Source organism: Abramis brama (genome assembly GCF_963993115.1).
Source record: "Abramis brama genome assembly, chromosome: 15".
NCBI classification, from domain to species: domain Eukaryota; kingdom Metazoa; phylum Chordata; class Actinopteri; order Cypriniformes; family Leuciscidae; genus Abramis; species Abramis brama.
Genome location: NC_139977.1, coordinates 7,350,502 through 7,422,590, shown reverse-complemented (window position 1 = coordinate 7,422,590; position 72,089 = coordinate 7,350,502). Strand labels below are relative to the sequence as shown.

General features: G+C 39.5%; 1 protein-coding gene and 1 pseudogene across 2 annotated transcripts; both read right to left on the bottom strand.

The window, feature by feature from the left end:
* Positions 1-48,792: 48,792 nt before the first annotated feature.
* LOC311098125 (putative G-protein coupled receptor 34) lies at positions 48,793-50,250 on the bottom strand (annotated as a pseudogene). Its single transcript, XR_014609510.1, has 2 exons — positions 50,112-50,250; positions 48,793-49,979 (listed from the first exon to the last, which is right to left on the bottom strand). The product of XR_014609510.1 is annotated as a putative G-protein coupled receptor 34 (transcript).
* A 5,987-nt stretch (positions 50,251-56,237) lies between these two features.
* gpr34l (G protein-coupled receptor 34 like) lies at positions 56,238-58,949 on the bottom strand. The gene is made up of 2 exons (XM_084138012.1): positions 58,865-58,949; positions 56,238-58,731 (listed from the first exon to the last, which is right to left on the bottom strand). The coding sequence occupies exon 2, from the start codon at positions 58,660-58,662 to the stop codon at positions 57,679-57,681; it is 984 nt and encodes a 327-aa protein (XP_083994138.1). The 5' UTR covers positions 58,663-58,731; positions 58,865-58,949; the 3' UTR covers positions 56,238-57,678.
* Between the last annotated feature and the right edge of the window lie 13,140 nt (positions 58,950-72,089).

Here is a 72,089-nt window from a genome sequence, read left to right as displayed (position 1 = left end):
ACACAATAAATGACACATTAGTCATTGACACATTAGTCATTTTCGCAAATTTGTGTGAACGGGGATCGTTTTGACAACGTTGTGTCTGTTTTTAGTACGTCGTTGTCGTGTAAACATATCTTAAGTGTATAATTGAAGAACTTACCTTCTTTCATTAAACTGGTGTAATCGGCTCCGTCTGTTTTAACCAACTTCTTCTTTCCTCCATATATTATTTTGAAGAGCATATTGTGTTACTGAAAAGTGAAAAACGGATAGTTTTTGTTTGATTAGTCTACCGTTTGATGCAGAAGCTGCAGTTCATTCAGTAAGATTAATTTAAACAGAGAAAGAAAAGCTAACGTTGGTTGAAATCCATAAAAACTAAGGGCGAATTCTGTGTTAGGCCGCGTGTCCACCAAAGCGTTTTTAGCCAGCTGAAAATGCTAGGCGCTCTGCTGCAAATGCCTAGCTGTGGACACTTGAGAGCGTTTTGCCAGTGTTGCATTTTTTTCAGTTGAGACACTTTGCTTGTTATGATACGGAATATCCGCGAAAGTGTTACTAGTATCTCATTTCACAAATACTTTGTTTCTGTGTTGATTCTATATTAAAATGTCAATACAATGTAATGTATTTTCTCTGGCTCTTGTTTTAAATGATTTTGTTCCGTTATTATGCTTGTTGTTGTCATCTGTTGACGTACGTTGTACAAGCAGAATGTGGCGGACGCGGTTGGTCGGTGTGGTATTAGTCCCGCCTCTCCTACACTGTGATTGGACGGTTGGGTAAAAAGTGACAGTGATGAGCGCAGCGTTTTACCCAAAGTTGAAGGCCTATACTTCTGCGTCGAACTGCCGCCGTAGCTACGTTGTAGGCTGTGTGTAGCGCGCGTACCCTACGGCGTACCCTGACGTGCACCTCTCCAAAAATGTAACAACGCGTCAATTCTACACGGACGCAAGCGCTGTGATTGGTCTGCCAGAACCCCTCCCTCGGGGTTTCACATGCTCCCTAGGTGCGCGTCAACGCGGACAATGACGCAGAAGTATAAATTAAAACCAACACGTTGCCTACGGCGTATAGGCTCCGGCGTAGGTCCGACGCAGAAGTATAATGAGGCCTTTAAGGCCTATTTATACTTCTGCGTCGAACTGCCGCCGTAGCTACATCGTAGGCTGTGTGTAGCGCGTACCCTACGGCGTACCCTGACGTGCACCTCTCCAAAAATGTAACAACGCGTCAATTCTACGCGGACGCAAGCGCTGTGATTGGTGTGCCAGAACCCCTCCCTCGGGGTTTCACATGCTCCCTAGGAGCGCGTCAACGCGGACAATGATGCAAAAGTATAAATTAAAACCAACACGTTGCCTACGGCGTATAGGCTCCGGCGTAGGTCCGACGCAGAAGTATAATGAGGCCTTTACGCTCATGGCGTTTTAAAAACGCGGCGCTCCCATTGAAAACAATTGAAAAAACACGCCAGCCGCGAGTAAAAACGCTTTGGTGGACACACGGCCTTAAGGTCGACGGCCGTTCTCAAAATGTGTCATGACTCAGGGCTAGGGCGGGAAACCCTGCGGCCGCGCAGGTGCAGTGCGAGCCACGCATCAATTAATTAAAATACATTTATAAAACTTTCGTGGCGAAACGATTAAAACTGTATCAATTGGAAATACTGGTTCGCCATACAAATACACCGTCATTAATCATGAACCGATTAGATTAACTAATCCTTTGCAGCCCATGTTCAAACGAGTCATAACGTTGCATCCCAATAATACATTTATATTTTATGGATTATTAAAAATAGGATTACACACACATTTATATATATATATATATATATATATATATATATATATATATATATAAAGACAATCCACATAGGCTTACACTTAGCCTGTTACGCATGCTTAAATAAACTGGCTCAGAAACCGTGCAAACACCATGCAAAAATATTTAAACGACTTGAAACGGTTCGCTAAATATAATTATAGATCATTTATTCTCTTTTCTATCACACAATTCGTTAAAAAAACCATTGAAACTTACCATTCAACCGAGAGCTACCTCGCCGACCTCCTCAGTCAATTTCCCAACTGAAATGAGCCGTAAAGTATTGTGGGAAATACACTGCATGTTGAGTTAAAAGCTTAACACTGAAAAATAACTCTCTTTTGTAGACGCTATTTTACACTTGTGGATCAAAATGTACTCCACTTTTAACACTGAGCAACACCAAAAATTTCACACCGTACATTTAACACTGGTAGATTTGCTGTGCATATATGTATTAACATTTTCAGGACAGATAAATTTGGTATTTACAGATGCTAGGTAATTGACAACATTTTTCATTTTTCATTTTACAAAATATATACACAGAACTGTAAGTAAACAATGTCAAGCAAAATAGATAGGTACATGTTGATGTGCAATGTCAGAGCAATGGAATAATTAAGGTGTTAACTTTCTACACTCGTGACAACAATGTGTGTGTTGAGGTATGAGGTACTTTGAATTAAATTGTGTAGTCATGTTCAAAAAGGTGCCCTTGAACATTAAGGGGTGCTGATACATGTGCAGCGAGTCTCGCCTGGAGCTGGTTGCCACTCTCCTGTCCAGAATCTGCTGTTGGTGGTTGTGGTAAGGCATCATAAGCTGGCTCTGGTTCCAGGACATCACCATGGGGAAGGCAGACATTGTGTAAGAATTCACAGGCAGTGACCACCTCTGTGCAGAAGCCAACCTTTACTTCTAAGGATTTGAAGAGTGTTGCCCTCCAGCGTGACTTCATCATACCAAAGGCTCATTCAATAATTGAATGCGCACGTGAATGGATGAATGAATGTGATTGAAGCGTTCCTCGACCCTTCCTTGAAGTGGCAGTTTGTAGGGTGTGATGATGGTTATGGGGTACAGTATGCAGGGATAATCCCCCATTACCAAGAAGAAAAAAGCCAGGTGGGGGGTACTCAGCATTGACATAAAGTGGGCTGTTTTTTAGAACACGGGTATCATGTACAGAGCCAGGAAAACCAACAAAGATGTTGAGGAAACGTCCCTGAGAGTCACAGTTGGCTTGCATTTGGATAGAATAGAATTGTTTGTAATTAAAATAGTCCTCTTTGTTACGATTTGGAGGCTCGATACGAATATGGCATCCATCTATTGCCCCTACAGCCTTGTCAAATGCTGTATGCCGAGCAAGGTGTCCAAATCGCAGGCCAACTTCTTCAAGTTCATCATGATGTGGATAGCAAATCACTTTACCTGCAATGTCCATAATTTTCTGAGCAATTCTGTGCACCACACGGCACACTGTCGATTTTGGCACAGAGAACGCCCGGGCAGTGACTTTGTAAGACAGTCCATGTGCAATCCAGTACACAAATATTAGGACTTCCAAATAAGATCCCCAGCCATGGTCCTGGTGCCTGTGCAGAATATCCATCAAGCCATCCATTGATTTTCTTGAAAGGCGGTAATCGGGTCGAAGGTCTCTCTCAACATCAAAATACACCAGAAGGACAGACATGGTATGATTCAGCCTGGCATACCTGATCAGTCTGCCAAACTTAAAAAGACAAAAAAACAATTTGAATGACAGATTTAGGAAAACAGATCACACCATGAAAAAGTATTTATTAATTTTATAATTGAATTTATTAGAGGGAGTTGATCTATTTTCATTGTAATTTTGGACACTCACTTGTGTTGGTGGTGATGTAAACTATACTGAATTATACTGAGAGCTGTTCTTGATATTTTGTCCACACTTGATATTTTGACAAAATATTAGGAACAGCTCTCAGTATAATGCAGTATAGTTTACATCACTTCATAGTTTAGGTTATATCACAATTTATCTTAGCCAAAAACTGTTTTAATATGAATAACATATGAATAACATTAACAGAAAGGTTGGTAGCTAAGAGTAAAAAATGATATTCATTTCTTCATTCAAAGGATTGTGTCATGTTACAGCTATTATTAGCAGCACACACATTAGCCAAATGAACGGTACATTGAAATGTAAAATAAAGTACCTGTTGGTCGGGCATCAGCATACATGTTTGGATCCAGTGTAGAAGCCTTCTTCTCCTGCGGTTCCTAATTCTTCTGGTAAGAAACTGGTGGTGAGTTGTGATCAACTTTAGCAGGAGTACTGCGAATACCGCAACTGCGGCCAGCGCCATGTTTGCTCTCCTGATCACAACAGAAGTGACGTAGATAGTGACGTGTGCAAAACTGTCCCAATTCTGCTCTTCACAGCTTCGGGCCCTTGCGCACTTACTCCGCTAAGTGCACTTTCAACAAGTGTCCACTTCGAGGAAGACCTTAGGGCGTAGTGTGGATATTGGGACAGGGCCTAGGTAACATTTGATCCATGAAATCAGAATCACATTCAGTAGGTCCAAATATTTCAGAATAAAAGTCTGTAGTAATTTTTCTCATTTCTAATGGATTTGAAGTTACTGTCCCATCCTCACGACGCAAACAGTGCAAAGCCTTCTGTTGTGCAACTTTACGTTCTAAAAATAAAAAATAAAAAAATAAGTAGGAGCATCAGTTTCTTTAATTGACATTATCCTTGATCTAATCAAAGAACCCTTGACTCTTTCCTCCAAAAAAACTTTCAGATCCATTTTCTTATTATTTATATCCTTAATTAAACTTACATCATTGACGTTAATCAAGTTTTCCATATCATGAATATCTTTCTAAAGTCAAGTCAAGTCACCTTTATTTATATATATAGTTATGTATTTTAACAATACAGATGGCATCAAAGCAAATAATATAACAAAGTTTGTTTCTAGAAGAAAATTGCATCATCGTCCATCCTAAGTAAGGCAGATCAATACTATTGTTGAATATTAAATGTCCCCAACTAAGCAAGCCAAAAGCCAAGGCACCAGTGGCAAGGAACCAAAACTCCATCAGGTGACAGAATGGAGAAAAAAATCTTGGGAGAACCCAGGCTCAGTCTCCTCTGGCCAACGAGCGAACAGTGTATGATTATGATCCAGGCAGCATTACAGGTCAGAAGTCAGATTGGTCGTGTCAATGAGGCCTTCACAGGGCTGATGAGGCTGGCACTTCAGGGATGCGTCATGGATGGGTCCAGGTGCTGGCCCACCATCTGATCTGGATACGGCCGGGATCCAACTGATTTCAGTAAACAGGGAGGGACTGGTTGACACTTCAGGACTGCGTTGTCATCGTGTCCAGGCACAGGTCCTTCATCGGATCTGGATACGGCCTGGATCCGGCGGACTGCGGTAAACCTTGGATAAACAGAGAGACTAATATTAGCGTAGACATCATCCTTCTTATGATGTAACAAGTACATCAGGATTTATGGGGAGTGTTCCCAGTTCCGGCTGACCTAAACTATACAGCCTAACATTGTATTATAGAAGTCTATAATGTGTTATGTGTATGCTAGGTCAAAGAGATGTGTTTTTAGTCTAGATTTGAACTGACAGAGTGTGTCTGCTTCCCGGACAATGTTAGGAAGATTGTTCCAAAGTTTTGGTGCTAAATAGGAAAAGGATCTACCGCCAGCAGTTGATTTTGATATTCTAGGTATAATCAACTGGCTGGAATTTTGAGATTGCAATAGACATGAAGGACTACAATGCGTTAAGAGCTCGCTCAAGTACTGGGGAGCTAAACCATTTAGTGCTTTGTAAGTGATCAGCAACATTTTAAAATGTATACAATGTTTAATAGGGAGTCAAAACCTGTAGGTTTTTGTCTACTCTGGTGGCAGAGACCTATAGAGTTGCGGGGCAGGCTGCCGCCTTACTGCATGCTATGGCTATCCTTCAGGTCTACCAGGCCAAGGGTGCTCACTGACATGCACAAGGGTAGGGCTGATTCAGGGCTCATGGAAGAGCTGTGTGCCGCCACCGACTTCGCTTCGGGCGACGAAGGTGTTGCAGTGTTGACAGAACTGGGCTAATCTGGTCATACTTCCTAGTTCTGGTAAGAACTCTAGCTGCTGCATTTTGGACCAGCTGTAGTTTGTTTATTAAGTGTTCAGTGCAACCACCCATAATAGCATTACAATAATCTAGCCTTTATGTCATGAACGCATGGCCTAATTGTTCTGCATTTTTCATTGAGAGCATATGACGTAATTTATATATATTTTTAAGATGAAAGAACATTTCACACAGAAAGAGTTATCCTGCAATAATTTCACATTAAAATGCCAATAATAATTTGGACGTGGTACTTCAATAATATTAAAATCAATGATAACAGTATGATGGTCAGAAAAACCATTCTGAAATATATTTGCATTCATGATTCTATTGTTTTCTTTCTTGCTAACATATATTCTGTCTAGTCTATCACCAGTAACAGAAAAATATAACATCTTAATCCATGTGTACTGTTTAATCATCTGGTTTCTATCCCTCCACACATCCATTAACTCAAACTCTTTAGTTAAATTTAGAAGTGCATGACTTAACTGTGGGTGAGACTCTTCTCCATTTCTGTCTAATACAAAATTAGTTGTAAAATTAGTTGTTCACTAGAGGGGGGTGAAAGTTGCAAGGCGGAGCGTCGCACACTGCCATCCGTGGCCTCTGAGGGCCCAGAGATGGGAATGTCAGTTCCTTGGAAGAAGAGGTTCTCCCTCGGCCCTACACCATGGGAAGGAGTGGCCCTGCAACCACTTCCTGGAAAGAACCGCAACCCATCTCTGAGCTGCCCGTAATGGGGACACCGCATTGCCTGGCGTTTGGCAGGCTGCAGGGCTGGTACGGGCTGGGGCGCTTTCCTGCGACTACCTTCCTGCGACTACCTCCACGGCACGGCCCGGGTGAAGGCTACTGCTAGGGCCGGGCAGGAGGGGCGGAAGCGGGTTCGCTCAGCCTCACGCATATCAACCAGGTTAAGCCAGAGGTGTCTTTCCTGGACCACACATGTGGGCATCACCTGACCCAGGGAGTATGCGGTCACCTTCGTCGCCCGAAGCGAGGTCGGTGGCGGCACACAGCTCTTCCATGAGCCCTGAATCAGCCCTACCCTTGTGCATGTCAGTGAGCACCCTTGGCCTGGTAGACCTGAAGGATAGCCATAGCATGCAGTAAGGCGGCAGCCTGCCCCGCAACTCTATAGTTCTCTGCCACCAGAGTAGACAAAAACCTACAGGCTTTGGAGGGGTGCATGGGGGGAACCCCGGTGTACCCTTTGGCCGTGGCCTCAGCGAGGGCAGAGAAGGCAGAAGAGGCTGGTGAGCAGTTGCAAAAAGTCAAAGGAATTGAGGGTGGGTGCTGACGGGTGTCAGCACGCGCCGCCCCCAAAAACCAATCATCAAGCCTTGAGCGCTTGGGACATGGCGGAGGGTTCCACACAAGCCCAGTTCTGGATCAGACTCGGGCAATGCTGGCACCCCCGAAGGAGGAAGCCTCAGATTACCCTGGCCACCAGCCAAAGACTCTACCTCTAAGGAGGTCATTGAGTCTCGATCGCAACAATGGTCCCGCAATGAAAACATGACGCATCCATAAATGCTGCCTGAGCGTGATTTAAGCCCAAACATGCCAGGCAGCGTTCGTGCCCATCAGCAAAATGTATCTGTCTACCGCACCCAGAAATACACGGGCGAGACATCTTTAAAAAGATGCGCCGCGTGCAGCACTTTTAGAGAGGATAAAACTCAACAGCAGTGCTGAAGCGCCCAGGGAGAAACACACAGTTGTTGGCAGATCACTGCACAGACCAGCAGCAGGAATGAGATCTCGCTGGAACACACCATCACACCAACACCGCTGAAGAGTCGCTCGTCTCGTATCTAGAACTCGTAGACGGCTTGCAGTGGAGAGGAGTGAAGAAAACACTCGGTTCCAAAGCAAAAACATATTGCAAATGCCAGCATCTCTCCTTTTATACCCACGGGGTGGGGCAGAGCTGCGCTATGCAAATTCCGCAGACCCATGGCATTTCCTTGCCATTGGCTTGTTTTGTAAGAACTCGAAGGTGATAGGCTTTCTAAGCGAAACCCCATTCATCAGTCACTGACGTAACTCGGAGTGACTGAACGAAAGGGAACAGAAGTTTCAAACTATTTCAAATCAGAAAAAAATTCCTTACAATAACAGGTTTTCCAAAAGTCTCATCCATGAAATTGTTTATTTCTTCCAATAGATATACTTGATCACCGGTAATTTGTGAGACATCAGATACGTCCGAGAAATCAGATTGAACACTCTCATTATCATCACCATTCTCATTACCCATTTCCTTATCAGTTTCCAACACTACCTGTGGTGAAGAAGGAAAAACATCTCCACTCTCAGCCTTAGTTTCTACTTCTTCACTACTGTCCATGTTCATCTGGCCTTCTAACCTTATCTCATCCACAGCTTCAATTTGCTCCAGAACCGGTTTTCTAAGAAATTTTTCATCACTTACAACAGGTTTTTTACATTCATTTACATTCTCAACACCTTTCTGAATTTGAACATTGCCAGAACTATTTCCATTCTGATTATCACTATTAGACACTTGAGCATCAGTAACAGCTCCTTCCTGTCGGGGAATCTGTTCTCAATGCGATTCTCATTATTTAGCGACTTAGATTTACCACTAACTACAAGTGCACTAGTTCTACCAGAAAGACTCAGGAGATAGAATGATGTAACAAAACATTAATTTATTGACAGCCTAACAAGCAATTATTTATAAAGTTCTTTGGCGTAGGCCCTGTCCGTAGTGCATAATCCAAAGGTAGCAGATCTGCATTTCCTGCCTGAAGACGAAGGCAGGGACACGGCCAACCCCCCGGGAGGTATGGACAGGACCATCCTGGTGGTGGTGGGGAAGGTGGAGTTAATTGTTGTGTCAGCATCTGCGAACTCAAACATGTGTAAGTACCGATCTTTCATACAGCAAGTATTAGGACATGATAAATATGACATGAGTCTTTCCAACGTGATGACGCAATGCGTCACACATCTCAGAGATGGTACACGACGAGCATTTGTGGTTAAAAAGTATATAATTAATTTAACTTTTTTTGAAAATGACCGATCGTTTCACTAGATAAGACCCTTATTTCTCGACTGGGATCGTGTCAAGACTTTGAAGCTGCATTGAGACGGACATTTGAACCTTCTTTGAACATTGGTATAGTTGGTTGCAATTGAAGTCCATTCTGTGTAGAAAAATCCTGGAATGTTTTCCTCAAAAACTTTAATTTCTTTTCGACTGAAGAAAGACAGACATGGATATCTTGGATGACATCGGGGTGAGTAAATTATCAGCAAAAAATGTTTTGAAAGTGAACTAATCCTTTAAGAATAAAAAACTTACTACAGTCCTCTGAATAGCTGGATCCATTGCTCCTCGATGTGAAACTAAATTATTCCTAAGGATTATTCCTCACAGCAAAGCAAAACGACATAAAGTGCATGAGTCTGAGGCCATGTCCACACTAATACATTTTCATTTGGAAATGTATATTTTTCTCTCCGTTTTGGTCTTCCGTCCACACTGAGACAGCGTTTTTATTAATGAAAACAAAGCTTTTTTGAAAACGCACTCCAAAGTGGATACATTTGAAAATGCCGTTTTCACGTTGTAGTGTGGACTGTGAAACCGGTGGTATTTAAAAACGATGATGTAAATTTAGTCATGTGATGCATATTGTACCAATAGATATTCATGTTCATACCAGTATTGTGCCTGTTATGTGCTATTCACTTTCACACTGTTGCTAAAAATATTCTACATTGCACACTCTTAGTGTCACAGTCCTGCAAATATGACAGAATTTACTCACATTTGCTGTCCTGCGGCAATACATGAGAGCAGTTGCGTTTTAGACCAAACATATGGTGACTGCGGGCGACCTGGACCGCATCAGTGAATGGTGAGATATTTTACTGAATAAAATTATCCTGTCAGAAGAATTGCGCAATAACTTCATTATTTTTCCATCTGAATCATATCAGTGATCTTCTGTGGGGTTTTACTCATGTGCAGTAAGGTGAATTTAGCGTTTTCAGTCATTTTGCAAAAGTTTCTCATCCACACTGAAACATCTGAAAACGCCTGAAAACGCTAATGTGGATTGAGAGCGTTTATAAAACGAAAACGCGGTTTTCAAATGTATCCGGATTAATGTAGACATAGCCTGATTAAATGTGTTTTATCCAGCTGATGTGGGCGTTGACACGTTTGCATGGATTGCCTCAGACCATTTGCGTTTGAATAGCACACGCTCTCCGTGGGCGGGTCACATTAACACTTAATGAGCTGAGATGAGAACGACTGACATATCTCTCTTTTCATACAATTACATAAACTGGGAATATTTGCTTTTTATGTGGCAGAGCTATGGGGTGGGGCGGAGCTCTTACTATACACGCACTCAGCAAACTCAAATTAATATAATTTCCGACTACGCCACCTGGGGGATTTCACTCCAGGAATTAAACAACCTCTAAAGGCACGCACAGGTCCTAATCACCATTGGAGTCAGAGACATAAGTAATCGTACAAAAGTATTTTATTAGTAGTTAAAGAGGCATTCATAATTAACCCTCTATGGTACGCAATATGATATCAGTGAGGAAAAAATTGTTTGTTATGTTTTTCCTGCTTAAAAATGGACACTATAACAATATCAATAAACATTATCATTATTTTTTAAATTTATTTATTAATTAAAAGTTTGTTGCCTCAAGGCAACATTGTACCACAATGGACAAATTTAAACATTTGACATTTTCATGAAGAAAAAAATTATATATTTATTGAAAACATCAATTTCTTTAACTAAACACTTGAACAAACATATTTATCAAGTTTTTAATGAATTACACATTTCATATTTAATAAAAAGTAACATTTATTATCCAACTGTTGCCCTCAGGTAACATTGTACCATTGTGGAACGCAAGTACTACAAACCATCATATCATCAAGTTACAATCGGTTACAATCATCAAACATTACAATCGGTGTTGTTTCAAGGTTAAAACTTTAACAATCACCATAACCTTATCCTAATATGAACCTCATCCTAACTCTGCTGTCTCTCCGGCAGAGGAGCCAGGCCTCAACAACAGCAAGATCAAACATGTGGAAGACCTCCCTGGCCGACCTAATGACCCGTGTGGGGTCAGGGGACCGGTCCCAAGCCACGCCCCCGTCCCACGAACCAACTATTTGTCCGATTACCTACTATAGTGGCCAAATGTCCCGTTGACCCCCCTGACCGGTCCCAAGCCACGCCCCCGTCCCACGAACCAACTATTTGTCCGATTGCCCACTATAGTGGCCAAATGTCATGTTGACCCCCCTGACCGGTCCCAAGCCAGCCCCCGTCCCACGAACCAACTATTTGTCCGATTGCCCACTATAGTGGCCAAATGTCATGTTGACTCCCCTGACCGGTCCCAAGCCATGCCCCCGTCCCACAAACCCACTATTTGTCCGATTACCCACTATAGTAGCCAAATGTCCTATTGACCCCCCTGACCGGTCCTAAGCCACGCCCCGTCCCACGAACCAACTATTTGTCTGATTACCCACTATAGTGGCCAAATGTCCCGTTGACCCCCCGACCGGATCCCAATCCATGTCCCTGTCCCACAAACTCACTATTTGTCCGATTACCCACTATAGTGGCCAAATGTCATGTTGACCCCCCTGACCGGTCCCAAGCCATGCCCCCATCCCACAAACCCACTATTTGTCCGATTACCCACTATAGTGGCCAAATGTCCCATTGACCCCCCTGACCGGTCCTAAGCCACGCCCCCGTCCCACGAACCAACTATTTGTCCGATTTCCCACTATAGTGGCCAAATTACCCATCGAACCATGCTGAGTTTTCAGTTTGCAAAAATGCGAATACATTTAGATAATTCAAACTTCTTTCCTTACAAATAAAATATACTTTCAAGTATTCAAACCTAGTATGCCTGGTATGGCCTTATGTGATTCCATTATGGTACAATGTTGCCTCGAGGCGACATGCTGTTTTATGTAATTTCCTATGAAATATTTGATGATATATAATGTAAAGTTTTTGAAAATACTTCTTTACTTACCAATGAAGATGACCATGATTTTTTGTAACTGATTATCTGGACAGAAATTAGTGAAAAATGCCCTTTTCAGTGGAGAAAATATGGAGCCATGTGACATGTGCACGTGTGCTGAAAGAGGGATCAAAATGGACCCCTGTGGGTCATGTGACCACTCTTTTGCATTTTCAACGGTTAGTATTTGAGTTCCCCTCCCCTTAGAGAGCATTGACCAATTAAATTTGATTAAGTTTTTATTATAAAAAGCTAAAATAGACTATGTTGCCTGGAGGCAACACCGTACCATAGAGGGTTAAAAGAGGCATTGACCAGCAATCACACTCATCTCAATTGTTAAGTGCAATCATTAGTGGCAAAGGAACCCAGGCTTACCAACAGGGGCAGTCTCAGAATATCACCCTTAATGAAAATCACTCAAATCACACACTGTAAAAAATGATTTTATGTCAAAGTAAATAAAACAGGAAAAATCATGTATCTTTTGCTAAGAATAATTTTGTAAAAATGAAAACTTTAGTATATTAAGTAAATCCTAATTATATACTAATTTTTTACTTGTAAATATTAGACATCCAACAGACAAGTGAAATTGACTTCTGACTCTCTGGCATATTTACATGCATTAATTAAGTACTTGAAGCAAATTTAAAAAAATCAAGTAAAATTTAGTCCTTGAAGAAAGGAATCTGCGCATGCGCAGAAAGAAGAAAACACGCGATGATTGAGGGATTTCGAATCTCCACTCCAACGGCTCTCGACAGGTAAGCAACAGTAAAAAACTGCATTATATTACGGATTTATAATGATTTTTTGATTAATTCAACGATTGTCTTGTCATCACTTCATGCTATACATTTGAAAAGTTTAGTGTTCTTAAGTTTAGAGACGTGCTCCAGAAAAAAGTTAAGGGAGAGGCAGAGGCAGAAAGCACCCTGTTTATTTTCTTTATTTTACAAAAGCACAATGTTTTATTTCGATTGAAAGTGGAAAAAGTAGACATTTAACAGTTTATTTTTTCATATTTCTTAAGTCTGTAATCTTTATGACCAAAAATGACGGAGTATAAGTCTAATTTGCTGCTACGCGCGGGCGCTTTTGCCGACTCAAGAGGGTTAATGACGAGTTAACTTTGTAGACGTTAGCCATATTTTTTTCTCAGTTTTAAACTTTACGTTTTACACGATTTATCAGTAATTACGCCTAAAAACCATGAATATGTCACTTAAATCATGATCTTTTTGTTTAATATTTATTTTGTGTGCAATTTTCTTTATAGATGACAAATATTGGCCACGAATTAACAATAGGCCTAAGTGAGAAGGTTCTCGTTCCCTCATCGTGCACAGTATAATTCATTTCCTCATTCATTTGCTAAATCGTGCATACTATCTATTAAATGGTCCCTGCTTTTACTAAATCGTAACCACATTGTAAATGACAATAATTCGTACTCCCAAATTCCTAATTCGTAGCCTTGATATCTGCTGTGTGTCACATGTTAGCATTAATGTGTGTAAATTGACTATGAGAGTAAGGTCATGCAGGATGTTTTTAATGATTTGGTTTAAATGAAATGAATAATGTGAATGCAAATTAATTAACTTTTAATTTAAAAGTATTAGCTGTTTACTGATTATTGTTTTTTTCTCTCTCTCTTTTCTTAATTTCAGGATATTTCTCAAATGCATTCAGCCCTTTGTGCCTCCGTTGCTGTAAACCGGTTGAGAGGGACAAAGAGAGAGACCGAACACACTGAATTGTTATTATTGTCATTATAGGTTTCTGTATATGCTTATTTCTTAATAAATTACTCTTAACTGCACATTGTCACAGTATTATTTTGTCACATTATAAGAGTAACATTTAATTGAATTTAAAATAATTACCAGCACTGCATAAAACAAGTAAAATGTATTTAAAATATCAAGTGGTTTTACTTAATTATATTAATTATATCAGATTTGTAAGTAAAAATTACTCAATATAATTTAACAGGCCAAGTTATATGTACTTATTCACTTTGTGAATTTTACTCGGCTTAGTTAAGTAGATTTACTTAATTTCCATCATTGTGAAATTTACTTGAAAAAAATTTGTGCAAAAACTTGCCTTATAAAAATTGAGTAAATTCTACTTATTGTTTTTCTCAGTGCAGTGCACACACACTAGCACACACACAGCGACTAATGTCAGAGAAGACCACGACACACAGTGAAGGATGCCACCACCAGAAGGTCACTCGTCTGCCCCCGGGTGCCCAGGTCCTGCCAACAACCAGAAAGAAAAAGACATTAAGATAGAGCAGAGATATGCATAAACAAAATAATAATATACTGTAACAATATAAAGAGTAACTTAATGCAGTTCCAGGAAGGAACCAACTACTCGGTTCCGCCCGGGTCGTCACAAATCAAGATCAAAAATAGCAAAAGGAAAGCATAAACTCAAATTAAATATAAACAAATGATTAAATAAATTGGCAGTATAGCTCAACCGTAGAAATGGTTAGATGAAAGCAATATATATTCAATAATCACAATAAATGAATTGAAACCAAAATACAAATTCAAAAATACCCAACCATTGAAATCTATTAAAGAAATAAACCAAGAAAAAGGAAAACAAAAGAAACTCAAAGCATATCACTGAGACACAGCTTAGCACGAAAAAGTTCACTTAGAACAACACGGAAAAACGCATTGAGAGCATATCAGTCTCGGGCTTGACACGGACTAATTCGCTGGAAACAGATGAAAACTCATTGAGAGCATCTCAGTTTCGTGGAAACAGAACAGCAACTATGATGAAGCACGGAGCGTCGGAGCGAACAGCAACTCTATTATGAGGCACGGAGCATTGGAGCGAACAGCAGCTCTATGATGAGGCACAGAGCATATAACAATTGATCAGAACGCCACCATTGCTCTTGTCACGTGCCTAAAAACAAAACAGAAAATGTTACACTGCCACTCATTCTTAAGTATACTCACAATAGAACATGTTGCACCAGGAATAATATCCCGAATTCTAGCGATGCATGGAGCCAGATATCCCCGATAAACATCGTCGGCGGAGAGTGCGGATAGACTTTAGACTATGTAAAGCATACAAATTAGTACCCGCTCAGTTGAAGCAACCCATAGCAACCTCATTACACAAATGTCGCCGTACATATGCTTTCCTTACCGTCTCAAATGTCCACATTCATTTCTCCAACCCGCAACACGCCAGTAAATACCGTCAGTGGCTCAGGAGCTTCAGTGGTCTCTATGATTGACAATACGCATCAACACTCCGCTCTAACACCAGCAGCAAGGCGCGTCATGACTTCACGGCCCCGGAAAATGACAACACCTGTGACTGGCAGCCTGTGCTTTTATACACCCATGGTCCCAGTCCATTGGCCAAACCTCAAATTACAAAATTAGGAGGGGTAATAGCCCATCCTGCCACATTTATATAAATTGCTTAATTTAAAAGAAGAGAATTAAAGCTTCATGCCTGTGTGTCTGTATGCCTGTTTGACTGAGTATTAGCTGAGTTAGAGTTTTTCAGAGACTTCATTGACAGAGAGAAGGCATAACTCGCATCATGTTTATTTTTCTTTATTTGGCAAAAAGCACAACACCTTGTTTTTATTGTGAGTATACTCCAAAAAAATAGACACTTAACAGGATAGAATGATCAAAATCGACAGAGTATTTTGAGTCTGAGAAGAAAAAAAGCGAGCAGATCACGCCGGCGTGATCGCCGACCCCAGGGGGTTAAATAAAACTTTTACTTTATTCTATTCTTTAAAATAGACTGATGACCAGCATCTTTTATTAGTATAGCTGAGCAGTTTCCTCACATGAGTAAAACACAATTTTCACTTTTTAAATGTATGACTGAACCTTTTTTTCTTTTGACAAACCTACATTTCAAATAATAACTGAAGTGTGTAACAACCACAAGGGATACATGTTGGTTCCTAAGTTTCGGGTACAGTGCAAACATGCAATACTCAAGAAATCTAATCTTAGTGTAATCTTTGTGAGGTCAGAACACAAAACTTTGTGTTGAGTGATCCAGACAAAGCTTCATGCTAGAAAATATCATGGAAGTCACTAGCACTTCAACATCCAGCTGCAAAGTTTCACACTCTTGAATAACTTTCAAACTTAATCTTTATACAGGAGTTACTGTATGTGTGTCCAAAACACCTGTACAATCCAAAAGACCAAATCAGTAAGAAAAGAGGGCTCAGTATACATTGAAAAGTAACATTTATAATAAATACACAAAATCCATTTGTGAGCAATTGTGAAAGTTTGAAAATTTTGTTTTGTAAGTGATGTTTTTATCACTCCACTAGTGTTAGTCACTTTATTCAGATAGTACTATTTTGTTTGTTGGACTCTTCTTTGAGAACTGTCAACATTCAGTGTTTTTAGGAATAAATGCAAATTAAGAATTTAAGTGATAGTCTTTCTGCTTGAGAGTATTTGACTAAATTGATATTTCTTTTAGTGCAACTTTACAGCTATCTATGATTTCAGATTACACGACAAAGCATCAACACAAGTAAGTTATGCTGTTTTACACTTAATCTGTTACAACTGAATCACATCTGAATATTGCACCGGGAGCGGCACATTCATTAAAGTTTGAGGCTGGTAAAACCCGCAGATAAGATAAAATGACGTGTGTAGAAATTCACCATGTAAATTCAAGACCCCAAATCACTAAGAAAGTAAGTTACGCCATACAAACATCATTTATGATTCATACAGAATATAGAAAACTCAAATGAGCAATTTGTAAGTTTGTAAATATGGTTTCGCAAATGACATTTTAATACTCCACTAGATTTAGTCATCTTGTTGAGATGACACTGTTCACATTTCTTTGTTTGTTGGTCTGTGTTTAGTTTTAGGTGAAGACAAAACAATGTAAGTTCATGCTATTCCACACATAGGAAAACCTTTTCATTTAAAGGTAGGGTAGGTAGGAATTTTATAAAAAAAACTTTTTTCCAAATTTGTTTAAACTTTCTATATATATCAATACATAATTAAAATGTAAGTACTCTGAAAAAAAAGAGTATAAAAATCGAGTGACTCTAGACCGTTTAATCTGCATTAAACACAGCTCATTATTTCCATTCAGGACGAAACAAAGGATTGGCTTAGGCGACTGTCACTCTCTCGCAACCATGGCAACCACCCTTTTGCCACACAGGATCTGCCCATATGCGCGCGCACCCGTTTGATTTAAGGAATTCAAGAGGCACGGAACCTAGGAATAGCAAAACAATGGCAGAGAAAGAGCAATCAAAAATTCACATTACCGGCATATGCAGTTAGCGAAGGCAAACAAGGCAAAAAAGGAAGACAGTACTAGAAAAGGTAATGAACAAAAAGTCTTTGAATAAAACGCGTGTCAATATCCTCGGACCCTAGTTGCACGGCCTCTTGCACGACCTCCTCTGCTTCGCCCTCGACCCCGGACCTGTCCTCGAGCTGACGATGCGGTACTTGTCTCTGGAGTGTAGTCCTCATCAGAGTCAACAATGCTTTCATCATGGAAACTCTTACATGCAGAACACCGTATATGTTATGACTCTTACACGAAATTCATCTTCATCACAGTGTAACTGAAGGTAATGGAAAAACGTGTATGCAATGCAACCTGTTTTTAGCTTTGCCTTAAAGATATAACTAGCTCGTTAGCGAATCAAAAAATATATATTTTAAACTTTACAAATATCAGTATGCTAGCTTGATAGTGAGTACTAAAATACATCTTATTTGTTTATATTCATAATGATAAAGTTAGATTTTTTTATTACATGTGATTCTGACATGATGTCACTACATGCACTGTGCTCCTTCCTCTCTGCTCGTCTCACGGTACGTTCACACGGGTCGTCAGCGTCAACGCTTGACGGAAGGCGTGGCTGAAGTTTGGCACTGACGCCATGGTCATAGCAGCGTCAGCCAATGAAATTAGACAGGAACTCAACAACAAGCTTCATTGTCATTCAATGGTCATAAAGGACCGGGTGATTGCCCACCGCAATAATTAGTTTCTCCTCCATTTTAAAATTTATCCTCAGTTTGCTGCTCTTGAACAGGATGAACGTGATTGGCTGCCGCCTGGCAACTGTATTTGCATAGAGCGATCTGATTGGCTGACGCTTCCATCGGCGGCGCTTCACTGGCGTTGCTCGCGGCAGAAGTTGAAAAATTCTCAACTTCTGCCGCGAGCAACGCCAGTGAAGCGCCGCCGACGGATCCACAATTCTTTTCGGCAACGCTTGACGTCACCCATTCAAAGTCAATGGGAAGCGTTGACGCTGACGCCCCGTGTGAACGTACCATCAGGTAAATAATGCGTCTTCCAGTTCAGCGGTCGGAGTCGCGCGTTCATGCGTTTTGGGCTTTGGAAGGAGCCCAGAAGGGAGGGGGTGGAGTGAATGGAAATAATGAGCTGTCTTTAAAACAGTCGTGAGAGGTCTACAGACACTCGATTTTTATACTTTCTTTTTCAGAGTACTTACATTTTAATTATGTATTGATATATAAATAAAGTTTAAACAAATTTGGAAAATAAGTTTTTTAGACAATTCCTACCTACCTTACCTTTAAGAGGCTTTTTAAATATGACTATTGACAAACCAGTATGATTGACAAACCAATATGATTTTTGACAAACCAGTATTTCATATTATATTATATTTGTCATGAACTGCTCCGAGACTCGAAGGTGAGATCCAAATGCAGCTTTTATTATGGGCAATTCAAAGGCGGAATCCAAAGTACAGGCAATGGGTCAAAACACAGGTAGGCAGTCCAAACAAACAAACAAAAGGCAGGGGTCAGAGGCAAGAGAGTAATGCCACGTTCCAGGCAACCTGTAACCCATGTTTTTCCCAACCTTATACCCGTGAAAATGCACTGGAACAGCAGTCAAACCCGTGACTTCCCACCCGTGAACTCGTACTAGATCTATGTACTCCCAGTTACGAGTTGGAAAAACACGGGTTACAGGTTGCCTGGAACGCGGCATAATCCACGGAACAGGCAAGAAATCCAAAAACCAAGAGACAAGAAACCAGGTAAAATGCTCAGAGATGCAGTGTGACACAAACAAAACTTCACAGAGAGTAATTGAGAGAACATGGAATAAATAGGCTGAAACTAACAAGATAATGAGACACAGGTGAATGAGATAATGAGTGCTGATGAGTCCAGGCAGAGAATGATGGGAGATGTAGTTTGTGAGTGAAACATGATAGTCTTGTGTGGAGTGCCCTCTGGTGGCTCTCAAGGGCACTCCAGCTGGTGACCGTTACAATATTAAGTTGTTTAACGTCCGCAGTATAGTTTATTTCAACATCCCGCTTAACATTAAAGATTATAGTTTGTTTTCAATTGTTATCACCATCTTCTTTGACTCAAATAAAGTTACTATATGTGCTAAAAATCATGTTTTTTTCTCTTCTGTTAGATTTGTTAGAGGAACTATTCCACATTGTTGTAATGCAAACACATTAAGAACTATAAAGTTACATGTCCTTGTAAAGACTATGGATTCAATTCAAACATAATCGTTATACAGGAATTATGTTTGCACAAAAGTAAATTCAAGAGGTCAATTTATTACGAAAGTGTGTAAGGCATATAGGAAAAGAAACAATTAGCCATAAAGAATACAGAAATCCTCTCTCCTGGTCTATTGTGAAAGTTTATGTCGATACAGTATGTAAAATGATATTTTTCCACTAATCGATGACACGCTTTACATTTAGTTTTTTGTTTTTGTACAGTTTTTAAAGACTACTCTCTGAGAGTGGTCAAACATGTTCATAGGAATATGAACAAATGCAGCATTTTGAGAATTAAATGTCAGTCCTTCTACATGACACTGCTTGAGACTAAACAAATTCAATTTCTTTTAGAACATCTTTCTGGTCTATCTACGCTGTGGGATCGCAAGACACAACGATCCAACATGAAAAATGAGTTATGCCATTTTTCTGTTACCAATTCAACCATTACACTTCAAACTTTTCAAACTATTACACTTAAAACTCTGCATTTCACCGCACAGTCATAGATAACAGTTGTTTAGAGACATACAAAAGAACTGTGTAAGTAAATGAATTACAGATGATAAGTAGTAATTTTAAGTGAAAGGTGAGATGATTCATGCCTTTTTTAATAAAAACATGCAGTTTTTGTTCTCATCAGCAGAATACCAAAATGTTTTAGCATATCGTAAATTTCAATAGCTAGCTAGCAAATGCAAGTTAAATTGAGAGTAAGCGTCAGTTCTGGCAGGCCAGGTAGTCAAGACGCTGCTAACGCTATTTGGCCAACAACACGGTCTCATCAGCTGATCTGCTCAGCTGAGATGCATCAGCTGTTTTGCATCAGTGCATCAGCTGTTCAACTCCCCTCGCTGCTAATGGCTACGATAAAAACAGGGCGCCCTCTTTAAACAGATTCAGTTCGCTCCTAACTGCTGATGCTAGCTTCATTGCAGACTATTTTCTGTTCGCTCGTCAAACGCTCATGCTGTTGTTTAGCCCCAAACGTCTGGTCCTACTCACCCTGCTGTTGGCCATGACTTCCACCGCTGTCGAGGAGGATTCCTGGCAAATCGACTCCTCTGAAGACACCCGGGCATTGCCGATTCGACCGGACCAGGGGCAGGATGCCTGCCCGGATGACAACGCCGCCGTCCGTCGAAGTTCTCGCCGGTTGGCGAGTAAATCCTTGTCTCATCCCTGCATTGGCGAGTGGCCCGTGGCCAAGATACTGGAAACATTGTTTAAAAATGATATTCAGCCTCCGAGTGGCGCTTCTCACGAGGATTTATTTGTCCTCCTCTGTAACTCTCTGATTGTTCCAGCGGTCGACTTGCTGCCGGTGCCTCCTCCCCAGTCCTCCGGGAAAAAGCACACTCTGAAGCGTAAAAATCCCGAGACGGCCGGCAGGCCTGTTGCACAAAAACGGGCCGGCGGTCTTGCTCGTCCGGGCCCAAGCGAATTGCCAGAAGGTGACCCGGTGCTCATGGCGCTGTCTGACGTTCAATCTTCCCTCCTTGATATGGCTGTCAGAATATCGACGCTGGAAGACGGCTCCGCCTTCAGACCTTCCTCGACTCCTGTCTCTGCTCCATCGGCGTCCACCTCTGCTTCAGCTGCCTCCGCCGTCTCCGACTTGCGTCACCACCTGCGCCGGCCTCAGTGTGATGACGTCACCACGGAATTCATTCCTAGAAGGACCCTGTCTTTTTCTGCAAAGGCAGCCATGTTCATTCAACGCTTCAACCAAAGACTGGACTGGTCCGTGGTCGACCTCGCGCTTATAAGTAGACATTTCACAGGGCACCAAATTCTGTCCTGCTCCATTTGTGGCTCTCTCTCGCACTCTACTACCCTGTGCTCTAAATCTAAGACTACCTCTCATGTGTTCCTTCCTGGCCCGAGCCATAATTCTGGCTCCCAGGTGAATAACTTTGCTACTCCTCTTTGCTATAATTTTAATGAGAATATTTGTAGGATGTATAACTGTAAATATCATCATGTTTGTAGCTACTGTGGGGATGCCCACCCAAAGTCTGTATGCCCGAGGAGAACCTGCTTCATGAAAGAAAAAAAACATCAACTCCCATCAATGTCCCCAGGCTGGGACGGGCGTTGAGGAAGCATTCGAACCGCTGTTTTGTGGATTATTTATTGACTGGTCTTGTTCATGGTTTCTTTGCTGGTCTGCTGCATTTGCCTGCTGTGTCATTCTGTTGCAATAACTTATTGTCCGCGTCACAGGAGCCGGAAAATGTGGATGCCTTGTTGGAGAAAGAGGTTAAAAAGGGTTTTATGATAGGCCCATTTGATAGGTCTCCTTTCCCGATTTTTAGGATAAGTCCTATAGGGATCGCCACTCGCAAATATTCGGGGAAAAAACGTTTAATCATCGACCTCTCCGCTCCCCACAATGGTTTGGCTGACAGCGTCAATAGCCTTATTCCTTTAGCCCCTTTTTCCCTGTTTTATAGCACTGTTGATGATGCTATCAGCTTCATTAAAAGGGCAGGATGAGGAGCTTGGCTTGCAAAGGCAGATATTTCTGATGCTGTTAAAGTAATGCCATTGCATCCTTCACAGTGGCATTTGTTTGGCGTTCAGTGGAGGGAAAAAATATATTTCTCGGTTAGACTCACTTTTGGCTGTCGTAGTAGTCCTAAAATATTTGATACCTTGTCCGAGGCCTTGTGCTGGATTCTTCTTAATAACGATAAGTTACCATTCGTCCTTCATCTTTTGGATGTTTTTCTCCTGGTGGATTTTCCGTCCGCGAAATCGGATTTTTCTATCTTGGCTCTTAAACGCACCTTTTTTGATTTGGGCGTTCCTCTCTTGGAGGAAAAGACCGTGGGTCCCGTTAAAGTTATTGAATTTTTGGCCATTACTCTCGATTCCAACCGTATGCAAGCTTCACTGCCCCTTGAGAAATTATCCCGCATAAGACAAATTATGAAAGTCACTCAACTTTCAAGGTCCTTTTCCATAAGGGACTTGCTCTCTCTTTTGGGCCACCTTAATTTCGCGATGAGGGTAATTCCTCAAGGCAGGTCATTTATTTCCAGGCTTCTGGACCTTTCTAAATCTGCAAAAGCTCTCACTGACGTTGTTACCTTGGACGCAGGATGTAGATTTGAGCTAAAATTTTGGTCTCTGCTCCTAGATAAGTGGAATGGCATTTCCTTTTTTCTTAATGATTTCATGGAATCGTCTTTAACTCTTAAGCTGTATACGGATGCCGTGCCTTCCGTAGGGTTTGGAGGGGTTTTCAAAAATGAATGGTTTGCGTGTGCCTGGCCGGAAGAATTGCGCTCATTACCTGCCGGTGATTCTTCGACAGCCTTATTAGAGTTGTATCCTATTGTAGTTGCATGCATTCTAAACATTGGGCTAGGAAGCAAATTCTGTTTTTCTGCAACAATGAAGCTACCATTAATATCATTAATAAGAGGCGTTCATCTGTTCCATTCATCAATAGGTTCATGAGACGTCTTACATGGCTGTCAATTTTGGGGAATTATCATTTTCGCGCAGAGCATATCCCTGGTTTGAATAATCAAGTGGCTGATTCTTTGTCTTGATTTAATTTTCAGAAATTCCATCTCCTGTGTCCAGCTGCAGCCCAAACAAGCCTGGAATGCCCTCCTTTCAGCCAAACCATTCTAGATTGAACAATCCTATGTGCACTCTGCCGCGCAATACATGCGAGGGGGTCTGGCTAGCTCTACATTAAAATCGTATGACTCGGCATGGTCTTATTTCATCACTTTTTGTGCTTCTTTATCTGTAGCTGCTATGCCTGTCAATATATTGTGTATTAGTGCTTTTATAGTCCACTGCTTTGAGGATCGAAAACTGCAGCCTTCTTCCATCAAAAGTACGGTCGCTGGCATCCAATTCCATCTGCACTGCCTGGATCCATCTGCCTCCAGTATTTTGGAAAACCCATCCATTCGCCTTTTGCCGAACGGCCTCAAAAGACAGTCACCACAAGGCAATGATAAACATCTTCCTTTTACTTTACCTTTGGTTAAAAAAAATCATATCTCAATTACGGGATGGGTGTTTTGGGCCTTACACCGATCAGTTATTAGAGACGGTCATTCTCACAGCTTTTTTTGGTTTTCTAAGGGGTGGTGAATTTTCTTCACGTACGTGTTCCTTTGAACCAAATCACAGTCTGACAATTTCTGATGTTTCAATTAATGATCACCATTTCACATTGTTTCTGAAACACTCCAAAACTGATAGAAATGGTAAAGGTGTAGTCATATATATCTCTGAGTCTAACACTGTCTTTTGTCCTCTGATTTCCATGCTGACCTACTTGAGGTGCCGTCCTAGTGCTGGTCCGCAGGAGCCGCTGTTTGTCACCCAGGCGGGGAAACCAATGTCTAGAGCTTGGTTTGCTTCTCACCTACGCCTCCTCTGCCAATTCTGCGGACTGCCTCCAGACCGTTATACAGCTCATTCTCTATGCATCGGTGCAGCAACTACAGCAGCGGCATCCGCTCCGGTTTTAACCCTTAAAGCCATGGGGCGGTGGTCTTCTACTGCTTATGAACGATACCTTCGTCCTGACATTCAAGCTATTCTTGATGCTCAGAAGGCCATGAACTCAGTTCCCTGATTGGTTCTCCTAAATAAACAATTGTAACCTTACTTGTGCTTCCTCTGCTTTAGTGACAATCGCCCATGGATGCACTTACCGGCTGCTTAATTTCATTCTCTCTTTTTTTTTTATCACAGGAGGTTGCTGTTATGGTCTGTTTGGGGGGAATAGTTCAGCTCTCTTAGTCCTAATTCCTGTGAGTGTCCCCTAATGCTGCTGCTGTCCCCTGACTCTCTGCTAAATTCATGGTGCTCATGAATGGTCAGGAGACTCATCTGATTAGAACCATATTACTACATTTACATTTAGTCATTTAGCAGACGCTTTTGTCCAAAGCAACTTTGGATATTGCTAACTAATTCGTAATTTATTCATAAGAATCCTAAGTTTTAATTGTCTAAATTCCATCCTCTTGTTCAATCACAAGAGGATTGCCAGGTGTGGTTTGTATGGAGGGGAATAGTTCAGCTCTCCCAGTCCTAAACTGTGTGAGCGTTCCCTAATGCTGCTGCTGTCCTCTGACTCTCTGCTATTTCATGGTGCTCATGAAAGGTCAGAGGACTCCCTGAGCAGAGCCATACTGCCAAAATTTAATTCAGATTTTATCAACTTGAATTGCAATTTATTCAATAATTTCCTAAATCATTTTTATTGTCATGTGTGTTCTTAACTTAATGGACCTGACAGAAATTGAGCGTAAGCGTCAGTTCTGGCAGGCTAGGTAGTCAAGACGCTGCTAACGCTATTTGGCCAACAACACGGTCTCATCAGCTGATCTGCTCAGCTGAGATGCATCAGCTGTTTTGCATCAGCGCATCAGCTGTTCAACTCCCCAATGATAAAAACAGGGTGCCCTCTTTAAACAGATTCAGTTCGCTCCTAACTGCTGATGCTAGCTTCTTTGCAGCCCGCCACCTCCCCAGCTCCTCCTTGTCGTGTATAACGTGGCATTTGATTTTCTGTCATCGTTGCTGCTCTGTTCATAGGGGGAATAGTTCAGCTCTCCCAGTCCTAAACTGTGTGAGCGTTCCCTAATGCTGCTGCTGTTTTAATCATAAAAATGATTTAGTTCATTTTTATTGAATAAATTGCAATTCAAGTTGATAAATTCTGAATTAAATTTTGGTGGTATGGCTCTGTTCAGGGAGTCCTCTGACCTTTCATGAGCACCATGAAATAGCAGAGAGTCAGAGGACTCCCTGAACAGAGCCATACCACCAAAATTTAATTCAGAATTTATCAACTTGAATTGCAATTTATTCAATAAAAATGAACTAAATCATTTTTATTGTCATGTGTGTTCTTAACTTAATGGACCTGACAGAACTGTTTATTACTGTGAAACAGTTATATGTGAAACAAGCTCAGTCACATTAAAGTTGAATTGGAACAGTTTTTGTCCCACATGTTTAACAGTGCTAGTGTTCTTGGCCTCATCAAAGTTCACACAAAGCACAACGTTTTCATTGTAGTGTGTTTCATTGTTCCAAAGTTCCATTGTTTCAAAGTTTCAATGTTGCATGTAACAGTTTGGAGACATTTTTTTTTCATGATACTATTTTGTTTGCACTTTTCCTGAAACAAACTGTTTTAGAAACTGTTAACCGTGTGATTGCACTGTTGTGTGTGTGTGTGTGTGTGTGTGTGTGTTTGTCTGTCTGTTTTCCTTACACTTTGAAAAACAACTTTGAAAAACAACTGTTTCCTCTAATCTGCTGTAATTTTAGTGAGCTCTAGGTGTTCTCGGCTTCTCTTTGTTCAAATAAGACGGTGCTTCCATGAATTTTGGGGTGGTGTGTGGATATAGAATGCAGAACAAGGAACTCTTAAATATTTAATCTAATAAAACATCTATGTAGTGTTTTTAAAAACACCGTAAAACAAAGGTACAGTATGAAGACATCTTTCTGTCAGAAACCTTCACAATCTATGGTGTAAAACAAAATACAGTGCATCAGTGTACATTCTACAACTCTAGTGTTACAATGGCTACTCCAAAAACTCCTGAAACATCTAGAGTGATGTGTGTAACACCGACAAGAACAGCAACATCTGAACAGGACTAAACAGTTAACAAGCTTAAACAGATGAAGACCTTCACTATCCCCGCCAGAAAATTAGTTTGACAAAGTTTCTCCATGAAGATGAAAATTAAGATTTTGTGAAACAGGACTTTCTGATGTCTGATGATCGTGTAGGAAGATTTGTGTTTGAAAAGGGGTCACACACACACAGTCAAACTCTATGCTATGGAACCTTACGAAGATTATCGTAAGGTTCAAACTCTATGCTATGGAACCTATACAAAATATACTTGATTATACGTAGAATGTGGTTATCTGCTTTTGACTGCCATAGACCTGGCATATTTCTACACCCCAAAATAATTGGAGATTTTATTGGTATTGGTGTAAAAAAAATAGTACTTTTTCAACTGGGATGGCACAACACCTGATGTGTGGGACGTGTCAAAGCAGCGATGAGTCTGACTCTGGAATAGGCCAGTAACGTTCATGCTCAGTCTATATTTTCAGCGGAGCGACATACACACCATTTTCTCAACAATAGACAAAGCTGTTAAAGTTGAATTGAATTTATTTTGAGCATTGCTACATGATCAACTAGTATTTAATCATGGTGATGGGTGTGAATATATATTGAATAGGGCCGTGTTACACATCTTTCCATCTTTACTCTCCTCATGTTACGTTGCATTCGGAGATCGACTACTTTTGACTGACAAAATTCCAGCCACCGGAAACACTAACTGATAACACTAACTGGCTGGAATTTTGTCAAAGCGTCTGGAACCTATCCATTGGGATACATTTGCTTCCCGGTGGGCAGATATTTTCTGCTTCAACCAGTTGCTACTGCTTGGTCGTGACGTATGTTATGCGCTGGAACACACCGTTTGAGTTCAACGTCATCTCTTTCAGCCCGCCCTAGCTTAGACTATCTTATCATCCAGCAATCAGCATCATTTTTCTGCAAGGTTTAAACTACAACTAAAATCATCTAAAACTGTGAAAAAGGTATTTGATAAAATAAAATAAAAAATCTTGGTGAAAAAACCTGAAACCCCCTTAACTGACCAAACGTTACTCTACATGCAACTATTTCTATGACAGTGTTGTGGTTTTGATATTGACATTAATGTCTGTGTAATATGAACATACTCCCTTGATTTTATGAAGCGATAATGTTTGCGATTGCCATCGCAACACACTGCCAACATGTCTGGGTGACACGCTGGACAATAAGGGCCCTATCTTGCACCCAGCGCAATTGACTTTGTACACCGACGCATGTATCATTCCTATTTTGCACCCGCGCAAAGCGCGCTTTTCCCTACACAGAAGCACGTTGCTAAACTAGGGAATGAACTTGCACTCCCTGGGCGGTTCAGCGCAAAAAGGGCACCGTGTTCCGGCGCAAACATTCCCTCATGCTATTTTACAGGTTTAGAAAACAATTCCGCCACTGGCCAAAAAAAAAACAGTTTAAAGTCAGTGGCGCGTTGCACATGTTATTCATATGCTATTTTAAGGGCGCATGCTTGGCCATAATCAATGTAGCGTGTGCACAACGCGCATACACTTTGATTCTCTCATCTACACAGAAGCAGCAGTTTTCATTTTTGCAAATCATACATTATTACGATAGATAGATAGATAGATAGATAGATAGATAGATAGATAGATAGATAGAGTTTATTATAAAAGCATACATCTAGCTTACACATTTACCCAAATTATCGTACGCCTGTTTAACCGAAGTTAATTTGGGTGTGTTTCTCCATCCCCAACGTCCCTGACGAGAACGTCGGTCTCCTCGGCTGTGAACCGCCCCTCGCGTGCGCCTGGCAAATCCGCCGTTATAATAGGAATCCGCTTTAGAACAAGTGCGCCTGTTCTTAAAGGGAATGTGAGATGACGCTCTGATTGGTTTATTTCACGTTACGCCCAAACCACATATGAATAATGAAGCTACTTCAGACCAACCCCTTTTAGATTTGCGCCGGGCGCAAGAGTCAATTGACCCTTCGCTAAGCCACGCCCGAAAACCGCCACAGGCCAATCGTGGCTTAGCAACCGTAAAAAAAAAAAAAAAATATATATATATATATATATATAAACAAAATGGCGCCGCGGATGGCTGCTTCGGTTTTGAGCTCCTCAGTACTTTTACTGTTTTTGTTTGTTTGTCCTGTTTTATGTAACCTTTTCCCCGTCAGTTTAACTAGGAACGAACTCCTAGACCTCAGGAACAACACACCAAACGACATTTTGCCGACTTTTGAGCATTCCGACATTTTATTTGACATCCTAGTTGACGGAGCTGCGATCCTGTACAAGCGCTTCAAAAGACGCAAACGAGGGAAATGCGCGGGCGCGCTCGTGAAGTTTCGACAGCGCGGATTCAGGACTCCGCTGCCAAGCATTCACTTGGCAAATCTCCGCTCTCTAGCAAATAAAACAGACGAACTACTACTTCTCACCCGCACAAACAAGGACTTTTCAAACTCGGCTGCTCTTTGCTTCACAGAAACATGGCTGAACGGTTCCATACCGGACAGTGCGCTAAATCTAACGGGCTTCCAGCTGTTCAGAGCGGATCGCGTCGCCGAGTTAACTGGGAAAACGAGAGGCGGTGGATTATGTTTTTATATCAACGAAGGCTGGTGTTCAGATGTGACAGTGTTGACGAAGATGTGCTGCCCTAATTTGGAAGCTCTCTTCATTAACTGTAAGCCTTTTTATTCGCCGCGGGAGTTTTCCTCGTTTATTCTGGCGAGTGTGTACATTCCCCCTGACGCGTGTGTGAGCGCGGCATTGCAACAGCTGGCTGATCAGATCACACACACGGAGAAAAGTTACCCGGACTCTTTCACTATCATTCTCGGCGATTTTAATAAAGCTAATCTCACCCGTGAACTGCCTAAATTCAGACAGCACATCACCTGCCCCACCAGGGACACTAACATACTGGACCATTGCTACACTGCTTTAAAGGACGCATACCACTCTGTCCCCAGAGCAGCTTTGGGACTCTCTGATCATTGTTTGGTTCATCTTCTCCCAGCCTACAAGCAGAAACTTAAATCTGCTAAGCCAGTTGTAAGAACTGAAATGGACCAGCGAAACAGAGCAGGTCTTACAAGGTTGTTTTGACTGTACTGATTGGAGTGTTTTTGAGGCTGCAGCCACTGATCTGGATGAGCTCACTGACACTGTGACATCTTACATCAGCTTCTGTGAGGACATGTGTGTCCCCACTAGGACTTTTTTAACATATAACAACGACAAGCCATGGTTCACTGCAAAACTAAAACATAGGCTAGTCCGAGAAAAGTCACATCTCGGACCCTTACCATCAGCACTGGTGCCCCCCAGGGGTGCGTTCTCTCCCCACTGCTCTTCTCCCTCTACACAAATGACTGTACCTCCAAAGACTCCTCCGTCAAGCTCCTGAAGTTTGCAGACGACACCACAGTCATTGGCCTCATCCAGGACGGTGACGAGTCTGCTTACAGACAAGAGGTTGAACAGCTGGCTGTCTGGTGCAGTCATAACAACCTGGAGCTGAACACGCTCAAAACTGTGGAGATGATAGTGGACTTTAGGAGAAACCCCCCTGCACTCCCCCCTCTCACCATCATGGACAGCACTGTGACAGCAGTGGAGTCATTCAGGTTCCTGGGCACCATCTCTCAGAATCTGAAGTGGGACAATCACATTGACTCCATTGTCAAAAAGGCCCAACAGAGGTTGTACTTCCTTCGTCAACTGAAAAAGTTCAACCTACCACAAGCGCAGATGACTCAGTTTTACTCAGCTGTTATTGAGTCGGTTCTGTGCACTTCTATAACTGTCTGGTTTGGGTCAGCCAGCAAATCAGATATAAGAAGACTACAACGGACTGTTAGGACAGACTGAAAGGATCATTGGTGTACACCTCCCCAACCTTCAGGACTTGTACAATGCCAGAGTGAAGAAACGGGCAGGAAACATCACCACAGACCCCTCCCACCCCGGCCAAAACCTGTTTGCACTTCTGCCGTCAGGCAGACGTTACAGATCTCTGCGCACTAGAACTTCTAGGCACAAAAACAGTTTTTCCCCCCATGCTATCTCCAGCTTAAACAGCTAAAACAGCAATTAACACCTGCTGTATAATTCATTCAGTAATTGAGAGAGAAGCAAGAGTTTTTTTTTTTTTTGTGCAAATACATATGGATTTTGTTCCCTTCCCGAAACCTAAAACCCAAGGGGAGAAATGCCGGGCATCATCTTCATTTATATAGCGCTTTTAACAATGTAGATTGTTCCAAAGCAGCTTTACATTGATAATAGGAAATTAAAAGTAAAGTGTTTTGGCTTTATAGCAGCTCTAGAATAAAGTTATTGTCCATCTCGTGGATCAAGCAGTGTGATTAAAGGCAAGACGGAGGCTCACTGACATAATTTAACGGTACTTAAAAATATATTTCAGCATTTTGTTAATCGACGGCCAAACTAGTAACGTTACTCCAATCCGATCGCGACTCTCCCGGTGTTAGTTCTAGTAAAAGTAAAAGTAGTTAGTAAAAGGAGGGAACATCAGGGGGCTTGCCGGAGATCTCCAAGGAAAAGTTTGGTATGCAAACTTAATCAGTTCATAACAGTAGTCACTATGTGACCCACGACGTGTGAGCAGTAACGTTAGCCTGGCGCACTACAAATATAAGCGGGAGAATGTTATCATTGCAAAGTGGTCAGGCTAATGTCTTGTGTTTATTCCACGATACATATGGATAAGCTGTTTGATTTATAAATATTAGAATATTTTCACATTTCACTTACCCTGCTGTGCATGCACAAAGCTGTTCCTCAATTTGTGTGTTTCCCATTTGAATGGTCAGCGTATGAGGCGGCTGCTGCTTGCGCTGAGACCTAACGTTATAGACTTTAGCTTCAATTTTGATGAAATTATTCTCTAATCGTTTGCATATTATGTCGTGGATATAGCCCTCGAATGCATACTGCAGTCTTGTTCTCTCAAATTTTCACCTGTCCGCTAAAAATGACTAATTATCTCCTTAGGAATGTCTGAAACCAGTGCATACATACTGTAATAGACGTGCCAGGCGCAAAAGCTTGACAGGCGTAGCAACAGTAACTAAGGAGGGCGGGGCTTAGCGAAGGGTCAATTATCCCGCCGGGAAAATAGCAACAGCGCCCAAGACCCGCCCACAAAGTTACTTGCGCTTTGCGCTTGACACTTGCGTTTCAGATCGTTAAAATAGGGCCCTAAAAGTCATTTTACTTCACACATCACCTCTTCTGTATGCTTGCAAAAACAATAAAAAAAAATTTTGATTATTGTTTACAGAAAAGATATATTATAATATTACAGATACAATAATATGATTATGTGTTACAATGATTCAAGCAGATTTACCTTTCCAGCCTGAACAGAACGGTGCTCAAGTAGCTTTAAAAAGGCATGCCTTGACATCGAAGGAGCAGATACTTTAATGTGAGCAAAAGCTTTGTAGACGTCAAAACTATATAGCGTCTGGCAGTTTGTTGTGCTTCGCCAGTAACGGTACTTAAGAAGCTCTTTCACCCCTGGGGTCCATTCCACAAGGCAGGTAGGACAAACTTTATGGGTCAAACAGACATCATATCGTCCTGTGAAAAAAGACACACATTAAACGTGTTTCACAGAATCAACTTTTTCCAATTCAACTGTCCATTATTCATTCATTGTAGTTTTTGAAATGGCATTAACATTTGGTAATTGGTATATTTCTCAAGAGAAAAACTTTGCCTTGATTGCAATTGTTAACTTCTGCAACAAAACAAAAAGTAGGACTTTCCAAACTTACTATTCATGGTGACCACAGAAATATGATTGCCAGAGGTGACCTCAATCTCACGGGTGCACTCACATACTGCCCTACATGCGGGCAAGGTCAGCTGACATACTGCAATGCTAAGAGGTTGTTACATTTTTCCTCAATTGAGAAGGTATATCTATACTTGTCATACTAGTGATTCAAAACCAACATCTACAAAATAGACCACTCTACCATATGTCATTATCACTGTTTTCTTACTAATAGCACGTTTCATAGTCAAAGACAAACAAAAATAATTTCTTCAGTCAAAGAGTGATTTAAATTAAGTTTAAACCTTTTCCATTTACAAAGTCTATCAACAAAGAATATTTGGCGAGAGAGAGTGTGAGAGAGAGACTAGAGAGAAACAGAGTGAGAGAGACAGAGAGATTGAAATAGTGGCTCTTAAAAGTGCCTTTGTTTTCTATGTATAAAAGAGTGTCTGTAGAACAGCAAATAATCTGTAGAACAGACAAGAAACCATCATTAGAAAGACCTCTGAGAAAAAATCTAATATCTACATTAACTCACAAAAATTGGAGTACACAGTTATTTACTAATTACATTTGATCAAAACAATGCAGAGAACAAAGAGATCATTTGGCTCTATGATGTCAAGAAAAAATAACAAGAAATTTTAACCTGACTTTCTCCTATGTTCAGATTTCTGTAGAATGTATATTAGTAGCCTACATTATTAAAGTTTGCATTATAGAGCTCAACAGTGACCGCCCACTTTTTTAACGGCTCTGGTTCCATAAGTGTTTTTCCTCATTCAGTTGCTTCATTGACGTTTCGAAAATTGCTTATATAAAGAGTTTTAAGTCTGGAGCCGAGCCAACCAGCTACGATATGAATAGTGAGCATAAAAATATTTGATTCTGCGCAAAAAACAAAGAAAAAAAAGAGGCAAAGGTACAAGACGAGGCCCTGGTTAGGCTTTTACATAAAATCAAAACATCCAAAATAAAAACACAAACACAATCATCACAAGAAACAAAACAAATACAAATACACACATGTATACATGTGTGTATATGTTACAAATCAACAATGGCATATTGGCATACCTAAACACATCAACTTTGCAAACAACTTAATAAAAATAACGTAACTAATCTGAAAAAGACTCAATGTTCACATCGCTGTAAAGATTTCAGCCATTGTTTCAGCTTTGTAGAGAAAACTGTGAGTTCTGGTTGCAACTTTAGATCTACAGGCATGGTGTTCCATAGATGTGCACCTTTCACTGAAAAGGATGATTGACCCACAGCAGTTCTGCATCTCCGAACTCTACAATTCCCACTTACTGCCCCTCTGGTCTTTACCCCATCACTGCTGTATTTTTCTATCAACTGACAGATTACATCAGGGGTAAGGCCATATATACACTTAAATACTGTTTTTATAAAAATTATCAAAACTTAACAAATCATACTTCTGAACAATTTGACAATGATGCCATTTCATTGGTTTCTGATCCATCACTTTTAAAGTTTGTTTATATAATGACATTACGGGTTTAACAACTGATTGAGAAGCCTGACCCCAGATTATTGCACAATAGGTCATATGTGATAAAATCATAGTATGCATATACATTTTAGCTGCTTTAAGAGATATACATGGTCTTATCATACGAAAACAGTTCAAATTTGTCTTAATAGTCTTAGACATTTTCTTAATATGGCTATCAAACTTAAGTTTAGAGTCTACAATGACATCTAAATATTTAAATTCACTCACTTCCTTGATTTAATTTTGGTCAATTTTGATTTTAAATCCATCCAGCACTTTGTTCTTTAGTGACAACACATAGACACATAGAAACTGTTTTGTTATCATTTAAAGTTAAACAGTTATCCTGCAGCCACTGGGAGACACTAAGTTGTCTGGTTAACATTTCTGCAGCCAAATGAGAGGATTCTGCTGTTACATAAATAATTGTGTCATCTGCATACATTTGACAACCGACCTCCTTGCAACTTTCAGGTAGATCATTATAAACAAAAAAGCAAAGGGCCCAATATTGACCCTTGTGGTACACCTAGTTTGCATTTTTTTTTTTTTTTTTTTTAAGTTTAACACATTGCTGTCTACAATCCAGGTATGATTTAAACCAGTTTAAAGCTTGTTGAGAAAAGTTAATTTGTTTCAATTTATTTATAAGTACTTCATGATTCACAGTATCAAAGGCTTTTTTAAAGTCTAAAAATACTGCTCCCACTACTTTTCCTTGATCTAAACTACTTTTTATTGTATCTATAAAATGACATGTAGCCATTTCTGTTGAATACTTTGGCCGGAATCCAAATTGTTTAAAGTTTAAGAGATGATTTTTTTCCAAGTAATTCATTAATTGTTCAACCACTAACTTTTCTAAAACTTTGGAGAAATTGAGATGGGTCTATAATTACATACCTCACCAATCTCTCCAGACTTAAAGACTGGGGTCACCACAGCCGTTTTAAAATTTTGTGGAAACTCACCAGTTTTAATAGATAAATTTACCAAATATGCTATTGGTCTTACCAGTATTTCACTATGTTTTTTAATTTAAGAAGCATCTAAACCGAATATATCTTTAGCTTTTGAACTATTTAATTGATTAATAATTGTATTGATTTTATCTTGATCATCCTGTGAAATATAAAAAGATGAAGATGAATTTCTTACTATGTCATGTGATAAACAAACAGAATTAAAATTTGCTGCGAGTTCTTGTACTGATTTAACAAAAAAGGTATTAAATTAATTTGCAATTTCCAAAGCATCAGTGCTGACCTTTCCATTTATATTCAATTTTATTATGTCTTTACTTTGACTGAATTTTTGATTGGTTAATTTATTCATATGTTTCCAAATAAGTGAGCTATTGCCCTGTGAGTCAGCAAACAACTGCATGAAATAAGATGACTTTGCTTTTCTCAGTTCACTAACCACTTTATTCCTTAAACCTTTGAATATCAATATATCTGTTTGTAGATTTGTAGATATAGATTTTTTTCAGTGCCACATCCCTCTTTTTCATTAGCAGACGAATGTCATTATTTATCCAAGGCAAAAAAAAACTTTTCTCCTGTTACTTTTAAAGGAGCATGTAAACTTCTGGATTGTATTTGCAAGTGTGTCCATCAAAAAATCACAGCACTCATTTTCAAACTGAGACATTTTCTGCTTGGGAATTCCAAATTGTGAATTATTAGCTCTAGTTCCAAAAAAAAAAACAGCTCTGAAATCGTTGTTTTTTTTTTAATTTCCGGACAATCAAAGTCAAATTATGATCAGACAAACCTGTTAACAAATTATACATTTTAGTAATTCGCTCTGGTTTATTTGTAAAAAATAAATTTATCAATGTTTTACTGGTTCGGGTTATTCTTATTCTTAGATGCAATCATTTTAAGTTTTTTTTTTTTTTCTTACTGTTATCCAACCAATTTATATTAAAATCTCCCAATAAAATTGTTTCAGCACGACAATTAAACAATTTAAGCAGTTAATCAAAAGCATGATAAAACAAAACATTATGAGAAGGAGAGTTATATAACACCATAATATTAAAATTCATTCTTGCTGATAACACTACATTTAAAATTAAACATTCTAACCCAAAAGTCTCCATTTCAACCACAGAACATTTTAAAATATCTCTAATATAAACCAATACCCCACCTCCTTTACCGGCCAATCTATCTTTCCTGTAACATTTATAACCAGGGACATCAATCATATTTGTAGGAATATTAGTGTTTAACCACGTTTCACTCAGTGCTAAGAAGTCCAAATTAGACTCACTCAATAAATGTTGAACCTCTTCTCTTTTTGATAAAATACTACGTATATTAAGATGGCCTCCAAAAATACCTTTTGGTTTTGACTTTGAGTCCCAGATCACTTTTGCATGATTCACTGTTTGAAAGTATTTCAGTTATTTTTGTTTGCGTGCTGCATAACCAAAAAAATCTTTACCAGTATATGGTTTTGGTGACTTTTTAGCAAATTGTTCCACTTTAGGCATGTTGTTCATATGTGCTTGTTCAATGTGAAGAGCAGAGTTGGGGGCTAGTTTTTGAAAGGCATTTCCCATAGTCTCCTGTTGGGATACAAACAAATGATCCATGTTCACCACTTCTGCTGTTCCAACAATTTCTGAGTTCTGTTTAAATTCCATGAAGGAGCCACTGTTCTGTGCAAGGCCTGTAGAAGGCCTCACCACTTCAACACCATGTGTGTCCACCAGTGCCCACTGCAGACACCCTTCAGACCACATATCAGCAGACAAACCCAAGTTGATGTTAGTTGAAGGGCCTGGGTTTAACTGTATATCACCACTTAGCAGAAGCAAAAAGAACAGTACTTTCAAAACATGTCCTTCTTAAAACAGTTATTACAACTCTAGTACACCCGGACCAGACAGGCTTTATTACTGGTCGCCAGCTGTCTGATAATATTCGTCGGTTACTGAATGTTATGTCTTATGCCAAATCGAAACCAATGCCATGTATGGCACTGGCTCTGGACGCAGAAAAAGCATTCGACCGTGTCTCCTGGCCTTTCCTTTTTAGAGTTTTGAGAAAATACAGTATAGGTCCTGGCTTTGTTAAATGGGTCCAACTGTTGTGCTCATCTCCAAAAGCGTCAGTAAGGGTAAATGGGTGTTTCTCACAAAAATTTCTGTTGGGGAGGGGTTGCAGGCAAGGGGACCCTCTCTCGCCTCTCCTTTTTGCCCTTTGTATAGAACCCCTTGCACAATTAATACGAGATAGCACAGATATTAGTGGTATAGAGGTGCACGGAGAGGAACATAGGTTGTCACTATACGCAGACGATTGTTTTGTGTATATCTCAGATCCCACAAAGTCTGTCCCAAATTTAATGAAATGTATTGAGACCTTTGGATTTTACTCAGGTTACAAAATAAATGTGACCAAGACAGAAGCACTCCCCATGAACAATTTGGTTACCCCGCAGATTAAATCTGCTTTCTCATTAAGATGGCCCAGGGAGGGTATTAGATATTTGGGAATAAATATACCCCCTGACCTTAGTTTATATCAAAGTAACTATATTAAATTAATAGATAAAATTAAACAAGATTTGAACCGCTGGAATACACTTCCCCTTACTTTAATAGGCAGGGTGGAAGCTGTTAGGATGAATGTTCTCCCGAGGCTCCTCTTTCTTTTTCAAACCCTACCAATCTATCCACCTAAATCTACTTTTAGTCTTCTGGATCGTCTCATCTCAAGATTTATATGGCAGGGTAGGAGACCCAGAGTCAGATATAAAGTCTTACAACTTGGAAAAAATAAAGGGGGTCTAGGCGTACCCAACATGAAACATTACTGGTTAGCGTCACAACTACGTGCGATGATAGTGTGGTTATCAGATGACACTAGTACAAGATGGCTCAGTATAGAAAAAAGTTACAGTCCTGATATGGCTTTGTCAGTGATCCCCCTTAATGGGATTAAATCCACCAGAGATCTTTTGGGAGAATGGTCAAATGTGTAGCTTGGAAGGAAATACAAAAAATGTTTAAGTTAACAGGAGATCTCTCCGTTTTGAGTTCAATTATTTACATTAGAAATTTTCTTCCATTGAGTCTTGATATAAGATTCAAAAACTGGAAACTTTTGAACCTTCATTATGTACACCAATTATTTAGTAATAACATCTTCAAATCATTCGATCAACTGAGAACAGATTTTAAATTACCAAGAACAGATTTTTTCAGGTATCTACAATTAAGGAGTTTCATACTGAAGCACCCAAACTGGAATAGATTAATAGAGCCCTCCCTTATAGAACAGTATTTATTAAAAATTCAGGGTGGAGAACGTATGAGGAAACCAATAACCAATGTTTATAAAATCCTTGCTTCAATGACAAAAGATAACTCATTTTATGTGAAAGACAAGTGGATGAGGGAGCTACGAAATAAGTGAAGAAGTTCGGTTAGAGATATGTACTCAGGCTCACAAAGTCACGAACGCCAATTTGTGGAAGGAATTTCAATGGAAAATAAATAACAGATTTTTCAAAACACCACAAGTTGTGGCTAAAATGAATCCGAATCAATCAAGTCAATGTTGGAGGGGGTGTGGAGAGACAATGGCTACTCACTCACATATTTTTTGGCAATGTCTATTGTTGGATAACTTTTGGAAATCCATCTTTACATATATTAATAAAGTATTGAATGTTGAACTGATAAGAGATCCTCTGGTAGCAATTCTAGGGGTGAAACCGGTACAGATACACAGTAGGAAAAATATGTATTTATTACAAATATTACTGATAGCAGCAAAGAAAGCAATTACAATAAAGTGGCTTAAAAATGAGTCGCCAAACCAAGCTGAATGGCTAACAATTTTGAGAAATATTTACACTATGGAAAAAATCACATATTCACTGAGATTACAGAGGGAACTTTTGATTGAAAGATGGGCACCATTATTGACGGCGATGGAAGATCATTAGAACTAACCCAGGTTATATTTGCCAGGGGAATTTGTATACAACCCATGTTTAGTTTTAAGTTGTTGTTTGTTTTGTTCATATTGTTTACTTTAAATGATGTTAATTATATAACTTTTTCTTGTTATTGGAAATATTTTTCTGGGGAATTGATTATATATGTAAGAATACGTGAATGTTATGATCCCCTGTAAAAGAAATTGTTTCTATGTGGAAGTAATTGCTGTAAAAGGAGATCTGAAGAATATTCAAAATAAAAAAATAAGTCCTTTCCTTCTGCCCTTTATACGTTGTTTAACCTTGTTTGTGGTATGACGTTCTTGATCGATTTGCCAACAAGTTAAGTAAATAACATGATATCCATATCCATAAAGATTCAGTGTTGATATACTAGCCATAGGTGAAGCAGGGACAGAGATATTGATGTTTCATCATCAGTCAGGCTCAGACGCTGACCAAATGGGAAACAAAGAAACCACATACAGAGCAGCCATATGTAGACATACCTTTTGTTTCTGAAGATGGTACTTGGTTTTTCACTTTGGTCTTGATACTGTTGATTATATCTGTCCTTTAAATCGAAATACAGTAATTTAGATGAACAATCCATAACCAATCGGAGAAACGGCAAACAAGACAGCCATGTGCCACCATATCCCTTGTCTCCAAAACTGGGGTTTAGAGCTGAAATTCCTGTATTTTTCACTAGAAGATTGTTGATTTCCTTTTCCTCAGAATAAAACTGTTGAGAAATATAAACCAAACCAGCCAAAAGTTGTAAACAAAGCTGGTACAGAAGGTAGAGTCGAAGAGCAGATGTAAAGTCCAGCAAACAGATCAGCCATGTGCAGTCATATCCTGTTACTCCCATGTTGTGGTTTAAAGCTGGTAATCCTGAGTTTTTCCATGAATTAATGTTGATTTCTTTCCCATTTGAATAAAACTGCTGAAGAATGTAGACCAATCCAACCAGAATTCACAAGAAAAGCTGGTAAAATAGAGCAGGTGTGGATTTCCAATTTCATACGGACTTCCACGTAGCTCGTGGTCAGTCTACCTCTAATGGTTTAGACATTATAATTTTAATCCTTATAGAGAAAATCAATGGGATTTTTACTTTCAGAACCACACTGTTGAGCTCTATTGCAACACAACAGACACAAACTAATCCCCAGGATGAACGCGACACTGATACAAACATAGTTGGGTTGCAATGTGCTTTGGTGCAGTGAGGGAATAAACAAGAAAGATGATGTAAAGACATAAATAACACAAGCTTGAGATACATACCGATCTGTAGACGGTGATCCTCGCAATGACTGGAAAAAACGCGAATGCCATCACAGAATTTTACAATAAGCAAAAGGCTACAAACTGATCAGGGGAGATAATAGGTTGACAGGTTTATTAGGCTACATTGCATCGCAAACACAGACGACTTGAATAGCCTACTTAAAGTGTCAAAATCAGTGATAGGCATTATCGTCCAGTGAAGTTGAAACAATCTTTGGCGACCACTGAATATTACGTGGTACTGTCATTGAACAGGGTGACCAGAAGTTATCCTATCGATCAAACGACGACAGAACAATGCAATATCAAGTTAAAATCACTCAGCAATGGTTAAAAAAAAAATTAAATTCCTATTCCTAACCCAGAATAAAGCGATACGTTTCCAAATTATAAAACGACGTCAATTGGCGGAGCACAGGTGTTGGAACAGGGAATCCGTGTGTGGACCACGGATGCTGCCTGTCATTGAATTACATAGGCATCACTTCCATGTGCCCATCACGGATTTTTCGCCAATTCCGTGAACATGCCACAGATTTTGAGTTAAGGGGAGTATAATCTTACGCTACCGGATTATTGAGGAGGCCTACTGTAAGGCCTACAGCTTCAACTTTCATGGATGTCAGGGACTCTGAGGGAGCATCCTCAACCATCCCGAGTGGGAGGGAGTAACTGATCGGTCTCTACCTGAGCCTGGGTGGTGAAACGTGATATCATACGAGCTATGGGTAGCAAAGTATTCTAAATAATGACCCTTACAAGGTGAGTACTATCAGCATGACCTTGAGGAATGTATCAGGGTCGAGGCCTATTATCTTGTATTTTTACAAGTCCGATTTTACATTCTCTACTAAACCCAAGGAAATGGAGGCCACAATAAGCGGCCAACAACATTCAACCTTATGACTTGAATTATTATATTCAAGGGGCTCAGCGGATCCTTTTTCAATTTTAAGGCCTAGCTGGATAAACTAGCTACAATACTCAGCTCTAAAGGGTGGAGGCCTGAGCATAATGCTTCTTACTTTCTAGAGAGAGAAGGCCTGACAACGCCCATGACATATCTGCATGGGAGGATTTTTAAAGATAGCCTGCTACCTATGCTGCCATCTACCCTGTAACACCACTACCATTTTTACGCCTAGTGCAAAAGGCGGGCCTTGGCTAGACAGCTCTTGTAGTAAGACGCCACCAATTTCCTAGTTATTAAGCCTAAGCCAAAAATCGAGGCGGCCCTCTGAAGGCCGACACACAAATATAAAGTGACTGAAGTTCAGAGCAATAATCTCAACGACTCTCTAAATTGAGAGGAGAACTGCTGCTCTACTATAAGGTAGCAATCAAGGTGGCCCGAAGAGGGCCAATGCTTGACTTTGTAGTTCTATCTGGAGCTTGACAGAACGGTGGCCTCAGTACACTCTTAGAAGAAAAGGTTCTATATAGAACCTTAAAAGGTTCTATCAGGCGCTACGTATTTGGAACCCCTAAAAGGTTCTATATAGAACCCTTTTTAAGGGTTCAATCAAAAGAACCCTTTAGGGTTCTTTGTAACCAGGAAAAAGGTTATATATGGAACCTTTTAGGGGTTCATTCATTATCATTTGTTTTGTCCTTTCCGGATTAAATATTTCATATTATTGACAAACATCAAGACCCTAAAATGTAAAAATGTAATTCACATAAAAAAGTCACCCATGAATACTGAAAAAAGCACACCCAAAGTGCATAGAACTAGTAATTTATTTATATTAACAAAAATAATTACTATTACTGAAAGAATGCTACTGTAATTTCAAGTATTCAAGGCTTTAAATGTACAAATAAACATTAAAACATCAACCATTTAAAAAATATCTCATAAATAATGAAAATAGAGTTTCACCTACATCTACATATTACAAAATAAGTCCATAAAATGTACAAAATTACATTAATCTATCACTAATAAATAATGCAAATATACAGATTCATCTAAATTCCCATCAGTGTTAGAACATCAAGTCACTCAAAACTACAAATCCATATTAATATAACTCACAATGGAAATATACAGATATAGAAGTACTTCAAATCTACAAATTCATATTAATATCACTCATAAAGAATGTGAATACATAGATTAAAATTCAGATCAGCATTTCAGAACATCTAGTACTTCAAATCTACAAATTTACATTAATATCACTCATAAAGAATTGTAATTACAGATTCAAATTCAGATCAGCATTTCAGAATAACATCAATCGCCTCATATTTACAAATTTACATTAGCACTATTCATGACATATCAAAGTATTATGATAATTGATTATACATTTTGAGCACTGGGACAGACAGTTTTTTTTTTTTTTTAGCTGCTGGAGAGTTTAAACAGGTAGTGCTCAACAAAATTCATTGTGTGAGTGACGTGCTTGGGGTATTCCACACTGAATACGAAATAAGTAGCAAAGAGGCACTCCATTGCCTCCATCACTGGTTGATGGTTTGGAGCCATTTGCAGACATCATCTGTAATCTTGAAAAGGAAAACAGAAAGTTACTATTAATTTCACATCATGTACATGTCACTACTTTATTAACCTCTTAGTCTACCATGAAAAAAAGTAAAGTTGTATTCTGTAAATGTAAATATTAAACTATCCCTTTAAGCTGTGTGTGCTTTAGAAACAGCAGAAACCCTGGCCTGCTTCCAGTTCCTTAGACACCACTTGACTTGAACATAAAATAATCATTCATAAAGTTTGAAAAGGTTGAAGTGAATCACAATAGTGTTCACATTGGGCTGTTTACAAATATCTAGCATCATAAAAGCATTCTGAGCCGAAGTGCGAGTACATTTAACCACTAGCTGCAGGGGCGGTTCTAGGATTTCACCTTTAGGGGGGTCGATCAGTAAACAAGAGAGAATGATAAACTTTACTGAAGAAGCAGCACTGGCCTGATCATTCAGATAGCTGATTATAGTTTTAGGGGGGCTGAGACTAAAAATATGGGGGTTGAAGCCCACCTAAAAAGGGTCTAGAACCGACCCTAATGGCGCTTTTCCGCTGCATGGTACGGCTCGGTTCGGCTCGGTACGGTTCGACTCGGCGCGGAACGGTTCGGCTCGCTTCGCTTTTCCACTGCGTGGTACGACTCGACTCGGTACAGCACGGTTCGGTTCGCTTTAGCTCGGTTGCTTTTCCACTGCAGTTAGTACCGCTTCAAAGTGGGTGGGACTGATCGTTATAGTTGCCGTCTCTACTGCCATGATATCATCATATTAAATGCGAATTTTTCATTCCGTGTTTCCCCATCCACTCCTCGGCAACCAACGAGAGGAACGTCTGCACCTCGTCCGCTGACCACGATTCAGCCATTTCTTTTTTTGAAGTTTATACTCTTTTTTTTTTTTTTTTAAAGCAAATACTTTTAAAACAGGCGCTACAGCGTTGGCTGTTGTCTACTTACTATTTAAATCTAGCGGACGCTGGTAGTGATGATTCTGTCTGACCAATCAGTGATCTGCAGTGTTTTCACGTCACATTTTAGTATCGGTACGGTACGCTTGGAACCTCAACAGAGGTGGTACCATTTAAAGCGAGCCGAAGCGAGCCGTACCGTACCGTACCATGCAGTGGAAATGCGCCATAAGTGAGCCGTACCGAACCGAGCCGTACCGTACCATGCAGTGGAAAAGCGCCAAAGCGTGCCGTACCGAACCGAGCCGTACCGTACCATGCAGTGGAAAAGCGCCATAAGCTGAACGCACAAGCGCTCTGTTCTGTTCTGTAGGGCTGTTCTTCATGACCATTTGAGTGTGCGGTCAAAAACTAGCTTAGAGCACTATCTGCAGTTAAAAACTAACTTAAGCTTAGGATCAGAAAACACAAAATGTAACAATTTGCAACAAGCACAACACAACTTACCGATGTAAGGCAACTTGTGACACTGTCGCGGTTCAGGCTCTTTCGTGTTTTAGTGTAAATCTGCTGAAACATTGACAACTTCATTACTAATGGGTTTAAAGCTTATAACAAGTAAATTACTTAAAAAAATCGATGTATTTTTCTGACTTACCACAACAATATTTCCGTCAGACCGTCAATTTAAATCAGCAGACGGGCATCAGTCTCTTGACTCTCTTCTCGACCGTTGGAATTCAAAAACGTGACGTGCACTGCACTGCACTCGCGAGACAGCGGCACAGCGCTGCATGAATATGCTCGCGCAAATGCAAACAAATGGTTTACTTTGTAAAATTAATGAAAATAATGAGTTTATTACTTCTTTTTGTTTATGTTTGCTGTTCAACAGATAAAAAATTTAAATCCATAATGCAAAATTGTTTAGTTGTGGTACAATAATTTCACATAAATGACAAAGAATGAAATGAAAGAGCAGCAAACAAGGCTAAGACAAGACAAAAGCCTATTCAGCTATAAATGGCTTAGAATGAGCCCTTATGTATGTTTTCCTTATGTATTTCTTGTTATGATGATAATGATGATGATGATGATGATGATGACGATAAGGTCAATATAGGGGTGTGCGATATAGCTAAATCGTCTGCGATAATATCGTATTTTTTGTTTTAACGATGTGCGCTTTAACATTATCAAGTATATTTCAAAAACTAAACAAATCGTGCCTACAGAGTGCACGCATCTAGGCTAATGTAAAGTTACATGATGAAGTCTAGCTATACTAGTGCGCGTGTGCATTTTGAGTGCGTTCTTTCACTGCATTATTCAGTGTATTCAAATGCATTTATGAATGCATGTGAATGATCACAAAATTCAAGATATGGGGGTTAGAAAATGTATATATTTATATCATTTTATGTAGTTAATCAATATCACACGAAGAGTGCCATTTCTGTTTTTCTCCTCCAAAAATCAGCATGATTAAAATGTGATATTAAGTTACTACAACAGTTTAATAAACAATAATTTAATTACAACTACAAAATGTTGCAGAATAATGTATGAATGAATAGCCTAAAGAACCTTTGTGCCAAAAGGGTTCTTTCTTGTCATTATAGAACCTTTTTAGCATAAAAGGTTCTTTGGAGTTGAGTAAAGAACCCTATGGTTCTATATAGAACCCCAATGAACCCTTTTTTCTAAGAGTGTAGAATAACTCCCGATAGGGAGGAAGCCATCTCACACAAAAAATGTCTATTAGGTGCTCGGATGAACAGTGGCCTCACTAGAGAATTTTCCATACAGCCAACCTGTTCACTATTACAGATTGGCACTACCCGTTATATGAGCCTGACGACTCTAACATAAGAGGAGGCCTATGGGAAGGGTATGCATAGCCTACCTAAATATGGGAACTTCAGGGCCCTAATTTCACCATCCTATGAAAACCATATTTAACACACCCTTAATACTTCCTAACAGGGAACCGTGGCCTATCATTCAACCTTATTAAAAACTCACATAAAGGGAGAAGACCTACAGAGCTCAACCTGCTGCCCATAGAGCGATGGCCTAAACAACATTCACAAAATGGAGGCCTATCACCATAAGAGCACGAAAGAGCGCACTTACTACCAAACTTAACTTTAACTTTACATGTGTTAAATATGAGACTTCTTCAGCGCGATTTCCTACTGATAAAATTTGCATCTGTTGTTGACTCCACAGGTTTCCCATTGATAGCAATGGAGTTCCCAATTCGTCCATAGAGTGACGCCAAGGGGCGCCTTTGGCGTCTTCTGTGTGACGCCGGGGGTGCTTGACCATGGTTCAGTTTTTGATGCCTTGGGAGTGAGAATGGGTTGCAACGGTGTGGGCCAGTCCAGCCCTATTAAAGAATGTCATTGTTGGGGGACAATTATTTTAAGGAGGCACAAGAAAGAAGGAAAACGTGTTTAGAGATGAAGGAACTGTGGTGCGAGCAGCTCACTCTCTGAGATCGTAACTGTGCAACTATGAAAGGTCATACGTGCAAATGCACTGGTGACCTCTCACTTCATGTTACCACATCAGTTTCATAAGAAACACTGAGGGTCTGATCAGGCAAGTCTTTCACAGATAATTTGCTTTGAATATTCTATTGCACCAAACCCATGGAACACACAATATTAAAAATGTTAAAGCTTTACATATAGAGACTGCAAAGTTCAGAGGTTTTGCCTGGTTTATAATATTCATTATATACATTATAAAAACACTTTTTTATGTGCAAGTATGTGTTAAGTGCGCATTAAATAAATAACGGGGCGTATTAAGTGGAAAATGTTCTGAACTCATCAAACTCATCAAGTCACAAACGGGATCCTGTAAGTCACCCACACACGGCAGAAAAACCCCCGATGATTTCATCAGTGTTTGCTCAGATCTGTTGATCAGAAACAAATGATAACTTTCAACTCGCACAGCAGCTTTGAGCATCACATCAAGCTCACCTATCATCCTAAGATATCAGCTGAGAGCTACAGAATTTTTTGCAGCAAACAATGCACTGATGCACACTGAGATCATTTATTTAAATTGTATTTATTTAAAAATGTATTCTCCTGAACAATACAATACAATATTTGTTACAATTACAATAATGGCTTTAGCCAGAATACAGATGTGCAAATGTGTACATACACAGTAATGTATTTTATGACATAAAAACATGCACCATTTCATAGTATTTATCAGGTTACTAATGCAGTATTAAACATGGCTAATTTCTTAATAGTTTTAAGTTACTTAATTGTCAATAAAATCAAATAAAATATTCAACCATTTTTTTATTTGCCTATTGTTTAAATAAAAAGTGCAAATATCCTTTAATCAGCATTTCCCCACATTACTTTCATGTTAAGACAGAAAGTTGGTGGCTAACACTTAAACACTGGCAGATACATTTGACTCATAACACAACAGTAAACATGTCAACCACATACGATCTTTTTCAAAAGCGGTTTTGTCGCTTGTGGGCGTTGGTAGTGCTGTCGCTCTAATGTTATTAGTAGACTGCTCGTCTGGCCACATCTATACAAAACACCATCACAAGTGATACAACTATATTATTTTAATTTGACTAGGAACTAGGCTCAAAAGAAACAGTATTCTGTTGGGAGAGTGCTTTTATATTACCACACAGCAGTGTTCAGTGGATTCAATAATTTACTAGATTAACGATCGATCAATCTACAAATTAAACTCACTCATACTGTCATAAATTACTAAAATGTCATCCAACAAATAATCAATTTTCTTGTCCCTAATATTCAACATAATGCAGGGGAAACTGTAAAATGAACTGCAGCAGTGCTAAACTTGCATTATAAAACTACAACACTCGAACTATAAATGTATTAATTAAACTCACTGAGACTGTCGACAGTTTCTTTTCCATGCATCATTTTATTATATCCATGTTTGTGGTTAGTTACAGTCAAATCATATAAAACAGTGAAATCGCCCTCGAACTCTTCTGTCTTGCCTGCACTGCACTCGAGATGGTGACGGGAGCTGAGCTCCACTGAAAGGCTTCTTTCCTGGTTGTCGCTCGTGAAAATCGCTTCTCATTTGCATTAAGTTGAAATTTAGTTGCTGTGTGTGGTTGTTAAATAAAGTGTCTTGTGTTTATGCTCAAGTGGGCTCAGTGATATGTTAATAACAATATTATGGTGTTTTCTGGCTCAAAGAGGGAAAACTCACTGTTGTAGGTCTCGAAAGAAACTAATGCATTTTGTGATGTAGATTACCTAGATATTACACTTTTTTTTAAATGAGACTTTATAAATCGAGGGGATGGGGGGCCTACAAAACCTCTCAGCCCTGGGGCCTAACATTAGGTTAAGGTAGCTCTGAACATGGTTGACTCATAATACAACAGTAAACATGTCAACCACATAAGATCTTTTTCACAAGGGAAAACTACAGCATTTGCAAAGGTAATTTTTTTCGTACTTGCATAAATAATGGTCATGCTCTCAGTAAAATACATTAATAAAGGAAATGTAAAAAGTCTATCCACAAATAAACAGAGTACTCAAGCACAGTGGTTCTCAATTGATTGGTAATGCTTCCCATATTTTGTTGTTGAAGTCAATAGCTCAGCTGTGCATCTAAAAAGCATTAGATTAATATGTTACTAGGTAGAAGCTAGTCAAATAATACAGATGCCAACACTGACATGTTCTGTGACATACCCAAAAATATGATAAATGAACAAAAAATTACCCACTAGGTTTTTAATTTGTGGCTGCAGAAACCATAAAAGCATTGAAATAAAACATTTAGAAATCAAACTCTCATTTTCCTATTTCCTATTCCTATCATGTAAATAACTGCACATGTTGTTGGGCCTGTGCAGTTTCATAAATATATCCATTCTTAATTTTAGATAGACCATTTTGTTATTGTTTTTGGGACCACCACACAATCTGAATCAAAGCGAAGCCATCTGAGAACAATGCTCAGCTACATATTCAGTGTTTACAGAAACACAATAAATTCTTAAACACACTTACACTACCAGTCAGAGATTTAGACACACCTGATTATTTTTTATTTATTATAACTTCCTGCATTTTTTTTAGATCATATGAAACAAATTCAGTCATGTGTTCCCAAATCAATAGTGTACATAATTTAAAACTAAATATCTTAGATTGTTGAATCTACAAAAATTGATTAATGTAGTCACAAATGGAAAACTCATCCATTAAGGATGAGAGGTTTGCGCAGAGAAAACTGATAATCGTTTGCACCTTGGAACCTATTTCCGGGAGTGCGTTCTCGAGCCACCAGGCACTGTTTTGTGTGGATGGGTGGCCGGAGCGCGTTGAGGGTTTTCTGTTAGAACGATGTCGTGTTAGCGGCCCCTAAGTTAATAACTAATGATATTCGCATTGGAAGTGAATCAATCAATAAGAACTAACATTAGCTGGACACTAACTTTATCCTAGAGCTGCTGTAAAGCCAAAACAATCTCTGTTACTGTAATTTCCTATTATCACTGTAAAGCTGCTTTGAAACAATTCATATTGTTAAAAGTGCTAAATGCATGAAGGTGACTTGACTAAGGCTAAATTTCAGTAAGCGAGCGGTTTATGCTGATTCTCCTTCTGTTTAAAGCATACATATTTTTAAACTTGCCCTGAATGGCAGAGTATGGTTTTCCTGTACGCACTGTTTAAGAAGTAATAGATAATTGGGTCTAGGCAGCTATTTAGAGTGGACAGTAGCAAGGTACTCTCATTTAAGATGTGCAACAATTGTTGACTAGGAAGATCCCTGATCACGTTCAGCTGAGCCAGAACGTATGGGATTCGTATTGCATGGTAAGGCAAGAAACACACAGTAAAAATGGCCGGTACCAAGAAAGTCTTCATGATGACCCTCTTTTTGCGACTCTGTGCCTTAGAGTCACAGTTACCCATGGACATAGTCCTGAGTTTATTAGTTATCTTCACATAAAAACAAAGAAAGGCCACATAAAAAACAAGGAAGAACACCACTGTTGTCAGGTTAATGGTCCCACCGACAGTCCCCTTGCTGTGGAAGTGGAAGCAAACTTTGTTGCACGGATGATTCTGACTGTTGCTTATCAAAAAGGGGATCGTTCCTAAAATGAGGACAGCCCAGATGATGTAGCTTGCCATGTGGCTCCACTTGGTCTTTTGGATGCTGAACACCCTAACGGGCTTAACGATTTTCAAGTAGCGATCCAGACTGATGAGGCTGAGGAACAGGATGCTGGAATACATGTTGATGTAGAAGAAGATCCCCACCACCTTGCACAAGTAGAAGGGACCTACTTTGTTGTGGTAGTAAACCCGCAGGGGCAAACACAGGACCAGCAGAGTGTCTGCCAGGGCAAGGTGCCGCATGTATACGGCCATGGAAGAGTCTGTATGCCGCCGAAGGAAAAATATGTAAAGGGTGATGGTGTTGCAGAGCAGACCGATGCAACAGATGACAATGTAGCCAATGGGCACGAAGGGTGAAAGTATGCCATCATGAATCTTGCAGGATTCGTTCAAGGTTAAATTGCCTTCCTGCAGCATTGTGACAGCCAAAAAATTGGTGTACACTTGCTGACCACTGCTCCTCAAAAATCTTGACACACAGAGATCCTAATGAAGCAAAAGGGGAAAAGATCAAAGAATGGTCTGCATTTTGACAGGTTCTTACTTGATCTTTCCTACAACTTGTTGAATTGCTATTGGACAAATGCTAAGATTCCAAGAAAAGAATAGCACTCTTACCTGTGTGAGTGGTTTGCTTGCGCCTGAGCAAGTGACTAAGTGTATGTCTGTTCAGAAACTTCTGCACCTATGCAGGAGACTCTGCCCGTATGTGACGTCAGGCCTGGTAACTGTGGTTGATGCTGCTGTTAACCCCAGCAGATGTCACAGTGCTCAACAAAACTTGCTTCTAGAAAACCAAATCTCACTTCCTCCCTCTCAGAGAACAGGAAATGTCTGATTGCCTCAAATGAGAATTGGTGACCATTGCCTTGTTTTACCCCAACATTGTGCACAGTTGAGGAATATACACTTTAGAGTTCTTTGGCTTGTAACAACCTTACAATAACCTTAACAAAAACACTTCATCATAAAAGTTTAGTAGACTTAATATTAAACATTCAACCCCAACGCCTTTCTTCTGACAATGGGCAAAACTGTCCCAGAACTGATCGACACAGAATGGAAATGGGACCTTGCCTTTTAACAGATGTGACAGAAATGTTGAACGGCCTCAACTTGCAGCTCCAAGGCAAGGGAAAAACTAATTTGTGACTTTTTTTTCCCACACAAAAGCATTTGAGGTGAAACAAGCACTGCTTGTGGGACAAGTGCAAAAGCAAGACTTCACTCATCTCCCTGTAGGAGATAGGTTTTGTGTGATATACAAAACTTATCAACAGACAAAGTCATGGTAAAAATTACTTTATTGAATAACCGTAGTTGAAACTTTCTCAGTAATCAGTTTGACTTCATCTGATAGCACAAATTCAACAAGTACTTATTTTACCAAAGCAAAGACAATGGAAAATGACTGCTTCACAACACTGTCGGGAGACATTCCATCTAACCTGTGAAAACAATACAGTGCACAATCATAAGGTTAAACAGTAATGTAGCAATTGCAGAGTAAATAAAATGAGTATAATATGAATATAGAAGATATATAGAAGAAAATAAATTTACTCACCCCTTATTTTGTCTCAAAATAATAATTGACTTTCTTCTGGTGAACAAAAATATTTTGAAGGATTGAAGGTATTTTTTTGTCCACAATATTTGTCCAATACTTTTAAACTCCATAATGGATATGAAGGCTGTCAGGTTTCGTACAGGAAGCAGACAAGAAGGTAAGTTTTAAGTGCTTTATTGCAGAACGGAACGGATCCAGTGGAGAATGGTGAGTATGCAGATAACAGATAAACTATGGTAACTTAACTCAATGATAATAATGTCTCTTATTGCAGGTGATGAAGGCAGATGAACCAGGCTGAAGAAGATCGGGAAAGCAGGTAAGTATCCGGCTGACAAGAGGTGAGTCTGTGTGTCAATGTTAGAGATGTGTATCAACGAGACCAGACAAAGAGCGACTGAGTGCTGAATATAAAGGTGAGCTGGTGATGGGATCCAGGTGACGGTGATTACTACTTAGAAGAGAGTGAGTGCAGGTGTGCGCCAAGGAGGATTCTGGGGAGTGTAGTGCAGAGACAGATGAGGAAGACAGACGGTGGATGTGACAAAGGCAGCATGAAAGTAATCCATATGACTCTAGTGATTTAAACCAATCTTCACGGATGCAATACGATCAGTTTGGGTGATGAACAGAATGTGAGCCTTAATACATGTACGATTTTGGATGACCTAAAATAAAAAGCATTAAATGATATGGATTCTGCCGTGGACGAGTGCCACAGGCAATCACACCAATGCTGATATGGATATGGGAAATGTTTTCCGTTTATCAGTTTTAGTTCCACTGCTGAATTTGAATAAGCTTCAAAACATGACCACCTTTACTTTTCATGTGAAATTACCTGAGCACATCTTTAGGAACTCTCTATGGTCTAACGTAATTCAAAAAATTAAATTAAAATTGACCATAATTTTATGCTGATTTATTTTCTACTGCAGGACACGGAGCCAGAAGACATTCACAAGGGGAGAAGATGAAGATCTTAACTATCGTTGAAGGTGATGTTGCCACTATCCACTCAAACCCAAATATAAGGTGCTTCTCTGTAGTGCTATAAGAGCAGATTGGGCCGGATAATGTGCAAGACCTTTGCCACAGTTGTTACTCTCCTCTTTGGCTTGATTTATGCCCTCTGTGTGAACTATCCTAAAGTATTAGAAAACACTAAAAAAAAAAAAGAAAAAAAAAAAAAAAGTGTTTATTTATCTTGACCTAAAGTGACCCATAGACAATGTTTATTTATCTTGACCCATAGACAAAAACCCGATTCCTTTTGTATTTTAGTGGGGCTGTTCTGTGTAGTGTATACGCATCCTCACCAGCTAGCCAGTCTGAAACTTCTTTATCGGTTAAACGAACACCCGTTTCTTTTAAAACAGCGTCTTTTAAGCGTTTTTTTCCCCCTAAAGATCCAGGGTTAGAAGGTGTGTAATAAGTCTTTTTCATTTCTTCTGACATACTGCCTCTTCACACTCCACAAAAGAAGAACTCAGAGGGTTTAAGTGATTCGGGTTTTTATTTCTTAAACAGTAAAAGGATACAAAAGGTATCATACAGCATCAATGTAGTGTAGAAATTTTATACACATCACAATGTTTTTCTCAAGAATGTAATCAACCAGTGTTTCAATAATTTCACAAACATCAGTCTGATTGTTTCTTGTCAATATGTCTACACATAGATCGGTCACATATGTACACAAACACAATATATCAGCTATTCTAATACAGCTGCCACATTCAGTCATCAGGTCTAAACATTTCCTGATAGTTACACAAACTGGTTCACCCGCATAAACGCATAATATCTGTCCATTCATTTGACACAGTTCTTACAACAGACATTTGTTTCTTGAGGTTTGTAAAACGTTTGGTATCAACAGCACATCTGTTTACAGTAACAGATACATTGGCACGTTCATTAATGATTTTATACAACAAGCTGGTCATCTCACATCTAATACGTTGTTTAACTAGACACTTTGCCAGTCCAGTTGCAAAACACGTATTTCCCATGTTGGTGTTACAGTCAGTCAACTTGGACAATACCTTTCCAACTGTCCACAACTGTCCATAGACAATTTGCTCGCTGCTGACGTCCACAACTTTCTCTCTGACGTCACAAAGTTTTTCCACAATGAAAACTCATGTAAAATAGCATCCAATGAACCCTGAATCCTCTGGGGATGAACCCTTAAACCACAACGGCTCAATGCTTGAGCAACAATCTGCTTAACGTATGTGTCAGTTCCTCAAAGTAGGCGTCAAAGAAATAGGGACCCGGTTCAAACAAGCAGGAGTGTCTAATCTGACTGGGGTGATCCACTTCACAACCCAAACAGATTTCTTTCAGCTTTTTGTTGATGACATGTTCCAGAATGACCACAACAGTCGCTTTTATGATTTTGAATCCGTCAGAGCGGATACAACTGTCTGTGTTGTCAATTCCAGCAAAGGCCGCTGCTCCAGCTATTATACCAGTGTTGCCGTGTGGTGTTGTAAGGAAGGTCAGGTTGTGATATCCAAGATCCATGCAAAATTTATCCAACCAACTGTTGTCGCAAGTTTGTGGGTGGGGCTCCAGTGGTGTAGCATTGTCATCAGGCATCGCCGGGGCAGCCTCAGGGTTGTCGCTGTAGCAGTAGACAGTTGTAGATTCTTGAGACATGGTGAATGAATGTAGCGATTGTACCGATCTGTGAGCGTTTTTTAATGACTGTAATATGTGGGTGGGGTTAAGAGGCGGGCTTCGGGGTTGGTAACGCCCTGCTCAGGATGAAACAATTTAATCTTTACAGAACTGTAACGATCATACATGTCGCACCATCTAAACATCTTGTCTATGCATGTAAATACGTCGCCAAGCATACAAACATCTTTCCACTGAAACAAAAATTCCATGTCGTAGCACATGTGATGCTCAGATTCACGAATAGGCCACGCACGTTCGCAGAGCTTTGTCTTGTCGTTGCAACAAAAAATATAAACACAATCGTCTGGTAACTTTTTACTGTGGTCCCCGACCACACAAAATCTTGTGTTAGGAGTTAAGCCATCCCACTCGGCGACATACAACGGATCATCACCACAGTCGTTCAGATCTCTCCAAATGTAGTTGAAAAATAGAAACCAGTCTTTGTCGTGGAAAATCAGACATGGGGCCTGCAATGTAAAATCGTCCCCAACATCTGCCGTGTAGAGTTTCACAGTACGCAACACCTTGTCAAACGCATATCTCACCACACGATTACCAGACATTGAGAAATCACATTTCACAAAAGTTCTGTCTTCATGAAGAAACTTTGTCAAGCTAACATTTTGCGTTTTCCTTGGAGCAAAAGTTAGATCCTCTCTCATTTCAACAGGTCCTCTTGTTGGCGAAATACACATAAACTTTCTAGGGGTTTTAGGAGTTCTCGGAGCAGCCATTGTATTAGGAAAGTTGCAGAATGACTTAACCCCTAACCTTATTTAAAACATCACATTCAAGATGTAGGTAGAGACGTAGGTGTGAAAAGGCAGACCAGGAAGGAACACCCCCATAAAACTTCAATGGCTAGCTGTGAGCTCATTAAACCAGCCGTAAAAACAATTAAAAGTCGAATTTAACATCTGTTTGATCTGTTTTGTCTTTTAAAATAACCCCACAGGACATCACCACGGGAGGACATGTGACAACAGCACAACGAATCGCTATACCAACCTGGCATACACATCTCAGTCAGTTTGCCACTGTAAATCAGAAACACTGATTTCTTGAGACACGGATGACCTGTCAGCCATGGATGACAAGGAGGTCATAAGTCAATCAAAAGTGACACATGTATATGTTAATACTACTAAAGTCTATCCACAAATAAACAGTCAGAGTACTCAAGCACAGTGGTTCTCAATTGATTGGTAATGCTTCCCATATTTTGTTGATGAAGTCAATAGCTCAGCTGTGCATCTAAAAAGCATTAGATTAATATGTTACTAGGTAGAAGCTAGTCAAATAATACAGATGCCAACACTGACATGTTCTGTGACATACCCAAAAATATGATAAATGAACAAAAAATTACCCACTAGGTTCACTTACGAGGATAAATTAAGAGGATTTGTGTCAACCACAATTTGTTTTTAATTTGTGGCTGCAGAAACCATAAAAGCATTGAAATAACACATTTAAAAACCAAACTCTCATTTTCCTATTTAGCCTATATCATGTAAATAACTGCACATGTTGTTGGGCCTGTGCAGTTTCATACATATATCCATTCTTAATTTTAGATAGACCATTTTGTTATTGTTTTTGGACCACCACACAATCTGAATCAAAGCGAACCCATTTGAGAACAATGCTCAGCTACATATTCAGTGTTTACAGAAACACAATAAATTCTTAAACACACTTACACTACCAGTCAGAGATTTGGACACACCTGATTATTTTTTATTTATTATAACTTCCTGCATTTTTTTTAGATCATATAAAACAAATTCAGTCATGTGTTCCCAAATCAATAGTGTACATAATTTAAAACTAAATATCTTAGATTGTTGAATCTATAATAATAACTAATGATCTTCGCAATGGAAGTGAATCAGTCATAGCTGGACACTAACTTTATCCTAGAGCTGCTGTAAAGCCTAAACAATCTCTGTTACTGCAATTTCCTATTATCACTGTAAAGCTGCTTTGAAACAATTCATATTGTTAAAAGCGCTATATAAATGAAGGTGACTTGACTTGACTAAGGCTAAATTTCAGTAAGCGAGCGGTTTATGCTGATTCTCCTTCTGTTTAAAGCATACATATTTTTAAACTTGCCCTGAATGGCACAGAGTATGGTTTTCCTGTACGCACTGTTTAAGAAGTAATAGATAATTGGGTCTAGGCAGCTATTTAGAGTGGACAGTAGCAAGGTACTCTCATTTAAGATGTGCAGCAATTGTTGACTAGGAAGATCCCTGATCACGTTCAGCTGAGCCAGAACGTATGGGATTCGTATTGCATGGTAAGGCAAGAAACACAAAGTAAAAATGGCCGGTACCAAGAAAGTCTTCATGATGACCCTCTTTTTGCGACTCCGTTACCCATGGACATAGTCCTGAGTTTATTAGTTATCTTCACATAAAAACAAAGAAAGGCCACATAAAAAACAAGGAAGAACACCACTGTTGTCAGGTTAATAAAATAAAATATTCAACCATTTTTTTTATTTGCCTATTGTTTAAATAAAAAGTGCAAATATCCTTTAATCAGCATTTCCCCACATTACTTTCATGTTAAGACAGAAAGTTGGTGGCTAACACTTAAACACTGGCAGATACATTTATTTTCACACACTTTGGTTGACTCATAATACAACAGTAAACATGTCAACCACATAAGATCTTTTTCACAAGGGAAAACTACAGCATTTACAAAGGTATTTTTTTTTTTTCGTACTTGCATAAATAATGGTCATGCTCTCAGTAAAATACATTAATAAAGGAAATGTAAAAAGTCTATCCACAAATAAACAGTCAGAGTACTCAAGCACAGTGGTTCTCAATTGATTGGTAATGCTTCCCATATTTTGTTGTTGAAGTCAATAGCTCAGCTGTGCATCTAAAAAGCATTAGATTAATATGTTACTTGGTAGAAGCTAGTCAAATAATACAGATGCCAACACTGACATGTTCTGTGACATACCCAAAAATATGATAAATGAACAAAAAATTACCCACTAGGTTCACTTACGATGAGGATAAATTATGAGGATTTGTGTCAACCACAATTTGTTTTTAATTTGTGGCTGCAGAAATCATAAAAGCATTGAAATAACACATTTAAAAATCAAACTCTCATTTTCCTATTTAGCCTATATCATGTAAATAACTGTACATGTTGTTGGGCCTGTGCAGTTTCATACATATATCCATTCTTAATTTTAGATATACCATTTTGTTATTGTTTTTGGGACCACCACACAATCTGAATCGAAGCGAACCCATTTGAGAACAATGCTCAGCTACATATTCAGTGTTTACAGAAACACAATAAATTCTTAAACACACTTACACTACCAGTCAGAGATTTAGACACACCTGATTATTTTTTATTTATTATAACTTCCTGCATTTTTTTTAGATCATATGAAACAAATTCAGTCATGTGTGCCCAAATCAATGGTGTACATAATTTAAAACTAAATATCTTAGATTGTTGAATCTACCAAATTTGATTAATGTAGTCACAAATGGAAAACTCATCCATTAAGGATGAGAGGTTTGCGCAGAGAAAACTGATAATCGTTTGCACCTTGGAACCTATTTCCGGGAGTGCGTTCTCGAGCCACCAGGCACTGTTTTGTGTGGATGGGTGGCCGGAGCGCGTTGAGGGTTTTCTGTTAGAACGATGTCGTGTTAGCGGCCCCTAAGTTAATAACTAATGATCTTCGCAATGGAAGTGAATCAATCCATCAAAACTAACTTTAGCTGGACACTAACTTTATCCTAGAGCTGCTGTAAAGCCAAAACAATCTCTGTTACTGTACAGTGATTTCCGATTATCACTTGAAAGCTGCTTTGAAACAATTCATATTGTTAAAAGCGCTATATAAATGAAGGTGACTTGACTTGACTAAGGCTAAATTTCAGTAAGCGAGCGGTTTATGCTGATTCTCCTTCTGTTTAAAGCATACATATTTTTAAACTTGCCCTGAATGGCACAGAGTATGGTTTTCCTGTACGCACTGTTTAAGAAGTAATAGATAATTGGGTCTAGGCAGCTATTTAGAGTGGACAGTAGCAAGGTACTCTCATTTAAGATGTGCAGCAATTGTTGGCTAGGAAGATCCCTGATCACGTTCAGCTGAGCCAGAACGTATGGGATTCGTATTGCATGGTAAGGCAAGAAACACAAAGTAAAAATGGCCGGTACCAAGAAAGTCTTCATGATGACCCTCTTTTTGCGACTCTGTGCCTTAGAGTCACCGTTACCCATGGACATAGTCCTGAGTTTATTAGTTATCTTCACATAAAAACAAAGAAAGGTCACATAAAAAACAAGGAAGAACACCACTGTTGTCAGGTTAATGGTCCCACCGACAGTCCCCATGCTGTGGAAGTGGAAGCAAACTTTGTTGCACGGATGATTCTGACCGTTGCTTGTCAAAAAGGGGAACGTTCCTAAAATGAGGACAGCCCAGATGATGTAGCTTGCCATGTGGCTCCACTTGGTCTTTTGGATGCTGAACACCCAAACGGGCTTAACGATTTTCAAGTAGCGATCCAGACTGATGAGGCTGAGGAACAGGATGCTGGAATACATGTTGATGTAGAAGAAGATCCCCACCACCTTGCACAAGTAGAAGGGACCTACTTTGTTGTGGTAGTAAACCCGCAGGGGCAAACACAGGACCAGCAGAGTGTCTGCCAGGGCAAGGTGCCGCATGTATACGGCCATGGAAGAGTCTGTATGCCGCCGAAGGAAAAATATGTAAAGGGTGATGGTGTTGCAGAGCAGACCGATGCAACAGATGACAATGTAGCCAATGGGCACGAAGGGTGAAAGTATGCCATCATGAATCTTGCAGGATTCATTCAAGGTTAAATTGCCTTCCTGCAGCATTGTGACAGCCAAAAAATTGGTGTACACTTGCTGACCACTGCTCCTCAAAAATCTTGACACACAGAGATCCTAATGAAGCAAAATTGGGAAAAAAAGTTAAAGAATGGTCTGCATTTTGACAGGTTCTTACTTGATCTTTCCTACAACTTGTTGAATTGCTAAGACAAATGCTAAGATTCCAAGAAAAGAATAGCACTCTTACCTGTGTGAGTGGTTTGCTTGCGCCTGAGCAAGTGACTAAGTGTCACTGAGCAAGTGACTAAGTGTATGTCTGTTCAGAAACTTCTGCACCTATGCAGGAGACTCTGCCCGTATGTGACGTCAGGCCTGGTAACTGTGGTTGATGCTGCTGTTAACCCCAGCAGATGTCACAGTGCTCAACAAAACTTGTTTCTAGAAAACCAAATCTCACTTCCTCTCTCTCAGAGAACAGGAAATGTCTGATTGCCTCAAATGAGAATTGGTGACCATTGCCTTGTTTTACCCCAACATTGTGCACAGTTGAGGAATATACACTTTAGAGTTCTTTGGCTTGTAACAACCTTACAATAACCTTAACAAAAACACTTCATCATAAAAGTTTAGTAGACTTAATATTAAACATTCAACCCCAACGCCTTTCTTCTGACAATGGGCAAAACTGTCCCAGAACTGATCGACACAGAATGGAAATGGGACCTTGCCTTTTAACAGATGTGACAGAAATGTTGAACGGCCTCAACTTGCAGCTCCAAGGCAAGGGAAAAACTAATTTGTGACATTTTTTTCCCACACAAAAGCATTTGAGGTGAAACAAGCACTGCTTGTGGGACAAGTGCAAAAGCAAGACTTCACTCATCTCCCTGTAGGAGATAGGTTTTGTGTGATATACAAAACTTATCATCAACAGACAAAGTCATGGTAAAAATTACTTTATTGAATAACCATAGTTGAAACTTTCTCAGTAATCAGTTTGACTTCATCTGATAGCACAAATTCAACAAGTACTTATTTTACCAAAGCAAAGACAATGGAAAATGACTGCTTCACAACACTGTCGGGAGACATTCCATCTAACCTGTGAAAACAATACAGTCAGTGGCGGAGCCAGAGGGGGGTCCGGGGTGGCACTGGACACCCCTGACATGCGATTGGCCACCCCGGGTGCCACCCCAAAATTTTATTTGCTACTGGCAGTTGCTGATGCTGATTTGAAAATAAAATAAAAAATTACGTTCGCCGGCAGCGCGTCGCGCGCGCAGTTTTCAAACGGACGAGCAGACAGAGGACAAGAGATGGTTGAAAGATACCGAACTTCCCGGATAAGAAAACATCATATTTGAAGTAAGTTTTCAAGGTTTAGCATCAGGGTGGTTTGCTCCGAATACATTAGGCCTAATACACGCATACAGTAGGCTACCTTGCCGTGTGTACGTTACAGTATACAAATGTTCAAGCCAATGCGAGGATAGGAGATCAAAACGCATGCAAAGAAGAGCAGAAACAAGCGATATTTCATAATGCGATCACTGACTGTGAAGCTTTATGGGTGTAGGGTGTTGATGGACTCGATCTATTGTGTTTTGATCATCATTAAATCTGATCTAGATGTAACGTTAGTCTTTGATAAAAATGCAATTTTCTCAGCTTTTTGCTCATGTTGCTTTTTATGAAACAACTGCCAACATTCAAGTGTTGATAAAAAAGATGCACGAAGCTAGAATAAAACAGATTTTTTTGTTGTTTAAAAGCATAGGGTCTGTTCTTTCTTTTGGTATGTTGAGATATTCATACAACAAAATATTCTGGGGTGCCATGAAATTGTGAAAATTACCAAAAACACCATTTTTTTATACTGGCGAGAATAGTTAAGATAAAAATGTTGGTAATTGGATGATGAAGAGAATATGAAGATGATTGGAATTTGGAATCATATTTTAAATTTGTCATATTTTTGAACAGGGTCAATTAAACATGAAAAGAAAGGGAGAGATAGGCTATCAGAGTTCTTTTTAAATAAGCACAAACATAGTCCAGTCATTTTTATGAAAAAAAAGGTTGAACAAATTGCAACAGAAGCAAACTCAAATAATTTTGTATCCTCAATATGTCCTGAGTAAGGAAAAAAAGTCCAGAAGAATCCCATTAGGGGAAAGTTTTGAAAACTGTTTCTGGGGATTCACTTTTTATTTTACCTACCTTTTGTCTTCTGCATTCTCCTTACCATTGTCTCCTGTTCTTCCCTCAGACTCGTCCCCCAGAAACAGTCCCATGGACCCAGCCCCAAACCCAATCTCTTAAAAATTAATAAAGGCTGGTTTCTAAAGTACTTCTTCCTGCCTCTATGTATTAATGCTCATGGGTAGCCAAAATGGGTTCCATTCAGACCTTAAGTATTTTACTGTTATTTGTCAACAAGATTTAACAAGACATTTCACCTGGCTATACCCAATGTTTAGACCTGTTGTGGTATTTATGCAAAATAGCACATCTGTAATTAGATAATGCACCGTTTGTCCATGTTAACAAACAATTTTAAAAAACTTGTCATACATTTTTTGTTTGTCTTGATATAAGTAATCAACTCCGTAATTTTCATGTTGATATCTAAAGGTTACATTTTTTACCCTATTCATGTGAGTAAAAGAATGAATAGGCGAATGAATAGGCTATATTTGGGTCTTTTTCAAACTTTCCCCTAATGGGATTCTTAGGGACTTGTTTTTCCTTACTTAGGACATATTGAGGATACAAAATCAGTTGAGTTTGCTTCTGTTGCAATTTGTTCAAGGTTGACCCCCATTTTGGCTTAAAATGACTGGACTAACAGGCAGATCAGGTGCAAACAGACCCCAGCCCTTGCATCATCACTGGTTAGTCAGAGTCAGTGTGGTCAGACTTCAGAACCAGGAACAGCTCAGAGCATCTACCAGACACAGGCAGTCAATCACATACCCAATTCAGGAATTTAAGTTGAGATGATTTTGCCAGATTAAAAGGATAGTTCACCCAAAAATGAACACAAAAAAATAATTATAAATTAAATAATTATAATTAGAAAGAATAATTATAAATTATTATAAAGAAAGAATTATGTTGTATTAAATCTTCCTAGGATAAGATTTTATATTGATGGGCAATAAAATTGTTTACATGTTTCTGCTATATCTAATTAAAAAAAACATTTTTTTTGTAAATGTGAGGGTGGTTTTTTTTTTGGTAAATAAACGCAGCAGTTCATAACAGACACATGCTACGGTATCTTATCTCCTTGGTACTTCAGCTTTGTTTTCTGCAAATATTTTGGATGTTCAACACTTATAGACACAAACAGAGTGACCCAATTCCTTCCATAAGCTTTTCCACTGTGTATGTATGTGTGTGTGTGTGTGTGTACTGTGTACCCCCGAAAGTGGCAGTGGCCACCCCCTGGCCACCCCATGTATAAAACTCTAGTTCCGCCACTGAATACAGTGCACAATCATAAGGTTAAACAGTAATGTAGCAATTGCAGAGTAACTAAAATTAGTATAATATGAATATAGAAGATATATACAAGAAGAAAATAAATTATTTACTCACCCCTTATTTTGTCTCAAAATAATAATTGACTTTCTTCTGGTGAACACAAAAATATTTTGTAGGATTGAAGGTATTTTTTTGTCCACAAAATATTTGTCCAATACTTTTAAACTCCATAATGGATATGAAGTCAGCATGAAAGTAATCCATATGACTCGATTTAAACCAATCTTCACGGATGCAATACGATCAGTTTGGGTGATGAACAGAATGTGAGCCTTAATACATGTACGATTTTGGTTGACCTAAAATAAAAAGCATTAAATGATATGGATTCTGCCGTGGACGAGTGCCACAGGCAATGCTGATATGGCATTGTTTGGGCTTGGGAAATGTTTTCCGTTTATCAGTTTTAGTTCCACTGCTGAATTTGAATAAGCTTAAAAACATGACCACCTTTACTTTTCATGTGAAGTTACCTGAGCACATCTTTAGGAACTCTCTGTGGTCTAACGTAATTAAAAAAAAAAAAGAAATTGACCATAATTTTATGCTGATTTATTTTCTACTGCAGGACACGGAGCCAGAAGACATTCACAAGGGGAGAAGATGAAGATCTTAACTATCGTTGAAGATGATGTTGCCACTATCCACTCAAACCCAAATATAAGGTGCCTCTCTGTAGTGCTATAAGAGCAGATTGGGCCGGATAATGTGCAAGACCTTTGCCACAGTTGTTACTCTCCTCTTTGGCTTGATTTATGCCCTCAGTGTGAACTATCCTAAAGTATTAGAAAATTTAATATGTTTATTTATCTTGACCTAAAATGCTCCGCAAGGCAGATTTTTTGCATAGTCCTTAAAGAAATTGGCCAAGTAGCTGCAATCCATATGGATAAAATTGTAAGGTTGAGCATTTATTTATTCCAGTTTGTACTCTGATTTTGTGCATAGCCTTTTTTTTTTTTTTATATATAAATCTTGAAGAGTGGAATAGAACTTCATCACCTTCTAATATGTGTACCTAATGCAGATAGAAAATGTGGTGTTTTGCAGAATAGTCAATAAATAAGTTCTGTAATGATAGCAATGTCTTTTGTATTGTGTTGTATTTACAGTATGGTTTACGCCCTGCATTTTGATTTTTGAAGTATCTGGGTGAGAAATTTGAAAAAGTTGAATCAACTTAAAAAAGTAAAGCAACCAACTGCAAAGCTTTTTTGAGTTTACTGAACTTCAGGACCTCTGTAGTTGTGCTTACTCTTTTCTTTGAGTTGGACTGGTAGTTGGATGAACTTACTGAGGACAATTTGATTTGGCACAACTTCAACCATTGAAGTTGAGTTAACTCAAAAATGCTTTGCAGCTGGTTACTCAACTTTTTATTTTTTACAGTGTACCCAAAGTCTCTCAGCGGCCCCAAACCCAGCTGAAAAGTCAGTGGAAGTGCTGGAAATGCTGAAGGCGGAGTTTGACGTGCGATTCCGTGAGCTACATGTCCACGCCAAATAAATCCACCTTTTTCAGAACCCCTTTGCTGCCGACATTGATGAAGCCCGGCCTTCTTATCAGTTTGAGTTGGCTGAGTTACAGGACTGTAATGTTCTGAAAGATGCATTTAAGCCCAACAGTCTCATTGAATTCTATACTGCCCTCCCTAACGAGACCTACCCAAACATCAAAAGGCATGTAATGAAGATGTCCACACTTTTTGACAGCACATATATCTGTGAGCAAACCTTTTCACGCATGAAACTGATAAAAATCAAGTCTCACTGATGAACATTTGCATCATTCTTTGAGACTGGCTGTGACAGAAATGGAACCTGACATTGGACTTCTCACCAGCCAGAAACAAGCCCACAGTTCACACTGATTATAGCCTAAAACGCATAAGTAAGTAAATGTTTTGATTTCAATAGCAATGAATATGAAAAAAATGTCATTACGATAGTAATAATGCAATTTTAATAGGCTATATATCCCTTGATATGTACGGATGTATGGTGAGTAACAAAATAATAAACTAATCTAGCATTAGGGGGCATAATAAATACATTTAAAATCATAATAAAATCTCCACAATAATAAGTCACTCTGGCCCATGTAATTTTCTGTTACAGACTGACCCGACCCCCCATTATAGAAAGGAAAAAATATGTGGCCTTCACAAAAAAAAGTTTGGGGACTCCTGTATTAGTGCATTTATTAACTGTGTTTTTATTATTCATTTGATTCCAGATGTATTCACAAAATCTTTTTTTAATTCCTTACCCTCTCAAAACAACTCAAAGACAAGAGATGACAAGCAGTAATAACTTGTGTATATGATGTATAAGATAGGGTAAAGGCAACTATGTGATAAATTCCTCACCATCACATTGCAAGCCTAGATGAACAAATAGCAAAATAGCAAACTGATATGAAAAATCTTGTGCGATGTAAAGTGGTTTGACCTGGATAGTGCTATTCACTTTCTGTACAAAAGTAAAAACATGGTTTATAGTGTTTATAATGTTTATGATGTACTATAATGTAACTTATTTTTGGAGTATTTTGTCCTGTCCAGACATTTAATTTATTCATAAACCATGAGAAACAACTAAATTCTTATACATTTACTGTTGCACAAGCCCATAACTGCTATCATTGCTCACACAGGAAGTGACAAAAGAGCCAGTATCAAAACTCATGCATGCCAGACAAACCACAAACACAGCTTTAAGAAGCCTTGAACTTTCTAACTGTTAAATATGCTGCTTAGTGCAGAAAATTATGAACAGGTCACCAAAACATTTCCAACCCACGCTGCAAAAACTCCCCCAGTTTCACTTACGACATAATCAGAACTAAGGGGAAAGTCATTCTGGTAACTCACATCAAATGTAGTGTTACACATAACCTAGGAATTTCATTTTCTACTCTGATTATTTTAAAATTCAAATATCCACATACAGCAAGTCATTAGATTGAGTAAATCATTAATACTTATTTAATCAATCTAAAATGAATATGTTGAAGTACAACATCTCAAATTGTGATATTTTTCTTTGTTTGGGACCTTCGAATTGGGACAGCCTTCGTCGCACCGCGGTGACGCAATCGGCTAGACTTTCCCCTTTAAATGAGTCTCGGTACGTCCTTCGAGGGCTGCGTCGGCCGCACACTTCGAAGGACGCTGCCTTCGAAGGATGCAGCCCCTGAATTGGGACACAGCTAGAGTGACAAGGGGGCTATTTACACCTGGCCACTTCATGTGTTTTCACAGATCGGATAGCTATCTGATTTATCAAAAAATTCCATTTACACCTGGGGCCTCATTTATAAAACTGTGCGTAGGATCCTTACTAAAAGTGTACGTGCGCCCGAAAGCCAAAAAAATGTTCAGACTTATAAAACCGTTCGTACGCCAGAACCTGCGCAGAATTCACTTTATAAATCCCAGTCAGCGGAAGATTGTGCGCACATGCGTCTCCACCCCGAAATAACCATATATGGAGCTTACAACGCCTAGTTTTACTATGCAGATCCTCATCTGCATATCATTTGCATATGATTATTCATCCACGTGATAACGTTTAACTGTACAAGACGCATTAGGCTACATTAATAAAAATCAAGTAGTTGCCTATCCTTGCCTTGTTTTTGAATACATAAATCAAATAGTGTAAAATACATTTCAGAGAAAGTTTTTCTCAATCTTTTCCACTGGCCGAATTGTATTTAATTGATTTATATTTTTAATGGAAACAGATAGGCCTTGGGCATTATTTGCACGAAACTATTTTCTCAGACAATCTGGTATTATCATGATTTAAGCAATTATCTCTGTGGTTAAAACATTAAAACACAGCACGCCACTGGAAAAGTGTTCAAAAAACATCGCATCCACAACAAATATTTATATTGATTGAATATAAAAATGTTGTAACTTCTCAGTAATAATTTCATGTTTAAGTGTTTAACTCCATTCATTTGAATGGCATATTTAATCTAAATGTTTATATCAGAAGCAAAACATAGTTTAAATCATTATTTTATTTATTTAAACTGTTATTTGCGTCAGTTTCACTAAACGGCCCAGCGCGCTCGCTGGCGCGGACATTTAAGAAGGGATGGATATTTGTTTCATGTAACAGCTTAGTGAGTGAAATTATATTTGTATTATCTTTCTGTATATGTTTAATTTTCTTTAGATTTTCTGTCTAAAAGTGACCAAAAAGACATTTAACTCCAGCTCACCATCGGTGTCGCCAAACTGCTCCATCTCCAAAACGTTCGTACGCATGGGTCAGAGTTTGCGTGCAGGTGCGCAAATTTTCCCGTCAAGTTTGTTTTTATAAATCACAACTTATGCGTCGGAAGTGGCGTACGCCTCTTTCAGGGCCTGTTTTGTGCGGACGCAACGGTTATAAATGAGGCCCCTGGTCACACACAAATGTGTTTTTGCAAAACGGATATAAATCCAATCTTCAATTCCTGCACTATATGCAGATTTAATGGAGTGCATGTCACCGAAAGCAACAGATATGAGCTGCATTTTATTGATCATCAGCTAAAATTTTAACATCAAAGACCACAATAAAAGAGAGCGGCAACAGCACTGGTAAGATCATTTTGTTTCTTTATTTTTAATGAAGACGATTGTGTGTTAACCGCCTGCAACTTTCTTTCACTTTGATTTGCGATAGTTTGCACGTTGGTTTGATGAATGGATGCTCAGCTGCTCATCTGCGGCGATGCGAGTTGCAGCCACGTCGTCATATCTGGCTATAACATGACGTATAGCCTATAACAAGCTCTCGCACGTTTATTTTTTAGCATTTTTGGGGAGAGTAAAATTTACATATGTGGTTTTAACAACCAGATGCATTTACACTTGTCCAGTTTGCGGCCCAGACCACCTCCTGAAGTGGTTTGAGCGATCGGATTCAAATCCGTCTCAAATGCATTTTGGAGGGCATTTACACCTGGTCTTTTCACGATCGGATAGCTATCCAATCACAGAAAACGCATGAAGTGGCCAGGTGTACACAGCCCCTAGGTTATTATGTGCGGAGGTTTTTGAATAAACTGCTTTTGTGGGAAAACAGCTCATCATTTCATGAATCGACAGCCTATCGGATAATCTTCAACATGTTTGCCATTAAACATTAGTCTTGGATTGATTGATATTTTAGAGTTTACACCCAAAAATTGCTGTTTTCTAAGAGAAGTCACGGACAATTTTGCAACAGGTAGAATTCGATTTATGGCACTTCTCATTTGTTTCTATGGTATCCGTAAACAGTGATTGACAGTTACACAACTCTGAAAGAAATTCAATGACATCAAGGCTGTAATGTGATTGGTTATCAAGGCACAGATGATCCAAGTTGGCTGTTACGTTTTTTTCCTTTGGTAGAGCCACAGACCCTGGTATCTCCCAATTATAAGGCTGCCGGCAGGCGGTGAAGCCACCAGAAGTGTTCGATCGGCCATATTGCTATACCTAATCGACAGAAGGCATCACTGACTTACAGCCAAAACATTGACCTAAAATCATCCGATTTGCATTGTATTAGTGAGACAGGATTAATTTGTGACAGGATCCTCCACACAGGGTTACTTCAGGCAGTAGCATGGGTGATTTGAGGATTACAGTGAGTATGCTTCCTTCGGGGAACCAACCTCCTAGGAACCCTCACTCCTTGTGCATTCCGCAGCAAGTGGAGCTGCCACAGGTACGTGCTGGACGTCTCAAGGCATTGTACCATCCGTATCCTTTGAGCGAGACTTCTTCGTAGGGCTGGGACGGTATGGATTTTTTCTTACCGTGGTTGAAAAGCAAGAAATTCCCGCGGTATAGCGGTAAACCGCTTTAAATCAGCGGTAGGCATCATGTGACCGGGAGTGGGCATCAACATCAACGCTCCCGGGAGTGTGTCGACTCCACCCCCATGTGGTCCAACTGATCTGGTGTCGTTTCGGAGCCGCACAGGTTGACCTATATGCCTATCCAGAAACCACACACTGCCAGTTGTTTTACTCCCTGACCGAGGTAACTCTAAGCACAGATGCACTGGCACACAGCTGGGTCTTTGCAAAAATGCTTTTTCCCCAGTGAGCCTACTTGCACAGACACTGCAAAGTCAGGGAGGATGAGGAGCAGATCTTGCTAGTTGCGCCCAACTGGCCCAACCAGAGCTGGTTCCCAGAACTCATGCTCCTTGCGACAGCCCCTCCCTGGCACATTCCTTGGCACAAGGACCTTCTTTCTCAAAGACGGGGCACCTGCGCCCAGAACTCTGGAAACTCCACGAGCATGACCTGGTTATCAGGTTCCTACGGTTAAATCCCCCTCGACCTCCCTCCATACCTTCTTGGGACCTTATTCTGGTGCTTCGAGCACTTCAAAACACGCCCTTCATGCAACTGCAGTCAGCATGATAACATGACACGTAAATACTCCAGAGCCAATACCTGGTTGACCTTTCAGGTGGCAGTACTGCACCCGCTGACATCTATCAAACAAGAAGACGACGCAGCGTGTGCCCACGCAGCTACTCTGAGAAGAACCATGTCGTGAAACCATGAAACTACGAACCATGAGTGAAATGCTCTGTCCACACCCGATAAAAGTAAGCTCGCCAGTATGGGAGTTCTTCGGCTTCAAAGAAAACAGCACCTTAGACAGACCAATCTGCAGAATGTGTAGCCACCAACTCTTTTACCCATCTCCGTGTCCATCACCCTGCGGATTACGCCATTCCTGCTGTTACACGCAGCTGGTTTGTGTGTTCATATATTTAAAGGGATACTTCACCTCTGGAAAGATGAATGTGTATTTAAAATGGGTCATTTATGTAGATGAAATGTGAAATTATTTTTGAATTTGGAGCTTTCTAGACTGAGAAAAGCCAGAAAATGTATTTTTGGCTTATGTGGATGAAAGACAACAACTCCCAGAATGCACTTGCTTCGCTGCCCTAGGAGCATAGGCCTATGTGTGAAAGCACTATAGCGTATGAGGCGCCACGTAGGATTTAAATCAAACTTCGCTCATCAATACATACATAACACACGTGCATATACACCTATAAATTACTCGCATATACATGTATTCTATTGGATGTTCAAAATACATATATGAAATACACGTGCACACTAATATGAAATCCATACCAATACATATTATGTTAGTCATGAATGCATATACACTTGTGAATAACTTGCATATACATATAAACTTGACGCACACATACACCTATAAATACTCGCACATACATATAAACTGCCATGCATATACACCTATAAACACTCGCACATACATATAAACTTCCATGCATATACACCTATAAACACTCGCACATACATATAAACTTCCATGCATATACACCTATAAACACTCGCACATACATATAAACTCGATGCGCGCATACACATCCATAAAACACTCGCGCATAAATAAAACGTGGATGCATGCTTTGTGTATATGTATATGCAAGTGATTTCATATGTGGATGTGCGTGAACTTTTCAGTGTAAAAGGAAGTCATTTGTGCGTACACGGAATTAACCTGCCTTTTTGATAGTTTGTTTTCCAATTTGAAATGAAATAAGCATAAACGAGAAAACAGCCCCTTTATTCGTTTTTTTCGTTTTTTTTTTTAAAAAGAAAAAAAAAGCCTAAGCCTCTTACGTTGTTGATTTATATTTCAAACAAGAATTCGACATTTGCTCGCAATGTTTTTCTTACAAAAAACCTCATCATTTTGCAGGACAATTGTCTATTACAGTATACAACACAGATAGAAGGGTGCCAATAAATCTGTGGTGATATAGCCTACAACACGCTTTAAGAAAAGTTTATTTCCATCACACTGTAAAGTGTTTTTAGATATTAGCCTACATATAGATTACATATACCAAAGATTTTACATATAAACTGGGTCAGCATACTGTTAATTACAGTTAGTACCATGGGAAGTATAGGGGTGCTGATGTGACCCCTGGAGTGGAGCCCATGAAGAAATATGGTTGGGGATAAAAGTTCACACAAACAAAACCAAAAAACTGTGGTGTTTAGCCTATAGGCATGCATATTACGTGTGTTTGTTTTTATTTATGCTGTATTATAAAATACCCATATTATAACAAATAAATAAAATATATTTGGAAATTGCCCTTTAAAACGAAGGCTCAGTTTGTGGTTCACAATTATTTGATTAAAAACAACAAAAACAATAAAACAAAGACAAAGTCACTTATATTAAACACTTTTTTATTGATTTTTTTGTTAACAGAAGTTATCTAGCACCTTTAATTGCCTTCGCTATCGTCCTGTCAATCATCTGTCTCATTCTCGCGGGTCGCGGATATGATTACAGTTTCAGTAAAATGTATTTCACCATCATCGGTACCCACCCTCAGCCGATTGACATTACAGTATTTGCAATCACCATCCCGTGTCAAAACGGAGCGTCTAAAAGAAAAGTTCTGACTGCTGACTGAACATTGGTCAGTGAGCTTCTCCCGCTCGGCGCTGTCAAGCGCAGCTTCACCACACAGATTTAACTCCGCACAGCTAAATAAAACAGGCTGGTGGCAGACTAATAATTAATATTTCTGATGTAAAGATTTCTGTGAAACGCGTAAAGTTGCACAGAAGAAAGCCTAATAGGACCTGCCCTGTACAGTTTAAGAATCTAGCCATAGTAGAGGACTATTATTTTGTTGAACAGACCCGAGCGACAACTGATGACGTCACATGCTCAGACTTGCTTGACCAATCAGCGGAAGGGGGCGTGTCAGGCCGCCCACATGTGGAAAACGAATTTTGAAGTCATTTATTCGTTTTTTGCCTGTGAACTAAAAAAAACACAGGGGTTTTTTTTGGGGTTTTTTTAACGAAAAAACTAATAAAGGGGCCGTTTTATCGTTTATGCTTATTTAATTTCAAATTGGAAAACAAACTATCAAAATTACACAAATGACTTTTACCAGAGAATGTCTAATAAGGCGAGAAGTTTCACTCTCAGTACACTTCCGGCTTCTGAACTGGTTGCAGTTCCACTCTGATTCCATATGAGGGCGCTCACAGGACGAGTGCAGAATGAATGGAGGTCTATGGCACTATACACATCAAAATCCACTTTTCTCAGGATATAATTTTTTGTCTAGTAATTTGAATGTTGTATTCGAAAGGAGATGCAAAGAAATTACACATTGCGGGGTGTTAGATTTTTTAGAGTCACTTATTTGCTTTAAAAAGTCTTTTAAAGTGTCAATGACGTCATACACATCGTACGACCAGAGATACTGCTTTACGGCAATCCTTCAGTCACTCGGTGCTTTCGCGCTCTGCACTTTCTTTTCACTCGAGGCATCGACAACACAGCTGACACAGGTAAATACACGTGCTAGAAGAGTTTTTGTTTTGTTTGTTTCTGGTCCCACTTCGGATGCCACGATGCCATCAAGCGGTATCTCTGGTCGTAATCAGTCCTTCACTGACCAATCAGCGTTCATTAGCAGAATGCTAGCATGTTATGAGCAACAACAACTCAACTTGTAGGAAATCGAAAGGACATAAGTACTCGTTCATTCAACTTTCGACCTATAACCCATGTTGAACTTGCAAAACCTAGAATCAAATCTGAGATTTCTCAAGGGCAATCGGATGAAAGAGAAACATTTAGCCGTCTAGCCCCATAGACTCCCATTCATTTTGCACTCATGGGCGATCGCCTCCAGTGGATCTCTGGTGGAACTACAACCAAAATTCGGTACAATAGGACTTAATAGGGAGTGGGCAGGCTCTCCGTAGACGGGCTCTGCTTTTACACTGAAATGCCTTCCGGTTACACTGAAATGCCTTCCGGTTACACTGAAATGCCTTCCGTTTACGCTGAAATGACTTCCTTTTACACTGAAAAGTTCACACAC

Coding starts and splice junctions, on each gene's coding strand:
- gpr34l (XM_084138012.1), bottom strand. CDS start 58,662: ATGCTGCAGGAAGGCAATTTAACCTTGAATGAATCCTGCAAGATTCAT.